The 72,089-nt window shown below is 33.4% G+C and overlaps 1 pseudogene across 1 annotated transcript; it reads left to right on the top strand.

The window, feature by feature from the left end:
• Positions 1-46,266: 46,266 nt before the first annotated feature.
• Positions 46,267-65,292, top strand: LOC309614985 (nucleophosmin pseudogene; annotated as a pseudogene). The gene has a single exon. The product of its transcript is annotated as a nucleophosmin pseudogene (transcript).
• Positions 65,293-72,089: the final 6,797 nt, after the last annotated feature.

Genomic DNA, 72,089 nt, shown 5'->3' with positions numbered 1-72,089 from the left:
ATAAGCAATTATTATAGGACATTGTTACTGCAGTCTGGCCCTACTAGCAAGATATCTGACTTCTTTTTCAGATTCATATTTGTGTTTTCTGTTTTTCTATTCCCAGGATGATATTTTCTTCAAAGTTTGTGTATACAATACCCTATCACTCTTCTTAGAGTCAGTTTTATCACTTTTTCCTTTGTTAAATATATTTTCATAATATATACAACACAGAACTTTGTATCACAAAATAAACTCTTGTTCTGGTATATTAAAAATCCTTTAAAGTATTGTGGTTTGATCTAATAAGCATAACATAAATAACAATGATAATACAGAGACACCATTTTTTTTCTGTTTTAAATACTTATATCTCCCCTAAACTCACAATATAATTATAAAATTAGTTACTTCTAATAATATTTCATTTAATTTTTAAAGTCAACACATAGATTTCCAGGAGATATTGACATACTCTTCAGTTTCATCTTCTGTAAACAGTTATTTCCCTACTATGTGCTTTATATGATTGAAAATTTAAAAAGACTGTTTTGAAAGAAAAGAGGCACCAAGTAGTTTTGGAGATAAAAGATGCCATTACACGTGGCAGAAATTCATGATGCTTCTGAAGAATAGTAAGAAATGAGAATGGAAACTGTTCACTTTGCTTCACGTAAGACCCCTCACTGCTTTCTTCATAGTCTAATTGTATCTTACACGCTAACTCTTAGTCTTGTTTCCAATAAAATCAATAGAATGCTTAATTTGAATCAGTAAAATGTGACTACTCAACTTAAAAGCATGGAACTAGAAAGTCATATTGAACTGTGGCAAAAAGCAAAATAAAATAAATTTAAAAAATCAGAATACTCGATTGTTCTTAATGGAGGGAGAAAAAGCTCAACATGGCAGAACATTTTAAGGAACTAACTTTATTGAAGGATATGTTATGACTTGGTTTCACAAAGATAAGACCAATGATTTCTGACACACTTCAGTTATAGTTACTGTACTCGCCTCAGTCTTAAAGTTCTAAAAATCGAGTAGCTATTTGCTAATTAAAAAAAAAAAAAACTTGATTCTAAATTTTAAATAAGGACAGATAATTTTGGTGGTATTATTAGTCTCAAATTACATATACATGTGTGATGTATAGTTAGTCTCAAATTACATATATATATTTATATATACTTATAAAATGTCCCTAAAAATTATTTGAGAATTATTTGCTTTTCATACAGTCTACTTCTTTCCTCCAGAGAAACCCTGTATTAATAGTGTCTGGGAATACCTTTTCTCTCCAGGTTTATGTCAAGAATTATGCGTTCTTAGAAACTTTTTATTCTCCACCTAAGCACCGTGGTTGGTTAGTTGCCCCTCCTATTTGATCTATCTTTATAATCCCATAGCTCCTTTTGCCTACATATATTATGAAAAACACATTGTGCTTTAAACAGTTAAATCTTTGCCTGTGCCAAACAGGCACTGTAATGTTTTAAAAGGAAAGATTGAGGCCTTACACTTAAGTTCTTCACTGATTCACAGCCAAATGTTGGAAACATGGCAGACTTTGGCTTGCTAATTTAGATACATAAATGAATTGTAGATGCCTTGGGTAATGCTTTCTGTTATTACTTTTTTTTAAAAAAGTTTTTGTTGTAGGGTTATTTTTAAAGATTTGCCCTGATGATAAATAATATATGTCTAATACCAAATTATCAATTCATTATCTGTATGAAAATGATTTTCTTTTGTCAATTTATACTAAGTACATGTGAAATCTGAAAGCCATATTTGACTCACCTCAAGCATTATCATTTTTAAACACAGCTATCTTTAAAATCTTTCATCAGTTGTATCTCTCTAAAGTTTAGGAACTGATCTAAAACATCAAACATTTATCTCCTCGTTACTCTAATAGCCTTATAGCTGTTCTCCTTAAGCACTAGGCTTGCTTTCTATTTCATCAACTATTTGTCATAAAGTCATATCATTTTTCTTTGTTTAGGTAATATGTGTCAATAATACCCCTAACTTAAGATGGCAAACTAAACAAGTATAACATCTCACACTCTAATCTTAAGTCACATTAAATGTATTAAAATATATTTTAAGAATAAGTAAATTCTGGAATTCAAGGAACCATATTAGCAATTTATAGTAATTTTGAGAAATCCCTGAAAGATAGAAGAGATTACATAAAATATTTGGAGAAAATAAGGCCCAAAACCTATAGAGAAGATTTTCAGAGTTTCTGGAGAACAGTAGAAGTTTGAAAAAGCTTGTAAGCCCAGAATTAACTAATATAGCATCCATTACTGTCAATTCATTTAAGGTGATGTGGTCAATCTTCAAAGATAACCCGAGGGATCAAAACTCTGTGGTCATAGGAATCTCATTATTATCACAATACTTATGCAACCTCCACACATTCCCTATTTATAGTAACTTGTATCAGTAGTGACATTTCATACTGACTATGTAAGCACTGGGGTCAGAGAGGCAGGTTGGCATCTCTAAGAAGATAAACACTGGTAAGCCCAAACAAATCACATACTGTCTTGCCTGCATAGTTATTAGAGACATGCTATGATCAACAGATGCAGTATCCATAATGAGGAAATAAGGAACTCAATTACTTATATGAACATGTAAGTTAGAATCACCACTGATGTGATGAATACCAAAACAGGGAAGAAGAAAAAATAAATTACCAAGTGACATTTCAATACCGAAACAAAGATAATAGGTCATAGAGAAGACTTTAAAATAAGCACAGCTAATAGTATAAGAAGGATAAAAGTTGATTCATTTCCATCAAATATAAGATGGTTGATTGTGAGTGCAAAATAGAAACAGACAGAGATCAGGAAAGGTAAAATATGATAATTAAAACCCATAACTCAATAGATTTCCTATGTGCCTTAATGGACATAGCTAAATAGTGATATAGTAAGCTGGAAAGTGAATGCATGGATTTTTAAAGGATAAAATTAAAAAACAGGAGTAAAAATAAAGAGATTTGGGGGAGATTCCCAGAAATAATACTTGACAAATGAAAACTGGAACTACAGAAGAAAGATAAGTAGATGCAGAGAAGGGAAGTCCATGTACTCTTGAAAGAATAGTAGAAAAATATTTTCTGAGGTAAGTTAATGAAGGTTTTGCTATGCCAGAATAAATAATGAACCAAAGTACAAGGACTGTGTTGTATGCAAAAAAAAGTGTCAAAAGAAAACAAGCTGATATCCCATTCACCACTGCAACAAAAAGAATAAAATACCTAGGAATAAACCTACCTAAGGAGGTAAAAGACCTGTACTCAGAAAAGTATAAGACACTGATGAAAGAAATCAAAGATGACAGAAAGAGACGGAGAGATATACCATGTTCTTGGATTGAAAGAATCAATATTGTGAAAATGACTATACTACCCAAGGCAATCTACAGATTCAATGCAATCCCTATCAAACTACCAATAGAATTTTTTACAGAACTAGAACAAAAAAACCTTAAAATTTGTATGGAGACACAAAAGACCCCGAATAGCCAAAGCAATCTTGAGGGAAAAAAATGGAGCTGGAGGAAGCAGACTCCCTGACTTCAGACTAAACTACAAAGCTACAGTAATCAAGACAATATGGTATTGGCACAAAAACATAAATATAGATCAATGAAACAGGATAGACAGGCCAGTGATAAACCCATGCACATATGGTCAACTAATCTATGACAAGGGAGGCAAGGATATACAGTGGAGAAAAGACAGTCTCTTCAATAAGTGGTGCTGGGAAAACTGGACAGCTCCATGTAAAAGAATGAAATTAGAACACACCCTAACACCATACACAAAAATACACTCAAAATGGATTAAAGACCTAAATGTAAGACCAGACACTGTAAAACTCTTAGAGGAAAACATAGGAAGAACACTCTTTGACATAAATCAGAGAAAGATATTTTTTGACCCACCTCCTATAATAATGGAAATAAAAACAAAAATAAACAAATGGGACCTAATGAAACTCCAAAGCTTTTGCACAGCAAAGGAAACTATAAACAAGACAAAAAGACAACCCTCAGAATGAGAGAAAATATTTGCAAATGACTCAACGGACAAAGAATTAATCTCCAAAATATATAAACAGCTCATGCAGCTCAATATTAAAAAAAAACAAACAACCCCATCCAAAAATGGGCAGAAGATCTAAATAGACATTTCTCCAAAAAAGACATACAGATGGCCAAGAAGCACATGAAAAGCTGCTCAACATCACTAATTATTAGAGAAATGCAAATCAAAACTACAATGAGGTATCACCTCACACCAGTTAGAATGGGCATCATCAGAAAATCTACAAACAACAAATGCTGGAGAGGGTGTGGAGAAAAGGGTACCCTCTTGCACTGTTGGTGGGAATGTAAATTGATACAGCCACTATGGAGAACAGTATGGAGGTTCCTTAAAAAACTAAAAATAGAATTACCATATGATCCAGCAATCCCACTATTGGGCATATACCCAGAGAAAAGCATAATTCAAAAAGACACATGCACTCCAATGTTCATTGCAGCACTATTTACAATAGCCAGGTCATGGAAACAACCTAAATGCCCATCTACAGACAAATGGATAAAGAAGCAGTGGTACATATATACAATGGAATATTACTCAGCCATAAAAAGAAACGAAATTGAGTTATTTGTAGTGAGGTGGATGGACCTAGAGTTTGTCATACAGAGTGAAGTAAGTCAGAAAGGTTTGTAATTTGTAGGTTGAAAGTTTGTAGGTTGAAAGTAATTTGAAGGTTGAAAGTTTAAGAAAACATGTAAGTAGTCATCACAGATGAAAGAAGAAAGAAAATGTGGCACATATATACAATGGAATATTACTCAGCCATAAAAAGGAATGAAATTGGGTCATTTGTTGAGACGTGGATGGATCTAGAGACTGTCATACAGAGTGAAGTAAGTCAGAAAGAGAAAAACAAATATCGTATATTAACGCATATATGTGGAACCTAGAAAAATTGTACAGATGAACTGGTTTGCAGGGCAGAAGTTGAGACATAGATGTAGAGAACAAACGTATGGACACCAAGGGGGGAAAGCCGTGGGGGTGTGGGTGTGGTGGTGTGATGAATTGGGCGATTAGGACTGACATGTATACACTGATTTGTATAAAACTGATGACTAAGAAGAACCTGCTGTATAAAAAAATAAATAAAATAAAATTCAAATATTAAAAAAAAGAACAGATTAATAACAATTTATCTTATATTAACTATCTACTCAGTTAAAGTTTTTAAAAAATGTATAGGAAAAATACTAAGGGAAGAAAATAACCCAACACTATGTAAAGGGTCTAAAATTAAAATAATTTTGTACATAATTTATACAACTTTTGTTATATTTATATTTAAGCATTTAATAATTTTAAGGCTATTGAAAATGATATATTTTATGATTTTATTTTTAATTGCCTGTTGCTTATATATAGAAATACAATTGATTCTGTGTATACTGCTCCTATATTCCACAACACTGCTAAACTCATTTTTAAGATCTAGTAGGATTTTTGTACTTTTTGTAGGATTTTCTATATAACTGACTATGTTACCTGCCAAAAAAGACAGATTTTTCTTCTTACTTTCAAATTTAGATGTATTTTATTGAACTTACATATATACTGTATTTTATGGTAAATTATGTTGGTTTTTCAAATGTTAAACTGATTCTGAACTACTGTGATAAACCTCGAAGGGTCATATAATATATTAAGCTTTTGAGTGTTACAGCTCTTTTAGAATTTGTCTAGTAGGTTTTCTGGTTTTCACCGGAAAACCCCCACCATATAAAAAAAAAAATATATATATATATATATATATATATTAAGCTTTTGATATATTTTTAATATGATTTGCTAAGATTTTGCTTTACAATTACATCTATGAACATGAAACCTATTGGTCTGAGGTTTTCTTTTTTTGCAATACCTTTGTCTGGTTGTGTATCAATGCAGCATCAGTGTAAGAACCCACAATTCGTTATGGTGTACAATTTTTTTATACATTGTTGAATTTGGGGTTCTAATGTTTTGCTGAGGATAGCTGTGTTTGAATTTATGAGAAATATTGCTCTGTAGTTTACTGTTTTGTACATTGTTTTGTCAGCAGAAATAATAAATAATCTATAATAGGAATAGAAAATAGTTTTACCCAAGTCAAACTGAGGACTATAGCTCAGGGGACAGCCTCTCACATAGCTCGAAGGAACTGTTCTGCAGAAGCATGGTTTTCAGCATAGTTTTATATCTTGTCACAACAAAGAACATCAAACATAAAAGGGGTACATTCCTTCAAAGTCTATAAAAAGACAGATTAGCACGCACATAGCAAGTCAGCATAGCCTTGGTGCCTCCTAAGGTAGTCTTATCATCCAACAAGTACTAACTAGCATGTCCCAGGAAGGGAGGTACTTATCTCTATCTTCAAAACAAACATTCTTTACTTCTGGACAATGCACCTTTTTCTTTAATGGTTAGAACAGATGTACAATGTATGTTTGATAGGCCACAAGACAAGCTGTTCTAGTTAACATAAAGTGCAAGCCAAATCATGTACAGTCAGTCAGAATGACCTCCCCCAACTCAGTATGAAAATTTCTTCCATCAGTTTGTTTGTTTGGGTTTTGACATCAGTGTAATATTGGATTTATAAAATGATTTGGGAAGTAATCAGTTCTGTTTTCTGGAAAAAAAAAATTGTAAAATTGGTGTTACTTCTTTACATGTTTGGCAAAGTTCTTCAGTGAAATAACCTGGGCCTGGTGATTTCTAGTTGAGGAGCTTTTCAAACACAAATGAACTTTAGGTATTACTTAGAAGACTAGGTCATCTATTTCATCTTGACTGAATTTTGGTAATTTTGGTCCATTTCTTCTAAGTTGTTGAATTTATGAGATGAAAATTTTCATGGTATTGCCTTATTATCCATTTAATGGCAGAAGGATTTGTTGTGATACCCTGTGTTTGTTCCTAACACAAAGGCTTGTGTCTTCTCTCTCTTTTATTTTAATATTTGTCAGTCTTGCAGGAGGTTTATCAATTTTGTTAATGTTTTCAAAGACAAGTTTTTTGTGTAATTAATTTTCTCTTTTTGTTTATTTTAAATTTCATTTATTTCTACTCTTGTCTTTATTTTCTTCTTTCTATTTGTTTATTTTGATCTTTTTTCTACATTCTGAGGTAGGAACTTAACTCACTGAGGTTTCTTCTCTATTCTATGTAAGCATTAAGTTTATCCATCCTTTTAATTTCAATCCATCTGTTTTATATAGAGTGGATTTATTGTAGGCAATAGATATTTAATCTCTTTTCAGTATAATATGCTATTTTCTGATTTTAACTGGGATATTTAGATAACATAAAATTAATATTAATATCAATATATGTGGTTTGAAGTCTACATTCTTAGGATATGTTTTCTCTTATTCCTCTTTATTTTTTATTCTTTTTCTTATTTTTTGTTTCTTTAAATAAGTCTTTTTTTTTTCATGGTTCCATGTTACCTTTTTCATTAGCTTACTAGGTATGACTCTTTATTTTTTATTGTGTTGCTGTGTCCCATAGACAGATCCCCATCAGTGTAGAGTTTTGGGGTTTGGGGTTTTTTGGTTGTCTTTTGAGTACTTTCTTGCTTTCTGACACTGCAAAATGATAGAATCAGCCATATCTTCAATAAGCACTGGTTTCTTTTATTAGGGAATAATTTTGGTGTTGACTGTACTCATTGCTACTGGGATGTCATTGTTTCTAGGGCCCTCACCTCACCGTGCCAAGAAATGTATGTGTGTATGCTAACATGTGAATATAACATATCTACACATATTTCCATATGTAACCTTTTATATCTATATTAAGCTAAATATGAATATATACTAATGTCTCCAACCTCTAATTATCACATGTATCATTTTAGGCTCCTCCCCTTGCTTATCTATAAATTTCAACTTCAGCATTTGAGAAACTGGCTCTCACCATTCCTTAACCATTTACTTAATTGTTCAATTACAATATATGTGTATAGCAATATCATAATTAATTCATACTCCCATGGGAAATAGCTTTGTCAATGAGAATATAGTGATTATATGCAGTTTCTTTTATCTTTAGCTTTATAGACAACAATCATTTCCATAGTTACTTAGGTCAGCCCTTCCTCCTCCCACATCCCTTCAGTGAGGTTGTTTCATACATTTGTAATACAGTTAAATTCTTTTGTCACAGTCTACATTTCTTCCTGGGAATCCTGTCACATTAAATAATTTTTTAAAATATGCATACATTAAGGTTCACTCTTTGTGTGTTGTAAACTTCTATGGGTTTTGACAAATGCATAGTTAGGTATCCACCATTATATCAATAGAATAGTTTTGCTGCCTTAAATATCCCCTGTGCTTCATCTTTTCAACCTTGACCTCTCACTTGCCTGCTGGCAACCACTGACCATTCTACTGTAACTATAGTTTTACCTTTTCCAGAATGTCATATCCTTGGAATTGTCATAGATTTTAAAATTATCACTTTTGTTCAGTAGTCTTACAAGTGTTCAATATTCATTTGACTACTTATGAACCCTTCAGGAAGATCTTTTCTGCTTTACACTGATATATGATATCTTACAAAAGTTTAATCAGTTAAACACCTCAATTGTTTTCACTCATATTTTTTTTAATTTTTTCAAATTTTTAAGACAATTTCTAAAGGTTACAATCCATTTACAGTTATTACAAAACATTGGCTATATTCCTTATGTTGTACAATACATCCTTGTGGCCTATCTTACACCCAGTGGTTTGTACCTCCCACTCCCTCACCCTTATATTGCTCCCACCCCCCTCTCCCCACTGGTAACCACTAGTTTGTTCTCTATATCTGGGTCTGCTTCTTTTTTGTTATATTCACTAATTTGTTGTATTTTTTAGATTCCAGATATTAATGATATCATACATTATTTGTCTTTCACTGTCTGGCTTATTTAACTCAGCATAATACCCTCTAAGTCCATCCATGTTGCTACAAATGGCAAAATTTCATTCTTTTTTATGACTGAGTAGTATTCCATTGTGTATATATATACCACATCTTCTTTAGCTATTCATCTGTTGATGGACACTTAGGTTGCTTCCATATCTCGGCAATTTTAAATAATGCTGCTATGAACACTGAGGTACATGTATCTTTTTGAATAAATTATTATATTTTTTTTGGATATGTATCCAGGAGTGGAATTGATGGGTCATATGGTAGTTCTATTTTTAGTTTTTTGAGAAACCTCCATACTGTTTTCCACAGTGGCTTCACCAATTTACATTCCCACCAAGAGTGTACGAGGGTTCCCTTTTCTCCACATCCTTGCCAAAATTTGTTTTTTGTGTTCTTTTTGATGATAGCCATCCTGACAGGTGTGAAGTGATATCTCATTGTAGTTTTGATTTGCATTTCCCTGATGATTAGTAATGTCGAGCATCTTTTCATGGGCCTGTTGGCCATTTGCATATCCTCTTTGGCAAAATGTATATTCAGTTCTTCTGCCCATTTTTTAATTGCGCCATTTTGATGTTGAGTTGTATGAGCTGTTTATATATTTTGGATTTTAATCCCTTATCTAACATATCATTTGTCTTATTTAATCTTTACACCAATTTTTTAATGTAGTTATAAGCATGCTCATTTTAGAAAAGAAAAATTTATATCAAGAAGTGTAAGTAACTTGACCAATTTTACATTGCTATCAGTACAATATTTGATAAGAGAACCCAGGCCTTTTCTACCAAAAAAGACTTCCAGTATTATAGTGACTGGTAATACAGCAACAACAACAACAAAAACAAATTTTATGGACTCGCAATACAAAAAAATTCAAGGTCTAGTATAAATCTTTTCCTAAAACTACCATCGTTTTTGAGGATTTCTACTTATACTAGGCATATGTCATCTACAAATTAAATTTTAAATTTCAATTGTAAGTTAGCCCTTTTGAAGGAAAATACTAAAAAGAAGCATCTAAAGGGAATCAAGAATTAAAATTATAAGAAATTCTTAAAAATATTATCTGAAATGTAATACATTGATTACTAATAATATAAATTACCTTGTTAAAAATAGAAAAGGAAATATAATCTGAATAAAAATCACAGAAAGTTACTTTGTTGATATTGACAAACTGATTATAGTTTTTATGGCAAGGCCAAAGACCAGAACAACCAGCAAAACATTGATGAAGAACAGAGGACAGACACTACCATACTTCAAGACTAATAGTTACAGTAGTCAAGACCTTGTTGTATTGGGGAAAGCAGACAGATATATCTATGGGATAGAATAGAGAGCCCAGATACAGTCTTACACAAATATAGTCAAATGATCTTTGACAAAGGAACAAAGGCAGTACAGTGGAATAAAGATAGTCTTTTCAATAAATGGTGCTAAAAGAACTTGTCACCCAGTTTAAAAAAAAAAAAAAGAATCTAGAATTGACTTAGATAATTAACAAAAAATTAAAAGAAAATAGTTTGTAGATCTATCAGTAAAACAAAAAGCTATACAATTTCCATAACTCAGGAAAAAAATCAAGGTCACCTTGGGTTTTGCAATGAGTTTTTAGATATAATATCAAAAGCGCAATCCATGAAAAAAACAAAATAATAAGTTGGACTTCATCAAAATTAAAAATATTCTAATCTTTAAAAGAAACCATGAAGAGAATAAAAAGACAAGTCACAGACTGGGAGAAAATCTTTGCAAAATATTGATAAAGGCCTATTATCCAAAATATATAAAGGACTCCCTAAGACTCAAAATAAAAACCTCCCAACAAAGAAAAGCCCATGACCAGATGGTTAAATTGATGAATTATACCAAACATTCAAAAAATTAAAATCAATCTTCTTAAATTCTTCCAAAAAGTAGAACAGAGAACACTTCCAAATTATTTTATGGTTCTACCATCTCTCTGATATCAAAGCACAAGAGAAGAAAACTACCAGCCAATATCCCTATGAACACGCAAAAATCCTCAATAAAATACTAGAAAACTGAATTCAACAGCACATTAAAATGATTATACACCATGACAAAGTGGTATCACAGGGATGCAAGAATGTTCAACACGTGCAAATCAATCAATGTGATACAGGGCATTAACAGAATAAAAGGAAATCAAACATGTGACATTGTAATAAACACAGAAAACACATTTGACAAAGTTTAACACCCATTCACGATTAAAGTCTCAACAAAATATGTATAGAAGAAACCTACTTCAACACAATAAAGTTCATATATGAAAAGCTCACAGCCAATACTGTAATCATTGGGGAAAAACTGAAAGCTTTTCCTATAAGATTTGGTACAAGGCAAGGATAAGGATGCACATTCTCACCATATATATTCAATGTAGTACTGAAAGTTCCAGCCAGAAAAATTGGGAAAGAAAAAAGAAATAAAAGGCATCCAAATTGAGGAGAAAGAAGTAAAATTATTTCTGTTTGCAGTTGATATGATTATATATGTATAAAACCCTAGACTCAACAACAACAACCAGAAAAACCTGTTAGAACTAATAACTAAGTTCAATGTTGTAGGATACAAAATCAATATACAAAAAACAGTCATATTTTTATAAACAAACAATGAACTACTCAAAGGAAATTGGGCAAAAAAATCTCACAATAGCAACATAAAGAATAAAATACTAAGGTATAAACTTTACCAAAGAGGTGAAAGACTTGTACCCTGAAAATTATAAAATATTGCTGAAAGAAATGAAAGAAAACACAGATAAATGAAAAGATGTTCTGTGTGCATGGATTGGAAGACTTAATATTGTTAAATGTCCATACTACCCAAAATGATCTACAGATTTAATGGAATCTGTATCAAAATCATATAGCATTCCTCACAGAAATAGAAAAAGCAACCCTAAAATTCATATGGAACCACAAAGGACTCTGGATAGCCAAAGCAATCTTGAGCATGAAGAACGAAGACGGAAGCATAGCATTTCTTGATGTTAAAATACAAAGCTACAGTAAATAAAATGATATGACCCTGGCATAAAAACAGACATATTGACCAATGGAACAAAACAGAGAGCAGAGAATAAATCCACAGATTTATGATGAAATGATTTTTGACAATTGTGCCAAGAACACACAATGGGGAAAGGATAGAGGTCTCTTCAATCAATGTTTTTGGGAAAACTGGATATTCATATGCAGAAAAATGAAACTGGACCTTTATATCACACCATATACAATACTCAACTCAAAATGGATTAAATACTTAAATGTAAGACTTGAAACTTTAAAACTCCTAGAAGAAAACATAGGGAAAAATCTTCTCAACATTGGTCTGGGCAATTATTTTTCACATATGACATCAGAATCACAAACAACAAAAGCAAACATAGATTTCATGAAACTAAAAAGCTTCTGTGCTACAAAGGAAACAATCAACAGAGTGAAAAGGCAACCTACAGAATAGTAGAAATATTTGCAAACCATATATCAGATAACAGGTTAATATCCAAATATGTAAGGAACTCATACAACTCAATAGCAAAAAAGTGAATAACTTGATTTAAAAATTAGAAAAAGACCTGAAGACACATCTCAAAACAAGGCATACAAATGGCCAAACAGGCATATGAAAAGGTTCTCAACATCACTAATCATCAGAAATTACAAATCAAAACCATAATGAGATACTACACCTCACGCCTGTTAGGATGGCTATTATCAAAAAGACAAAAGATAAAAAATGTTGGCAAACGTGGAGAAAGGGAAACCCTTCTACACTGTTTGCAAGAATGTACATTGGTACAACCGTTATGGAAAACACTATGGAGGTTCCTCAAAAAATTAATTACAATTATCTTATAATGCAGAAATTCCACTTCATGGTATATATTCAAAGAAAATGAAGTTAGGACCTCAAAGAGATATGCGTACTCTCATCTTCATTTTAGCATTATTCACAATAGCCAAGATATGGATACAACCTAAATATCCATCAACAGATGAATTAATAAAGAAAATATAATATATGTAATAAATAAATATATAAACACACAATGGAATATAATTCATCTTTTTCAAAAAGAAGGAAATTCTGCCATTTATAACAACATGGATAAACTTGGAGGACACTATGCTAAGTGAAATAAGCCAGACACAGAAAGACCAATATTGTGTGATCTCACCTTATAAGGGGAATCTAACTCAAACTCATAGAAACAGAAAGTAGAATGTTGATTACCAGGAACTGTGGGAAGAGAAAATGGAAAGACGTTGGTCGAAGGGTTCAAAGTTTCAGTTATTCAAGATGAATTTGTTCTGCAGATCTAACATACAATAATGTGACTATTGCTAACAATAGTATATTGTTTATTTAAGATTTGCTAAGAGAGTAGGTCCTAAGTGAGGAGAGAAAGAAAGAAAGAAAGAAAGAAAGAAAGAAAGAAAGAAAGAAAGAAAGAAAGAGAGAGAGAGAAAGAGAGAGAAAGAGGGAGGGAGGGAGGGAGAGAGGGAGGGAGGGAGGAAGGAAGGAAGGAAGAAAAAGAAAATGGTAACTGTGTGACGTGATCAATATGTTAATTAGCTTGATTCTGGTGATAATATCACAGTGTATATTATAGCCAATATCAAGTTATACATCTTAAATATGTACAATTTTAATTTGTCAATTATATTTCAATAAAGTTGGTAAAAGAGCCAAACAATCCAATTAAAAGGTGGTCAAAAGATTTGAACAGACAACTCACTGAAGAAGACAGACAGACGGCAAATAACCATATGAAAAGGTGCTCACCATCATACATCATTTGGGAATTGCAAATTTAAACAAGAATGGGATACCATTACACAGCTATTAGAATATCTAACATCCAAAACACTGACAAGATCGAAAACTGTGGAGGAAGTGGAGCAACAGGAACTAATTCATTGCCTGTGAGAATGCAAAATGGTACAGCCATTTTGGAAGAGAGTTTGGCAGTTTCTTGCCAAGCTAAATATAGTCTTATCATACAGTCCAGCAATCAAACACCTAGATTTCTACCCTAATGTGTTGAAAATTTTTATCCACAAAAACCTGAACACAAATGTTTAAAGCAGATTTATTCATAATTGCCAAAAGCTAGAAGCAACCAACATGTCCTTCAATAGGTGAAGAGATAAACTGTGGTACATCAATGTAATGGTATATTATTCAGTGCTAAAGACAAACGAGCTATCAAGTCACTAAAACATATAGAGGAACCATAAATGCATATTCCTAAGTGAAAGAAGTTAGTATAAAAACCTACTTATTATGTGATTCCAATTATGACATTCTGGAAAGAGAAGATTGTAGAAGCAGTAAAAATATCCGAGACTGCCAGGAGGGATGTAGGAATAGATACAACCAAGCGCATAGTTAAGGCAATGAAACTATTCTGTATGATACTGTAATGATAGATACATGACATTATGCATTTGTCAAAACCAATAGAACTGTAACCCAATACAAATAATGAACACTAATGTTAATATGCACTTTAGTTAATAATAATGTATCAATATTTGCTCATCAGTTTTAACACATGTAGCACACTAATGCAAGCTGTTAATAAATAGAGGAAATCCCAAGGGATGGAAATGGGTATATGGGAACTCTCACTATTCTTGACTCAATTTTTCTATAAACTGAAAATTACTCTCAAAAATAGTCTTAATAATTAAAAAAATATATAAAGGAAATGATTCAACTTTGCTGCCTATGTATTTTATACTTAGAATAGAAAATGAAAATTTTTAAAATGTTAATAATGAGGCCTAATCAGTGACTAAACCAAAGGATGTGACACAATTTGTAGACTTTCATTTTATATTGACTTCATATTTGCAAAGGTCCTGCAGAGCTTGCTCACTGTGTGTTTTCATCTTTATTGTTTTTCTATTTTGTACTACACACAAATAAATTTTCTTATGCTAATTTACCATTTGCATAACATGTGCTTTGAAGATTTTCTTTGTTTTGCTTTGTTTTTTCCTTGACAATGAGATTCCTCTGATTAACCCACATTCTTTTCCATTTGATATGAAAGCTTACACTAGACATCTGGCTGTTGTTAGGAATGAACCTGAGGTCAATGAATACAGGGCAAAACTGTTTATCTCCTCAAGTGGATTCTACCTGGGATTTTACCCTCTTGTTAGAAATGTACTTCAAACCAAAGTCCCCAGTGAGGAAGTAATGTTCTTATTCAACATATTTGAGCTGGTCCTTCCATACTTTCTTATCCATATCACAAAAGCTTTGTTAAAAGGCACTCACCAGTTAATTAATGGCTTAAAGGAACAAAATGGACTGGAATCGTTTACAGAAACGTCTAAAATTTTGGTGTGTTTTCTATAACATTTATTATATATTGATTTTTAAATCCACGTCAGTTGTGGTTTAGATGTTCCATCACATCTTTGTGTGTGTGTGTGTGTGTGTGTGTGTGTGTGTGTGTATGTGTGTGTTTATATTTGCAAGAGAGTGTACCTTTGTGTGAATATAAAACTTTATGTGGCTACTTATCAAAACAAGTAGCTAAAACACTCTAAAATACTGACTTTATTCTGCAAGTTCCCTAACATTATAGCTCCAGTGGCTACATGACTGGAACCCCTACACTATGAAAGAGAATTATTCAGCCAGCTATGTAGATTACCACATAGGAGGATAAAAGAAACCGAAAGTCATAGTAACTATCCTGTCCCAAAAAAGTTCAGGCACTTGCCAGACATATCAACTACCAGATGCCACTTTCTGGATTAGCCAGGCTTCTTTGATAACATGTGACAATGACCCATTTTGATTAAACAAACAATAGAAATTTAGTCATTGACATGACCAGAAAAAGAGGGGGTTTAGGTGAGAATGACCTGACACATTAGATCAATATTTCTTTTATCTTTGCTTCTCTCCAAGTACTTATCTTATTATCTCTTACTGCACAAATCTGGAATGATAGCTATAGGCAGTTTATGAACATATCTATATCATATTATGACCAAAGAGAAAAGACTATGCACTTTTTGTATCAATTTGAAGAATTTCAGGAGAAATCTATGAGTCACAGTCTTTTGGACTCATCATTGTGTCCAGAAAGGAGAGGTTCTCTGATTGGTTTAACCTGGTCACAGTAACACTAATTCATTCAGAATTGTAGTACATGTAATCACAAAATTGATAAGCCACTGGAGGCATTATGAGACAGTTTCAGCAATTAAGGTTTTCTTCAGTTTTTCTTTTTTTTTCAATCCCTTTGAAAAATGCATCTAGAATTTGCTCTGTGTGCATACATATAAACATATTTTTAGGACAACCATGTACATACTATGTATCTTTCTCTAAGTCTCCTACTTAACAAATATATTAAGGAAAGACCATTCCATATTGTGTGTTTATGTTTCTCAAGTAAGTCTTCTACTGGTCCATATAGAATTATAATTGTAATTACAAAATTACTGTAAAACATTTAACTAGTTATTTTCCATTTACCTACCAGATCCACCCTCTGTCCTTGTCTGCACTGCTTTCTGCTCTAAGTTACTGACAAACTGCATCATCAGATTCCCTTATCCTCTGGCTTCTGGTTGGGTTTAACAGTGGTAGGCTCAGAGAGGGATCAAAGTCGAGGAGGAGAGAGAACTCTCCCCAAGTCTGTAATTGTCTCTTTATTAAACTGTCTTTAATTAAGCTTTAAATATTCCCTTCCAGGACTCCTAATACACTATTTTTTTAACATCTTTATTGAAGTATAATTGCTTTACAATGGTGTGTTAGTTTCTGCTTTATAACAAAGTGAATCAGTTATACATATACATATATCCCCATATCTCTTCCCTCTTGTGTTTCCCTCCCTCCCACCCTCCCTATCCCACCCCTCTAGGTGGTCACAAATCACGGAGCTGATCTCCCTGTGCTATGCGGCTGCTTCCCACTAGCTATCTATTTTACATTTGGTAGTGTATGTATGTCCATGCCACTCTCTCACTTTGTCCCAGCTTACCTTTCCCCCTCCCTGTGTCCTCAAGTCCATTCTCTAGTAGGTCTGTGTCTTTATTCCTGTCTTGCCCCTAGGTTCTTCATGACCATTTTCTTTTCTTTTTTTTCAGATTCCATATATATGTGTTAGCATACGGTATTTGTTTTTCTCTTTCTGACTTACTTCACTCTGTATGACAGACTCTAGGTCCATCCACCTCTCTACAAATAATTCAATTTCGTTTCTTTTTATGGCTGAGTAATATTCCATTGTATATATGTGCCACATCTTCTTTATCCATTCATCTGTAGATGGACACTTAGGTTGTTTCCCTGTCCTGGCTAATACACTATTGTTTTTTAAAGACAATTAAAAATGTTTTAATCTGGGGGGTTAGATTCTCTTTGGCTAGAAGCAGATGGAGCAATTGTTTTAAATGCCAGCTGTGTTTGTTCAGTTCTAGAAGCATAGTACCTTGTAGAGGAGTCATGAAATTCATTTCAAAATCATTTTTAAACAATCTAGATCTTGTCATTTCTTTTCCTCTTGTTTTAAACTGTCACTTTTATCTCCAGCTTCTCTTGTCTTTGTCATCCCCATTTTTTTAAGTCAGGTTTATTGAAGCACAATTTACATGTAGTAAAATTAATCCTTTTTAAATATACAGGATCACTAATTTTGACACATTTGTGTGTAGCTCCATAAACAACACCACAATCACAGTTTGATATATTTCCATCACACCAAAAAAGTTTCCATTTTTAGTCAATCTACATTTACTAACCCAGCCCTTGGCAACCACTGATCTTATTTCTACCCCTATAGATTTTTAACAACTTTTTTGAGATATAATTCACATACCATACAAGTGTATGGTATTATATAGAATTAAATGCTTTTTAGAATATTTAATTGTGCAACCATAATCACAATCAATGTTAGAATATTTTTATCATCTAAGAAGAAACCCCTTACATTGTGAAAAACTTGTGAGTGGGTGCAAACTCCCACTGTTACTGGAGCTCTTCCCTATTCTGAACTGACATAGTTACCCACATTTGACTTTTAATAATTTCTTAAAATTTGTGTGAATTTTGTCTTTTTCACTTGTATAGCGGTCACCTCTGCCAATGAAATCTGTCTCCTTGGAGGAGATTCTCTATCCTTAAAGTTCAGTTTACTTGGTTATCTTGTGCTCTGCTCTATGATGGGCTCCAGATAAGTCTGATTTTGTAGATTATTCAGATTTTTCTACTTTTAACAGTTGGAAATGTCATTTTTTGAAGTTTCCTACATCATAAGTAGAAGCAATGCCTCCAATTTACTTTTAAACAGGAGGCAGTATGATTAAATGTGTCTCACAGAAAAATACTCTTTCCAGTAGATTTGCTAATGCAACATACTACTAATTTACTGTGAGCTGATATGTTGCATCCTATGATGTGGCTGGATTCTTTCTCATTTCTACAAACCATATTTGAAAATAAAGGAAGGTACCCCGATCATAGAACCATGAGTGGATTACTTCACACCTGTGTTCTTTGCATTTATAGCAAACATCCTGTCCTAATCATTTGATCTAGCCCTGATGAAGATTTGGTCAGTTCTGTATAAAAAAACTACAGGTTTTTCTGCTGGAAAGATCTATTAGTAAGGTTAACATTAGTATTAGTTCAATTTTATTATAATTTATTGAACTTCTATAGCCAACATAGATTTGCTAGCAAAGCAATCAAACAATGCAATTATGACAATAAAAAATGTAATTAACCAGAAAAGCATTTTTCAGATCATTCTAGTCATCACTGGGAAGAGTCATATGAGCCTTAAATGCTGGTACTCTCATGTAGAACATTGGTTCACATTTCTTCATAACTTAGACTGAAGTTCATCCACATTCTACAAGAAGCAGAGAAAGCTGTGATTGGGGTCAACTGAAGAAACTTGATCAGACAATGAGAGAAACTAGAGACAGGTTCACAGATACAATAACTTCTGTGGTGACAGCAGGATTCGTCTTATGAGGAGATAGCATTGGTAACTATGTGTTACAATATCAGAACCCTTCTGGCTCTCCCCAGAACTTCCCACTCCATGATGACTTTACCTCACAGACCCTTTCTGATAATGTGTTTCACACATAGGGATTTTTGTCTTTAGGATAAAACTTTGAATTCTGATGAGGTAGGAAAGTACCCTCAGTGAGATGCACATTAAGATTCATCCTAGCACTGATTAAGACATAGAATTGAATACTCTATGCAAAATACTTAACCTGAATATTGAACAGATTTAGTTTTGAATTGGATATACACTATAATTAAAGAACAAGATTTAAGTAGAATGAAACTGAAAATTGTATAATCAGCTATCCAAATAATATTAATGATAGCATCAGCCTGATAAATTGGCATTTATACTCTTTCTTACTACTTAGCTTTTGGGCCTAATGTTCTGGCATGAGAAGATAATTATTTTGATGAAGAACTATTGTTAGTGTTCACAGAACTAGAATTTTCTTTTTCCTCTTTCTTCGCGTAGCATTTGAAATAAACAAAAAAACGGAGATGACTTTGTCAATTGAATCCCAAGAGAAAGAGTGAAAAAACACAATAACCAATTTTAGGAAATCTATGTAACATCAATGGTAATGTATTAAGAAATTATTATCTCTATAATGTTCTAACTTAAAGTGACTCAATTATTTCAAAATGTACTATAATCTTGAATCTCAAATGTGTTACAAAGAATCTGAATGTTTTACTCATTATGGAAATGCATATAAATGTAATAAGAAAGGTTAGATTCCACTGAATTTCACAAACTGAATGACCATTTATTTCTATATCTAAGAAAGGAATTTTCAAAATTTGCTGGCCCAGTAACTTATTCTAAGGTTTAAAATATACTTCAGGTATAAATGAAAAGATCCGTGGAAATACCACTCAGTGGATTAAGTTCACTAAACATATATATTTGGTTTCCATGGGGTGAAGTGTTATTCAAGGATGTGGAAAAATCTATTATTTTTTTCATTTTAGAAAGGGCTTTGTGATACATAAAAGTTACATCTGATAAATACTACATAACTCTCAGCACACTGGACACAAAAGAAGTTCTACTGAATTTAATTAAAAATACTATTAAGTTGATTTAAGTAAATAACGCAGTTACACATAGTTTTTATTCTTCTACTTGCTTGATGTGGTTTAAATAACATACGTGAATTTGTTCCACTTTTGTCAAATCAAAATTTCCTTGTAGTGACATGGTACACTGGGAACAGCTCGGCAGTGACAGTCAGAAATCATTGAGTATCCGGGACCTTGGTGGAATTTTAACTTTGCCAGGCTGACCTCATCAATAGAGTTTTTCACTAGAACACAAAGGAGTCAAGACTGACAAGAACTGATCCAGGGTTGGAAATTGACAAAGGTTACTCCAGGGGTGACGACTCAAGGACCTAGATCAAGTTAACTCTCAACTTCTGAAGCAGCATGCTATTACTGAAAATTATAAAAGTGTATATAAAATTCCAAATGAGTGGATATGTCTCCTTATGCCTCCCAATCATTCTAGCCTCACTTTAGATTTCCTTGAAGTTCTGTATTCAGTGCAGATTTTGATAGTGAGAAACTTCCACTCCAAGAATCCAGAGTAAAGGGTTTATTGCATTTTGTACCCAATTTAAAAATGTGCAGAAAACATGAACAGACAGTTTTCAAAAGAAGATAAACAGATGGCCAACAGGCACGTGAAAAGATGCTCAACATTGCTAATCATCAGGGAAATGCAAATCAAAACTGCAGTGAGATATCACCTCAAATGATATCAGAATGGCTATCATTAAAATGTCTACAAATAACAAATGTTGGCAAGGATGTGGAGAAAAGGGAACCCTATTACATTGTTAGTGGGAATTAAATTGGTGCAGTCACTATGAAAAATTGTATGGAGGTTCCTCAAAAAACTAAAATACTACAATATGACCCAGCAATTCTACTCCTGGGTATTTACCTGAAGAAAATGAAAACAGTAATTCAAAAAGATACACGCACCCAATGTTCATAGCAGAATTTTTTACAATAGTCAACATATGGAAGCAACCTAAGAGTCCATAAACAGAAGAATGAATAAAGAAGATATGGTGTATATATACCATATACAATGGAATAAGAACATGGATGAACCTAGCGGGTATTACTCTTAGTGAAATAAGTCAGACAGAGAAAGACAAATACTGCTATCGCTTATACATGGAATCTAAAAAATAAAACAAATGAACGAATATAACAAAACAAACAGATTAACAGATACAGAGAACAAACTAGTGGTTATCAGTGGGGAGATAGAAGGGGGGCATAATAGGGATAGGGATTAAGAGGTACAAACTATTTATAAAATAAACTACAAGGATATATCATACAGCACAGGGAATATAGCCAATATTTTATAACTTTAAATGGAATATAATCTATAAAAATATTGAATCACCATGTTGTATACCTGAAACTAATATTGTAAGTCAACTCTACTTCAATAATTAAAAAAATAGAACAGGTAGGCGAGTTTGAAAACTTTATAGTAGAAAATGATTTCAGATATGTTCTGAATGGAGGTTAATGGCACAGGGAATTTGGAGGCAGGCTAAATAGGTAGAGCATTCTGCGTGACTGGTTGGGGATCATGTTTTCTTTGTTTGGTCTTGGAAGTAAGGGAAAACTTAGGGAATATGGAAGTTACTGACCAAGCCCTGGACCTTTCTGGATCACAGTGGTAGAGGTAGTGGTTTACGTTCTAGGCTATTAGCTACAGAAGTTGTGGGTCAGAGTTCTATGTTTATACATGGTCTGGTCATTGTGTATTTGTATATTTAGTCTCTCAGTCCCCTATTTGGTTCATCCTCTCAACTGTGAGAGGTTCAACAATTCAGGGGAGCCTAGAGATCCAGATCATTACTGCTTAGGGATTGTTCAGTCATTTGCACAGTCAACTGTATTACAAGATCTTCTTGACCTTATTGTTGTTGTATTACAGTGGCAATCATCTGATCAGGGAACAGCTGCACAAAAACATAAGATTCTGGATTGAATGCAATAGGCCAGCACCATGACCATTATTATGATTAAAAGAACAATTACAGTCCCTGTAAGATGCTTCAGAACCAGGAATCCCAATTGTACAACCTATGTCAAATGAACAAATACCATCAGCTATGAGGATGAAACTTAAAGATCCAAAAGCTTTTATTTTAAGGTTATGTAGAGCCTGTTCCACCTTGCCTGCTTTATTAAACCAATCATAGCAAGAAGTATTAGTAATGGCACAGATGCCATCCTGACTAGCCAACAGAAATCTAGAGCATTATGATTTTTCCTTCACTATTTGTGCCAATGAATTGAGAAACTGATCTGTATTCCATGCAGGGCAGAGGTGGTATCATTAGTAACTCCTACCAGATTTAGTGATACGTTTCACATAGTCTTTTCTGTATAATTTGTGTAAGTCCCACTTATGGCAACAATACTCTGATTTTTTTTCACATAAATAATGAGTCAGTAATTTAGGTAGTTTTCCTGAACAATCAAGAGTGGTCTCATTTTGGAGCTCACAGCTGAGACAGTATTTCCATGCTTGGTTATTTATATGATTAGAGTTACTGTGTGCATACAAGTCTCAGAACACTATTCATAAAGTGCACGAGGTATTAGTCTGAGGCAAATAGCACCAGGTGTCCTGACCACGAAGGAAATATTTATCCAGTAGGGGCACGTGGAGATCCAGGAAAAAAAAGACTTGTTCATAACATGAGGTCTGAACCATGGCCAGGCATTAACTGAGTATATATTCAGATTGCTATTCATCTTTTCCAGGTGGCAAGTATTGGGCCTATTGTCTACAAAGGCTGCTGAATTTAAGCTAGAACCTTTACTGTAGCTAAAAAGCTGCTTGATTTTGTGTTTCTAATCTGGGGCATACTGATTTTTATATCAGGTGATCAAGACACACACTTTATAAGATCCATTATAAAAGAACTCTGAGGTGTTACCCATTACTACACTGTCCCCAGTCTTCCAGAAAAGTTGAAAGGACCAATGACATCCTTAAATTAAATTTATCAAAACTTTCAGGACCCCTTGAGTTCCCTTTATCAAAGGTACTCCCACTAGTACTTACGGCATTCTGATCTACTCCCTCAGGGACATAATCAGTTATCTTCCTATGAACTGGTAACAGGAAAATCCATGTGTTTAAGAATTTCACTTCTAATACTAGAGATGCTCCAAACAATCTTGAAAATAGGCATATAATAACTAAAATATATTCAAATCTCAGGGAGGGTGGGAGCTGTATAAAATCCAACTGAAGATGTTTGAGGACCCTTGAGGCTTTGGGTCCTGGCTATGTCCCATCATTTTAGTTTTTCTGGGATTATGTGGTTGATAGGTAACATATGACCCCTCAAAAAACTTCAGCTGTTTTGTTTTTTAGTTTCCCCACCAATGATTTAAAAAAATAACCAGTTGTCCATAGTATGATGAGTAGTTTCATGGAGGAATTTAGCTAATATACCTGTTTGAAGTTATCTGGTGCCACCAAGCAGCTGTCTTTAGAGTGCCAGAGATTATCTGAGTAAAGGGTACAGTCAGATTTTTTTCCCCATATTTCCTTTTCAAAATCACAGCCTAAGTGTTGTTTTATAATGGCCTCTTTGAATTGCTTCAGATAATTATCCTTTATAGGATCATAGCCTTGATTAAGTATGATTTATTTTGTTTGGCATAGTGATTTGCTAGGGTACAGGTATTTCTTTTAGTGTCCTTATTATATCTTTTGTGCATAAGCCTCAATCTTTATAACAGTCACCTCTCTATGAGGTAGAATTGCCTCCAAGTGCTCCCTTAAACTTGCTATCTATTTTTGATGGGAGTTCCAGTAGAGATGAGAAACCTCTTTTCTTTCCAAAGCACCCACATGTCAGGTACTACCCCAAAAGCATACCTGTTATCTGCATATATATTTACTCTCCAGCCTTTGGCCAGTTAACAAGATCTAGTAAATACAGTAAATTCTGCCACCTGGGCTTATTTTACTTCAGGTAGAGAATTACATACTAAAGGTGAACTTAAATTAGTATTAGTATATGATACTTGACATCCTCCAATTCAGTTTTGAGATATAGTCTATCAACAAATAATTTTAGGGAAAGCTTATCAATGGGCGTCTCTAGAAATCTAAATAACATACAGAATATTCCCTAAGGAAGGTAAGGCAAACATGATGTTCCTCTTTGTCTGGTAAAGAGAGTAGGATGGCAGGATTCAGAATACAGTTGGTCCTCCATATCTGAGAGTTTTGCATCCCCAGATTCAATCAACCGCAAATAGAAAATATTACAAAAAAATTCAGAACATGCCAAAAAAGCAAAACTTGAATTTGCCACTCACCGACAACTATTTACATAGCATTTACATTGTATTTACAACTACTTACATAGCATTTACATTATATTAGGTATTATAAGTAATCTAGGGATGATTTAAAGTATATGGGAGGAGGATGTGCATAGGTTATATGCAAATACTATGCCATTTTACGAAGAGACTTCACATCTGGGGAATTTGGAGAGAGGCCTGGAACCAATCCCTTGTGGATACAGAGAGATGAATGTATTGCAGCAGTGAATAAAATGGTGACAGACAGTAAGAGAGTAACAGAATTTCATAAGAAGTTAATTGGCTGGCTGCAGAGTGTTGTGCTCAAAGGTCTGTACTGCATGAGGAGTTCCATGAGTTCATGCAGGGGAATAAGAACCAGTTCAGCAGAAGCATACCATCGTCAGGTTTGGTAGTGACAGCTACTGTCCTAAAACAAGGGAGATAAAAACACTACAACCAGGCCAAGGATGAAACTATTATAAGCAATGGGTTTTTGATGTTTCCCATGAAGTTGAGTTAAAACCCTGAGGAGTTGTTCAGATCTCTCATGCACAAATAGACAAAATGGATTTTAATAGTTAGTGATATTTAGAGGAGACTACTGAAGAGACTTCTTTAGGTTACAGAATGTCTGTTCATGTTTGGGCTCCCAGAAGAGAGGTTCTATTACTGAGGACTTGGTTAATTCACAGAGAGGTACTGCAACTTCAGAAAAATTTGTTACACATTTGTCTGCAATATCCAGTTAAGCCTAGATATTTTTCTCAATTATTGTTTTGTAAGGGTCCTAGGATAAGACTGGATGGTCTTCAGTCTGTCAGGAGAGAATGTTTTGCCCTGCTGAGATATGTCATGCCCTAAATAGTAGACTAGATCTTGGAGAAATTGTAATTCATATTTCAAAATTTATAAAAGCCCGTTTTTCTGCTAGGGCTAAGAGCAAATAAATGGAATGTTTTTAAAGGGCTTCCTTGTTGTCTGAACAAAGTAAAAGATCCTCTACATGTTTCATCAGACCTGAATCACAAGAGAAATTTAGATCCTTTAAGTCTTGATTGAGAACCTAGGAAAAATAAGAGTGGTCTTCAGTGAACTTCTGGAACATGACTGTCCAGGTATATTGTGTTCCTCCCAGGAGAAAGTGAAAGGTATTGACTCTCCTGCTCTAGAGGCATACTGCTAAAGTCAGAGCAAATATGCAATGACTCAAAGTTTCTTACAGGAGGCATTGCTAAGAGGACCATAATAAATCCTGCCATCTTTGCTCAACGTTCCCCTGCATAAACATGGTAGGTATTTAAATAACCCACAGATTTTCCCTATTATCCTCAACTGTGACTCCTGGGCCTTTGACTGGAAAACATTCCTTCCTGCTCTGTGATATCATTCCTGCAAGTTGCCTCAGGAAGAATTGATGATAGGCTGCAATTTGGGTTAGGTACTACTGAGAAGAGAGTGATAACAGGTTTGTTGATGACCTTGAGGTCTTTAACAAATTAATATCCTCATCCAGTTGTTTTATTTACTGGCAGAATGGGAGTGTTACCAGAGCTAGTGCTGAGTATGAGAAGACCGTTTTATATAAGTCTTTCAACTATAGGTTGGAGGCTTTCTTTTGCTTCTGGCTTCAAAGGATATTGGGAGAAGTTTGGGTAACAGTTTTGTAGAATCTACCTGAACTTTAATAGGTTCTTCTAACTCTATTTCCTATGTCATTGGAATTTTTAGTCCATAGAGTGTCAGGTAGAGAGGTAAGATATTTATCTGGGGTATGAATCAAATATTATGAAGAAGGCAAAGGTATATACAGTACAGACACAACTTTATTATGGATAGAGGAATCCTCTGGAACCATGAGAAATAGTCCCAATGATGTACATTTAATGTTACAATTCCATTTACAAAGAAAGTCTCTTCCTATTAAAACTGCAAGGATCATACCACAAAGGAGGAAGAAATATTTCCAGTCAGGGACTCAGGGATCACAATTAGGGTCAATAGGTAAAATCTATAGGTTATTTGAAATACCTACCACCTATTTGGTATGATTACTCAGAGGAAGGTTGAGCAAAGGTGGCAGGGTTTATTGTAGAAAGAGTAGGTACCTGTATCTACCAGGAGTCAGTGAACTTGACCCTCTGTATTAGTGAGCTTGAGCTGCCATATGAAAAGAGCATAGACTGACTCAAAAAAAAAAATTTATTGCTCACAGTTCTGGAAGCCGGGAAGTCCATGATCAAGGCACCAGTAAATTCAGTTTCTGGTGAGAGCTGTCTTCCTGGTTTGCAGTCGACCACTTCTCACATATTGTGTGTTCACATTGCCTTTCCTTGGTGTGTACATGGGATGGTGTGTGGTGGGGAGGTGGGAGTGGTAGGGGGAACAGAAAGGAGAACTCTCTGGTGTTTCTTCTTATAAGGACACTAATCCTATCAGATTAGAGTCACACTCTTATAACCTTAGTTAACCTTTGTTACCTCCTTATAGGTAATTTAAATTTAAAATCTATTTCCAAATACAGTTATATTGGAGGTTAGGGCTTCAACATATGGATTTGGGGGCACAGTTCAATGCATAGAACCCTCTATATTTATAATTAATTTACCTTGAGTGTTTAAGGGTAAGGCAGAATATTCGGTACTTTTTCCTTTCCTAGCACACCCACATTGATCTGAAATGAAGGATTTTTCTTTGTGCCTTGTTTTTTATTTGTAAGATGGGACAATATTTTTTTCTAGTGCCCCTTCTGTTTAGAATATCCCCAAAGTCCCTGACAGTATGTGGTTGGTTAGGAAGTTGGCCACCTAGTTGTTTGATCTGCAGGGCCACAAGTTTATTTTAAAGGAATGTTCTGATTCCACTAAGGATGTGAAACAGACAGGAACCAATAATCAAAGCTAAGTACCAAACTGAAAATAAATAGCCAAGGAACTCAACGCAAATAGAGGCAGAGTTCAGATCTGGCGCTGACTCATCACAGGCACCTGGTCGCAAAGGCTGAGGTCCTTGGTGACAAGCAATGTTGACCACATCTTGTTGGAACCTCCAGAAAAATTGTGGAAATAAACAAAGACCACCTAAATGAGAACAAGCAAAAGATATTTATTCAGAGCTTGCTATAGACAGGGAATCAGCATCACTTGAAAAGTGACTGAAAAGAGACTGAAAAGCAAGTAGGAAGGTATAAGAGCTTTATGGTGGAAAAAGGGAAGGCTTCAGATATACCATAGTTGCAGATTGTTGGCATGGGGAAGCTGGCAGTGGGCTACCTAGAAGTGGGGCATCCTATGCTACTGGTTAGAGGTACATATTTTGCTTTCTCTGATTGGTCCCAAGTTGGAGTAAGGGCAAAAATCAGGGAAGCTGGCAGTTACTGACCAACTACTGGCCATTTTGAGCTGACTGCTGAAGAGGTGGTGGTTTAGCTTCTTGGGCTGATCGCTGTACAGGTCAGAGTTCTATTTTTATATGGTCTAGGCTTTGTCAGTTTCTATATTCAGCCTCTCAAGACCATGGTGGTTGACTCAAATGTACGCTGTGACTGTTTTGTTGTTGTTGAACAGCCCTTTGTTTTGATTATGGGAAACAAAATATACAATGGGATAATTTTTCTCCCAATCTCTGTATAATGTACCAACATTCAAAGAAGCTGAAACCCAGTGACATATTTCCCAGTGTTTTGTGGAAAAAGCCAGTTCCTCATTGTCAAGGCATATTTTAGAGGGATAAGTGTTTTCTCGAGGGTAGGAGAGGCCTTGAAAACAAGGTCTCGTTAAATAACATGTGAGTTTATGCTCAGTATTTTGAAGTACAGCATAGAAAATAATATTTAAAAACTCTTGAAAGTAAACTGAGGGAGCAATAACAGAATGCCTGTATAGTGTGTCTTAAAAACTTGTGGGGTCAGATAAGGCTAGTTCCTGAATGGAAATGGAGAGTACCAAAAAAAAAAAAATGTTGATAGAGTGGTGAGTGGTGGTTTTGATATGTAGAAGAGGATGTGATTTGTAATTGTTATGTGATAGGAGTGCTTAGATGCAAAAAACAACAACAACATAAAATTCAACTTTTAAATTACTGAAATTGAGAATTAAGAAAACTGTTCTCTGAGTGTTGTCTCCAAACGAGACAAATATGGTCCCTGAGCACTAGAGGATACATTAATTTAAAATGCATCACATGTTCCAAATATGCCACAAGTCAATTTAACAAGATGATTGTACTGGGTAGAAAAAATAAACAATAAAAACTGAAACTAGATAACGGCTCAGTTAAGCAATAATGGACTTTCTTATAGTTGATTTTGTTAATATTGTAATCTTACTAATTTTAGCTGCATTCTAGTATTTCCTATCCTATCTATCCAAATATTGTTAAGCAAATTGTATAAATATATAAGTGCTTAATATTAGAAAAAATATTATTATATAGAATATAAATTACTTTAATATTCCATGTTTAATTGCTCTAAGAAGAAAAATTTTCTTAAATATTTTTAGTTTCCTCTGTACCAAAATATGTACCCAGGTAAATATTTTCTATTTACATTAATTAATATCACACTACCCAAGAACATATTCTCTTTTCTTTAGCTTTCTGTCTAAATTCCATTACTTTACCCCACATAAATATTATCAAAATACTTTTAATGTGTTTTTCACGTTATTGCTCTTAGTTAATTGTGTAATTTATAGTACTCTAAATATTTCTGCATTTTAAATAGTACTCTTCAGTGAATTAGGAAAACAATTTAGCATTTCCAAAAACAATTTTTGTATGCAAGGTTCATCAGATTCAAATAGAACAAATAGTTTAAATAATTACAACACCATTTTAAAGTTCACTTACTTAGTGTACTGTAAAATTCACTTTATTAATTGGCAAGTAGCCCCTAGGTGCTGCGGCAAATATATATTGAGTCAATGGAAAAATGTATTATTTTATATTAAAATGCCATTTTTGCTTGCTATGAAATTTAGCTGATCTTGGACTCTAGAGGGCAGTGTACACTGAAGTGTACACTGAAGAGTGGTAGAATACTCTTGGCCCAACAAGAAAGAATTTCTAGTTTGGCTCTGACTTTTTAGGATTAGATTTCTGGTCATTTTTTTCCTAAATCATGTTTTAGTAGAAGATAGAATTGTGAGACAGAATATATTTACAAATAATGTAATTAATACATGTGACAAATGTGTTCTATTTAAAAAGTATATGGTAATTACTAAAATGCCTGCTAATACTAAACAGTAAGTCAGGAAACATCAAATTTAAAGTACATGTAAATAATAGATTGAGAAAAAATATGATGAATTCCTAGGCTGGTCTAAAGACCTAACACAAAAGAATGTAATTTTTTGAAAGACAGTTGAACTCATGCTAATATACCATGTATACTAAGTTATTTCATAGCTATACTATATTAATTAGGAAAGATCAATTAGGGAATGTTTCCAAAGCACTTGTATGTCAATAACTGTGTTGAATGAATCATCTAAATATAAAGAAAGCTACCATTTGACTTGGGGTGGGAAAATTAGGAAATAGATCTGTTGGACTTTAGGAGTGAAAAAGTTCTTTTACAGGTTGTTTTAGAATTTGCACTAAACATATTTTCAAATGCCTTCTTATACAGTAACTGGTTAAATGATGGCTTATCATAGAAGTGGAAGGAGTCAGGAATGACTTCGTGGCTGAAAAGAAAGCATTTGAAATTATACCACATGAAGATACTGTCTTTGCCACTTGATACTAGATAACTTATTTTGAAGAGTTTACATTTTTGGAAGCCTCAGTTTCTACACTGGCAAATAGAAGCTAAAAATATCTACCTTGAAGAAGTGAAATATTAGGGAAAGTTTTATGTATTTTATATATATATATATTCCTGAATATAATTTCTTCTCTCTAGCTTTCTATGTCTAAATTCCATTAATAGGAAATATATTTAACATTAACCCATATCCATATATTAGTTACCTGTGGCTGCCTTAATAAAGTACAATAAACTGGTTGGTTTAAACAACAGGAATTTATTGTTTCACATTTCTGGAGGTTGGAAGTCTGAAATCAAAGTATGAGCAAGGTTGGTTCCTTGTGAGGGCTATAAGGGAGAATCTGTCCTATGTCTCTCTCCTAGTTTCTGGAAGCCTCAGGCATTTTTTGGCTTGTACATGGTGTTCTCAATATGTCTTCACATCAGAAATTTGTCCAAATTTCCCCCTTAATGACATCAGTCAAATTGGATATGACCCACCCTAATGGCCTCCTCTTAACCTGATCATCTTCAAAGACCCTATTCTGAAGTAAGCTCATATTCACAGGTATTGGGGGTTAGGGTATGATTTGGGAGACAAAATTCAACCCATAATACTCCTGATAAATATTAACACTTTTGCAATTATATTCATCCTGCACATATAAGAATGTGATATATTTACATTTTCAAAAAATGTTTCATACTCTATTTACATCTGTATTTAAACTTAAATGATACAAAAATGATGTCAGTATCTTTATACAAGTACATTTAGGTGAAAAGAAAAAACAAGAAGACATATGTAGTAATACATACATTTTATTTACTTGGTTGTTTTAGCATTTAAATTAAGGTTTTTAATTATTGTGTAACACAGTTTTAAGAAAGGCCAACTATAGAGAGGTATTGTTACTTAATAGTCCATTCCTACCTCAAAGGCTCACATTTTATCTCCTGTATTTGCCTGGCATAGCTGGTAACTCAAAGAATAATGCCTGACATCCACTGCAAATTATAAAGTTCATGTTAGTTTAGTTGCAAGCACTATAAGCAAAAATGAAGTCACTTAGGTTGAAGGTTGCAGTAAGATTCAAGAGATCATGGCACTATAGAAAGCAAAGACCTGGAAGGGACACCAGAGACTATGAACTCCATGGACCATAAATAAAATATCCTATCTTTTTTAAGATCAAAATTGTTTCTTCAGTGTTGAGAAAGAATAAAGGTCCCAAATAATTCAACTTTATCAGTGTTGTGATCCCAAATAATTGCAAAATGAAAGACGACTCAGAATTCAGCAAGAAGGAAGTCACACACCTCCAGTGAAGCTTAAAGAATATCTACGAAAGTCATACAAATAAACTACCTCTTCTTTTTGGGAAATAAGGAAAATATATTTTATCTTAAAATGTATATTGCACATGCAGGGTAATAAATGAATAATTTGGAAATTTACAAACTACTTAAGATGTACATTTTTATGAAAATGCTATATGAATAAAAAACAAAGAAGGTTTATAGTTCTTTTTAAAATTATTGACAGTGGTTACCTGTGTGTGTTGTTATTTCTATATTAGATAAGTTCAAATTTTAAAAAACCTCAAATGCCAACTGATCCAAAGTAATCAACAGAAACATTCTATGAACCTCAATGTATCATTCCTTCTACACAAACTCATCTTCAAAATACTTCAAATATCTTTTTTAGATAGCCTCACAGAGTAAGGTCAGAAGTACCCACATTTTGAAAAAAAATTAGGTAAGACTGAAGGGTAGAATGTGGGAGTATAATTTCAGCGATAGAGCAGTGCTGAGCCATGAGGAGTGCATGGCATGGCTGTGTGTATTAGTGACTGAGGTGAACTGAAGATTCAGAACATTGAAATGTATAATTTGCAAAAACATCTGCTTGTCTTATTAAAGACCTTATTTTTTAGAGCAATTTTAGGTTCATGGCAAAATTGAGATGAATGGACAGGGACTTGCCATATAGCCCCTGCTCCCACATGTACATAGCCTCCTCCATTATCCATAGCCCCCATCACAGTGGTCCATTTGTTACATCTGATGAACCAACACTGACGTCATAACTGCCCAAAGTCCACAGTTTACATTACTGTTCACTTCCAGTGGTGTACGTTCTATGGGTTTAGACAAATTTATAATGACATTATCTATCATTATAGTATCATAGAGAGTATATTCACTACCCTAAACATACTCTCTACCTATTTCATCCCTCCCCCATCTACTCCTGACAACCACTGGTCTTTTTACTGTCTCCATAGTTTTGCCTTTTCCAGAATGTCATATACAGTCAGCACTCCATATCCATGGGCTCTGCATCCATGGATCCAACAAAGCACAGATTGAAAATACTTGGCAAAAAATTCCAGAAAGTTCCAAAAAGCAAAATTTGAATTTTCCACATGCTGGCAACTATTTACATAGCATTTACATAGTATTTACAACTATTTACATAGGGTTTATGTTGTATTTATAACTATTTACATAGCATTTACATTGTATTAGGTATTACAAGTAATCTAGAGAAAATATAAAGTATATGGGAGGATGTGCAGAGTGTACATGCAAATACTGCAACATTTTATTAAGGACCTTGAGCACCTGCAGATTCTGGTATCTGATGGGGGTCCTGGAACCAATCTCCTGCAGATAACAACAGATGACTGTAGTTGGAATCATACAGTATGTTGCCTTTTCAGATCAGCTTTTTTTTCACTTAGTAATAGTAAATTAAAGTTCCTCCATGTCTTTTCATGGCTTGATAGCTCACTTGGTTTCAGCACAAAATATTATAATATTCCATTGTCTGGATATACCAATTTATCTATTTACTGATGAAGGACATCTTGATTACTTCCAAGTTTTGGCATTTATGAATAGAACTAATATAAACATCTATGTGCAGGTTTTTGTGTGAATATAAGTTTTCAATTCCTTCCAGTAATACTAAGGAGCATGAATGTGGGATTGTATGGTAAGGGTATGTTCAGTTTTGGAAAAAACAGCCAAACTGTCTCCCAAAGTGGCTGAACCCTTTTGTATTTCCACCAAGAATGAATGAGAGTTCTTGATGCTCCACATCCTCACCAGCACTTGGTGTTTTCAATGTTACAGATTTTGGACATTCTAATGGGTGTATACTCATAGATCTCATTGTTGTTTTAATTTGCATTGCCCTGATAACATATGCTGTGGATATGCTTATTTGCCATCAGTATATCTGCTTTGATAAAGAGTCTTTTAAGGTTTTTGGCCCATTTTTTAATCAGATTTTTAAATTTTCTTATTGTTGAGTTTTAAGAGTTCTTTGTATATTTTAGATAAGAGTCCTTTATCAGTTGTGTCTTTTGCAAATATTTTCTCCCAGTTCATGGTTTGTCTTCTCATTCTCTTGACATTGACATTCACAGAGCATAAATTTTTGTTTTAGTGAAATACAGCTTATCAATTATTTCATTCTTGGGTGTGCCTTTGGTGTTGTATCTAAAAAGCCATCACCATACCCAAGGTCATCAGGTTTTCTCCTGTGATTTCTCCTAGGAGTTTTACAGTTTGCATTTTATTTTTAGATCTGTAATCCATGTTGAGTTAATTTTTGGAAGGATGTAAGGAAGGATGTAAGGTCCTTGTCTAGATTATTTCTTTCCATGTGCATGTTCAGTTGTTCCAGCATCACTTGAAAAGACTATCTTTGCTCCACTGTATTATCTTTGTTCCTTTGCCAAGCATCAGTCGACTATGTTTATGTGCATCTATTTCTGGGCTCTCTATTCTGTTCCATTGATCTACTTGTCTATTCTTTCACCAATATCACACTGTCTTGATTACTGTAGCTTTATAGTAAACTTTGAAGTCTAATAGTGTCAGTCCTCCAACTTTGAATATTGTGCATGCTATTCCTGGGTCTTTTCCCTCTCCATATAAACTTTAAAATCAGTTTGTTGATATCCACAAAGGAACTTTCTAGGCTTTTGACTTGAATTGCATAGAATCTATAGATCAAGTTGGGAAGAACTGACATCTTAACAATATTGAGTCTTCCTATCCATGAACATGGAATATACCTTCATTTAGTTTTGCTTTGATTTTGTTCATCAGAGGTTTGCAGTCTTCCTCATATAGACCTTGTTCATATGTCGTTGTACTTATACCTAAGTATTTCTTTTTTTGTGTGGTACACATGTAAATGGCATTGTGTTTTTAATTTCATATTCCATTTGTTCATGCTGCTTCATAGGAAAGCAATTGATTTTTGCATGTTAACTTTGTGTCTTATAACTTTGCTATAATTGCTTATTAGTTCCAGGATATTTTTGTTGTTGTTGAATCTTTCAGATTTTTCTATATAGACAATCATGTCATCTTCCAACAAAGACAGTTTTATTTCTTCCTTCCGAATCTCTATACTTTATATACCCTTTTCTTATTGCTTTTGCTAGGACTTTGAGTATAATATTTAAAAGAAGTGATGAGAGGGAACATCTTTACCTTGTTCCTTATATTAGTGGAAAATTTTATTCTATCTCTCAGAATTTTCCACACAGTAGATGGCTGCTTCCTCCCCTAAAATTTAAAGTTCTCTGCACTCAACTAGCAGATGAAAGAAAGCATGGAGAATAACCACCTATACCATTTAAAGATGGGAATGGAAGAGGAAGAAAGACTTTTCAGCCAAAGTAACTGCAGGTACAAAGGCCCTGACGCAAAAATAAGTATGGTTTTTGAAGAAACCCCATCACCCATAAATAAGCAATTATACCATATACATACAATTCTAGAAAGGGTACAAAAGTCATTTTAACTATTTATTTTACTCAATTATTACAGAAATATTTGCATATACATTTTTAAATTTTAATTTATAACACAATGTTTTAATAATTCCAAATTTAATGTTTCCTAGGTCTTAGTAATCATGTTTGCCAGAATAATATTTTATGAGTCCTATTTACATTAATCATCCAGACTTCAGCGTCCATACATCGCCACCACCAAAAAATACATGGGTTTATCTTTCTCCTTCCAATCTCATTTAGAACTTATTTTGGCATGTTTATATATATTATAAATTTCATATCAAAATGTCAAGTTTCTTTAGAATATATGTTTTACATTTTTATATCCTTACTATTGAGAGACTAACTAAAATGCCTTTGAAATGGGAATTTGATCTGGCACAATGTTAAAATGTTACAATCTGCCTTCATGGCAATCTAGACACCTATGTATCCACAAACATGTAAAATCTGCCTAAAATCAATAGGTTTACTTGACAAAGTCACAGATGATTGATTCATAATAGGTAAAGGAACTCTATCCAACAACATTGCTTTAAATATTGTAGAATAAAAAAGGAATTAGTTTAAAAGTTGTCAAGTTGGAATTTATATTCAAACCATACTAAATATTAATTGCTTGTTTATCAGATTTCCATGAAAATATCTTTGACTTACTTATTGGGGATCTAATTTAAGATTCTTAATGTTTAAAAGACTCTATTCACATGACCTCTTTTTAGCTTAAAAATGCAGTATCTGTGATCTGAATGGTTTCACATATGAAACACTAATGAAAAATTTCAATAACCTTGCAATTATTTTCAGTTTTTGGAAGTGACCAATAAAAGGGTGAATTAATATCACAAAATATACTTTATGTTGATAAACTGGATGCATTTTCAAGCCCCCACAAGCTCTATTACTGGCTGAAGGTATATGTCCTATTTTCCCACAGTGAAAAGATTTAAGTTAGTGGAAAAGAGGAACGAAGGACCTACAGGCATAGTCACCAATTAAATAAGACTAATAGGTTTGTGAGTACCATAAGTAATTTCCTACTTTAAATAATCTTTAAAGATAGAAATGGCATAAAGAAAAATAAACCTACCAAGGGTAAATCTGAAAAAGAAAAAAACTCTTTTTTAAATAAAACTTATAAACTCAATAGTATACTAACAGTGAAACGAAATGTGAAAAATTATTTTAAAAAAATCATCCCAGAAGTAAAAGTTAAGTAAATATCCTAAAAAGAAAAACATAGTTTATATAAGCACCTTAGTTTTGGAAAAATGTTATTAGAAAATCACATCAATTATAAACGTGCCCTTGCTACCACAAAAGTAACAGAAATGTCTATACATTTATTAAATCAGTTAATATTATGAAAGCTTTTAAAAATGGAAATCACTCTACAACTCCAAGTTACCCAAATAAGAAAAACTATTCTTCCCAAGACACTCTATCATATGTTTTAATGTAGTGGGGAAAAAAAGGAAGAAAAAAGAAATCACAGTATAATGAAAGAATGTGAGCATTTCCTTTGGAGGTAGTATAATGATAGTTTAATGATAAAGGAGAAAAAAAACAAAAACAGGTAGGCCTGTGGCAGCTTAGTCCCACTTGACCTGACCCATGCATGATTCATCCAGTTTAATAGTAAAAAACTTAAGACTATGCAGAAGGTTTTTATACTAATTATTTGTGCCTGACATACAGACAGAATGATAGCTGCTATCTAGAAGAATCAGGAAGTTCCAGGAAGGTTAAAAGATCCCTTGAGAAAAAAGGACCTCAGCTTCTTAAGAGTCTTAAGGATACTTCATACCATCAGGCCGTATAACCAGTTGACCAGTGTAGGGATTTTAGGGTTAACCAAGTTTGTGTCTCTGCCTGGAAGTATCTTGTTATATTCACCATTCTTTGTAGCCTTCTCTGAGCAGATAAGCTCCTGCATCCTTTACTTACATTAAAGAAACTTGAATCTTGTTTTTTTCTGTATCAATTATCTTTCAATTAATCACCATTATCCTAACATAGTTATGGAATTCTATAACAGATATGTAATTCTCATCCCACTGTTAATGTATATTGCTGTTAAATATTATTTTTATCACATTCTCTTTCATGCATTTTTGACATTTTGTTTTTCTTAATACATTTTTGACTATCAACCCAAAATGTGCCCTGATTCTGTTTCTCTGCCATTTTCTTAACTCTTTTCAAATACCTTTTTACTCCTTTAGATTTCTCAAATTTAATAACAGAAAAAATGTTTAATTTGATTTTGGATATTAGATATTTGGCAGTGAGCAAGACTGACAAGATTTCTTATTTCATTGTATTGCCAACTTCCCAAATTAGCTGTGATAAAAGTTAAAAGTATACCAAAACTTTCTGATTTCTGAGTTGACTGGTGACATGATGTACTACTGATTGTGACATTCCCTTTTTATACACTGCGACCCACCCACCTGGCTATTTCTCTTGAGTCAACTCCTGCATTTATAGAAGTCCTATTCTTATGAATATATCTTTAGTACCCTTTCCTTTCCCACATGTTTCTAGCTATAATTAGCAATGATCATGCCTTGAATTTGTATTTCAAAATATGGTAGCTACACATAGCTTGAGTGAATTGTTAGGAAGGAAAAACATCTAATGGGAATAATAATAATAATAATAGCCATAAGATAATAATATGGTGTTTTATTATAATAATCGATGGGATTTTATACATTGCATTTTATTTGCACTGCAAAATAATCATTTGAATTAAAATATTAGCTTCTCATTTTACAGAAAGATAAATAAAATATGAGAAAGTATAAATGATTTTTCCAAAATCGCAATAGATAGACAATAAGAGTTAAATTGAGAACTTGAAGGTAACTTATCAACTTCTATGCTTAGTATTTCATATACATCACATTCCTCTTCTTAAAAGGCACATGCTATCAGGTAGATATGAACAATATTGCATAAATTTTATTTAAAAAATGGAAAAAAATATACTTGATTTGGGAGTGAGGTGTATTGAATTTAGGATTGTGATCTTCGTAGGCAATGATTTAAAGTAGTACTATCATATGTGGTCAGTAGGAATTTGTGAACTAAAACTTAGAACTAAAATATAAGATTTTCTTTTCAAAAATTTCCCCCCAAAAAATAAAAAATAAAAAGAAATAAAGTAGTACTATCTCTTTGCTTCTATAATTTGGGCATCTAATTGGATCTTGGGAGATTTTCCTTGGTTAACTCTAGGACTTAAGTGAATAAGAAAAAAATAATAGGAAGTAGTATAACAATGGAAAAAGGAATATAAAATATGTAATTGTTTTTATTCATTTTTCTTTTGTTCTTGTAGCTAAATGTAAACCTTTATGATGTTTTCACTGTTTATTCAATTAGTTAATTATAAACCTTTAAAAAACATTATTCTTACATTTTCTATATTAATAAAAAGTCTATTTATGCATATTATCACTACTAGATTAGTGTTATAAATAAGAAAGACATTAAAAAAATGTCCCCTGAACTATGCTTTTTCTATGTTTTATCAGTGGGAATTCAAATCTTCGCCTCAAGTAGATCTACTCTTATATTTTTCCCACAATAAGGTAAAACCTGTTTCATATTCAACACAGGTTCTGTTTTAAAGCATACCATCTGTGACAGCTCTGTTTTGAACCTCAGAATTATGCTGACATTGCATTTCTAAAATGAATGATTCCTGAAACATGGAGAAGTCCCAGGCTGCTGACCTAGAAAAAGCTGGCTCTTCTTCAGCTTGTTTTGTTTCTCTCGATTACTGAGAAAAACACAATATCAGATGCTATTAATATTCAATTTCTAAAATCGACCATGTCATTTTGATATCTGTTTAACTTCCCAAATCTCCCAAAGATTAACAGAAGCTATTGGGCAGAACTCTGTGACTGGGTACTGCACTGGAAAGCACTTGGTACCTATGTCAAGATATAAAGAATCCTGAAAAAAAAAAAGGCCATACATTTCTCTTATTAATCTAACACAAGTTGTAAGAATGGTAGTTCCAAAATAAGATAATATAACTGAAAGTTTCCCCATTATGTTATGAACATAAAGAAAAGCATGAACTACATGTATCTAAAGATAGGTTAGTTCCCAAAACTACATTTTAATCAATTGACCACCCCCCAAATCAAATTAGAATACTTCTATATACAAAAAAATTTTTTAAGAGTAAATTAAAATTAAGTTTGATACTAATTTCTGTTTTAAATTTTTCATTAATGATGATGTCTTACAACTTAAAATTGTTTTGTAGAGAAATGTTGTATTCAAATGTGTTTAATTTTGTTCAGATTTTTCTAATGTGTTTCTCATTTGTAACTTGACAAAGTGATTCAATAAACTATATTTGGTTTATAAAAATAAACAAATGTAAATGTTTTCTTTCATATTTCAAAATATGAAAGGGTTTGCAAGTGCTTTTATGTACTGAGTAGCATAAAACGTCTCATATATATTAAAACAAATAAAAATAAGTGAATAACAGCTATGGATAAGATTAAAAATATTAAGTATACATAAGGTATTTAAAATAGGGAAGTTATAGTAAAAATAATATCCACAGCTGTTCTGCAGCTAGTGCTGCCAAGTATAACACAATGAATTTAACATATATATATATATATATATGTATGTATATGTATACATACACAAATATATATATATATATACCTGTGCACATGTAATTAAATTTGATAAACATAACTTTTCAAATTCTATTTGCAAACTTCATAAGCATTAAAATATTCTAAATTTAGGCTTCATTAGTGTATTTTTCAGTGTCATGTGCATTTAATCAAGTTGATATAAATCAATTCATTAAGAATCTATTTTATATGCAAACACAGTCTAAGTGGTAAAGGGAAAATAAGGCAGTGAAATTAAAGAATTGGATGGATGAATAAATTAATGAACGAATAAAAATGTTTTGCATCATCAGGAGCCACATAATATTGCTGGAAAACAAAACTGAAGATATATAAGAGAAATTAGACGTGAGATGTGAGACTTCTGAGGGAGCAAGATAAACATTTCAAAATATTGCCGATATCCCACAATATATATTAAGAATTGTCAAGGTCAGAAAAACTTAAAGCCACATTCATATTTAAAAACTTGAGATTACTTCTCTTGAATTTAATTTATTATGCCTGTGTACATAGCTTCCATTTGATGTTTGACATTTCCTTCTTTCTTTTCCAATTTGAGCCTTTATCTGAACCACAAAGAATGAACATTCTAGCAGTCCTTGTCAGGAACTAAGTTCAGTGACAGAGCAGAGAATCTAATTTCCTGTTGAGGTCTAGAAGCCAAGGGCAGGATCAGTTTATTTCCAAAGGGTCAACTTTGAATGGGTGTCCTTTGAGTGACTTGGCTTGAAAGCAGGAACTTATCAGATTTCTCAATCTGACATAGCCTTAAAAAAGAAAACGGGACAGAAAGTATCTCTCATTCTTACTAACCTAGGTTGACTATTTTCAAAATACTCTGGTTTTCTCACACACACTACATTTATACTGAGTTCTTTAAGGGGCAGCTGTAATATTTTAACCATGATCAAATGTCAAGTCACCCACACTGTTTCTATTTCATCATGTTAAATTCTCAAATCAAGCTCTTAATTGGAAAGACTAGTGATAAACCAAGATAAATTAGTTTGGCAGAGGGAGAGATACATTAGTGTGTCATCAAATATACTGAGGCCCATTGACAGAAGGGGTAGATAATTGTGGCTAAAGTGACAAAGGTCTGGAGATGGCCAAGTAAACTGGATTGTTAAAAATATACTTCCAAATACTTGGAAACTGGTATGTCATAGATGACCTTATTCTGAAAACTTGTAAAGGACAACGTGTGGTGAAAGCCAGATTGCACAGGACTGAACAGTGAGTGTAATGTGAGAAGTGGTGACACTTCTACACTTAAAAATTTTAGATTTGAACGTGATGATACGTATTAAGCAATGGTTAGGCAAGAATGTAGGGTCAAAGGACAGTCATTTTATTTTACTTTTGAGGATAACACAGACTCGAATATATGACTATAGTGTTGAATGGGCTCATGGAGAGAAATATAATGAAGCATTATTTATGGAAATAGGTTTCTGAATGTATGGTGTGTGGGCACAGGGAGAAATTAAGAGATTGACTTTAAAAATGGAGAATGAAAATGATGTTTCTTAATGGTGGGGCTGGAGAAAATGCTGAGTAGAAAGGGAAAGTGAGTTTGGAAGTGTAGAATTTCTAATGACATCTTTCTGCAGAATTTTGTATATTTCTCCAGAAGTAATTTTTTCAGGCCAAAGAGTAAACGAAAAAAAAAAAATCGGGGAGTTTTTAGTAATGGTCCTGGGGTGGCTACTTGAGGACAGGAGATGCAACAGAGCAAATATGTAATGGCACTGAGATAGCTAGAAAGAAAGAAATTATGTGGTTGACCATAAAATACAAATTCAATGCAAGAGGAAACCCAATCAGTAAGTATCAGATAAAATGATCCTTACTGGAGGGTAAATGCACAAAATGCTTTGATGAGGTTAAAGAGAAAGTGAAGTGACACATAAAAGACTTACATGGATACAGAGTCCTGACTGAAGACTTCGATATTGACATATATTATTTCTGAAGGTGATTTCAAGGTTGACTTTTAGCAAAGAAATTGAGCAGTTGAATTTGAGAGCTGGTGAGCTTACTTAATTTGAAGAGACAATGAAAATTTTTATGGTGTTTATTAACAGATTTATATGGATATTAAAAGTTCACATGATAATAAGAGATGAAGGGTAGAGGAAGAATATGAGTCTAACTGCCAAATTCTTCAATGAATGTGAACAGTGACCATGAATATATACTGGGACAAGGCATTAGAGAAGATTTTACAACTTATGCTTCCTAGTGAAGCCAAGATGTTACACATATTTTAAAAGTGTACATATGTATATGACACTGAGATAGCTAGTAAGAGATATAGGTGTGTATATATATATACACACACACCCACTTTTAAAGCAAAATAATAGGATAGGATATATATATATTTGAAATATATATTTCACAACTTTTTAAAAAGAGAAACTATGATAATTGTTAACACTGATTACCTCAATTTCTTCTCTCTTCTACTTATTACCATGTGACTTTTGCCGATACCATCTCATTGGAGTACTCCTCACCATCAAAGGTAATTATTTCAAACTGTACTAAAAATTAGAACATACCTAATATAGAGCTTCTGCTAGGATATGAACATTTCTGGGAAGTTTCTATATACAAACTTAATCAAGACCAATAGCTTTAGTTACTAGTCCTTCAAATAGTAATTAACTGAGAAGGACTTAGGTTAAATTACTTAAACTTTTTGCCTGAGCTTCCTCATTGAAAATAATTTGTATATAGATCATATTGAACAGGGCCTGTCACAAAGCAATTAATAATTGTTATTTAATAAGATTTTAGCAACTAACACAATGCCATTATAATGTTAGTACTAAATTGAACATACAGTGATGAGGAATCTGGGCAGTTTTAACTCATACTAGAGAAATATAAACCTCTTATTTATTACTCTATTTGAGAAAGGTAGAGAGAGAATGAAAAGCAGAGAGGGAGAAAGAAGGCTATTGCCAATAACTTATATTTTTTTGTTTATGCCAATAAAATATTCTCAAATTAAGATATAGCCTGTGGACAAGGATCAAATTAAAAGCACAGCCACTAAAGTACAGCTCACCAGCATGGATCAAAACAAAGATGTTTTCATGGCACCCTTTGTTAAAATCTCTGAAAAAATTAAGAAGGTTCCTAATAGATCTTACCAGCCAGAATAAAAAAATATATAGAAAAATTAAGTGACTGTTCCAATGCACCTGTACTTAAGTCTAGAGAGTCATGTCTGAATAAATAATTTGAGTGTGACTTTTGAAACATGGACCAGACTGGAACCATATACCAAAGAAAATCACAAGCTTATGGAGAGAGTTGTACTGGCAAAAGTAAATGACAGATCAGATTGAAAGAGAGTGAGAAAGTTTATTATGAAAAGACTTCTGCTCCCCTACTTTTTACATTCAGGAAGCAGGCGGATAAAGTAGTTGAGCCATTAAGAAAGGGATATGCTATAATGCCTTTTGCAGAAGTGGCCAAAGAGAAGAGCAGAAAACGCCAGACCTTGCAGAGGAACAGCCAAGAGCCTGGGAAAACGACATACTGGGGAGCAAATTCCAAGAAGCAGAATTGAGGCATAATCAGAAATAATCCATGTTGACTGTGAAGGAGAACCTGATACCTTTTTCCCAGCAGGATTTCCTAAATATGAACAACTAACTGCTCTGTAACTCTCATTCTTACCTTTTTAATGAGAGTGTTAATTGCAGCTATTCTGTTCCTGATCCATTATTAGATGTGTTTGGCAAATAACTAGGCTTTTCATAGATCTTCAGATCATGAAGAATAGAATCCAGCCCTAATGTAGAACATGGTATACTGGACTTCAAGGCTAATAATATGAGTGGATGAGATTTGGGGAGACATTGGTATGTGAGTAAATATACTTTGCATATGGGAGGGATATGAGTAATTGTAACCAAGTGTATAAATGTAATAGACTAAATTATTATTGGAATCTATTCTTTACCCATCTCTGTATCCATGGTCTCTGCCACTTGTATTTCCTCCCACTAAAGGAATAAAGTAATTATTCCCCAAACTTGAGTTTGATCTCAACTGTGAGACTATTTTGGCTAAAAAGAATGTTGGTGGAAGTGACATGTATTAGTTTAAACCCTAGACCTTGAATGGCATTGCGTGTTCTTGTCCACTGTCCTTCTGATAATGCCATGGGAAAAGCTTCTCCTGGCTATCTGCTGTCTCTTCAGTGTGGGTCTTAAAATAAATATTCATGCTGTGTATGCACATGTGTGTCCTTACATACTTAAATGATAGAGCCCAATATGCAACGAGGAACCATGCCTGGAGGTGAAGTAGCCCTGCACCCAGCTGAGCCCAGCATAGATCCAAAGATTTGCAGTAGACCTGGAGAACCATCAGGGTGAGATTAAATGTCTACTTTTCTAAACTACTGTGTTTTGGGGTCGTTTGTGATGGAGACATAGAACACTTAAATCTAGCCTCTGGCAAATTTAATGGCTGATAAGGGCCTGCCTCCTGGTTCATTAGAAGGTTGTATTTTTGCTGTGTCCTCACATGGTGGAAGGGGGCAAGGGAGTTATCTGTGGTCTCTTTTATAAGGGCACTAACCCTATTCATGAGGACTTCAGCCTCATGACCTAATCACCTGCCAAAGGCCCCACCTACAAATACAGTCACACTGGGGATTAGATTTCAATAACTAAATCTGGGGGGACAGAAACATTTAGCCTATAGAAACACATAATATGCATCTGTATTTGAATTGCTCTTTAAGCCCTTAATAACAAGGGCTACGTTTTAATGATTTTTCCCCCTAATTTGCTAAGCACAATGTTTAATTGTATTAAATGTCCCTTTTCTCTTTTCTTATAGAAAACATTTTATAAATGAATGTGTTACAATGATAATGTTTTTTGATGAAATTTCAAGGGCTAACCACAATAATAGGAAATGCAGGGGTGGTTACTTTCTGGAGAGGGATCACACTGAGTAACGGTGAGACATCAAATGGATTCTCAGTGATACCAATAGCCAAACTAGGATAGCTCAACAAGGAGGATCACTGAGACTCACAGAGTTTAAAAAATAGACAATAAGTTCTTCTCTGACCTCGGATTGGATACCAACGGTCTGCCAAATGACAGGATATACTACAGCAACATGAAGAACAGAAATGCCAGAAGAGAGTACAAAGGGCTCCCTTCATGTAGCAGCTACTAAAGGGTAAACATCTAAGTGAAGATTTTGGCAGTCTTGTGGTGATGGTAAAAAAAAAGAAAAATTAAATTTCAGAAACTGTCTTGAATTTCAGGGACACTCAATGAGGAGAGGTTCTGACTGATACTCTAGACTTTCAATTGAAAATTCTAAAGTACTATGCCATAGAAATAATAGAAAAAAGAAAATAAACCATACTTGACTGGATCAAGGTGACCTTCCTATCCTGTATTTACCAATCTGAAGAAAATTAAATCATCTCAGAATTAAGGTAACATTATTTAGGGCTTCTGAAGCTTTTTTTTTTTTTTTTTAATATCTAGTACACAAGCAACATTCAGTAAAATAACCACCAGGTGTGCCAGAAATAGGACCATGTGGATCGAAACAAAAAGACCATAGAAAAAGACTATATAAACTGAGCCATGAGCCAATAAGTAATTATGGTTTTATTTTCAACTAACAGACTTTAAAATAACTGTGGATTTAATGTTCAATTAAATAAATAAAACCATAGAGAATTTGTTGTACAAAATAAATTTATAAAAAGCTGATAAAATCTAATTTTGAAAAATGCAATAGCTAAAAGTAAAAAAAATCAATCAGTAGAAATATATTCAAGTTAAAGAAGATAGACAAGAAAAAATATGACAAATATATAAAATATGTTTATTAGGTAGAGGGAGTATAGTGAATAGCTTTAACAGTCATGTTAGTGAAGTCTCAGACAGGACATACTATAGAATGGGCCTGAAGCAATAGTTTAGGAAATACAGGCCAAGACTTTTCCAAAACTGACAAAAATATCAAATCATATATTAAATAAGCTATGAAAATATTAAGAAATATAAGGAAAATCACATTTAAAAAAATAATAGTAAACTGCTGGAACCAACAGAAAAAATGATGAGATTAGCTTAAATTGCCAAAAAAAAAAAGAGAGAAAAAAGGAAAGATAAAGGTACATCTCCAAATATGTTAAAAGAGAAACAATGATACTGAGACATGACTTTTCAAAATAAAAAAATGGAAGCCTGAAGACAGTAAAATTATATCTTTAAATTGCTTAAAGGAAGTGAAGTGACTGCCAACATAAAATTTAAAAATTGAAAAAGAAATATGAAATTGAAATACTTTAAGAAAACAATGAGGGAAATATTATATTCATATATTCACAGAGGAACTACACTGAAAGAAATACTAAAGTTATGTCATCAGATAGAACAAAGATCATTCTAGATGCAAGACAGAATAACAATCACTGTGAAGATAAATATCCAGAGAAATCTGGACTAACAATTGTAATTGTTTATTAAAGTCTTTGGCTATATGTGACTTCCACAACTGGAGGATTGTGAAGAAGGAAGTACAAGATCTAAGGCCTCTCACCATTCATTTTTGGTTATGCTATATTTTTTCATTTGAGAATCAAGAAAAGTACATTTATGTTTATTGATATTTCTACATATCTGGTCCAGGCATTTGATCTCTCAGGAAAATTAAGAACTCTTAAATGACGTTTTTTTACCTGATACAAAATAATCCATTAGGAACAAGTTTTCAGCTTCTCATTGTCTACTACTCCACTAGTATTAAATTTTTTGTTTATTTCATTCCATATTATTCTATTTATACACATTAATTTATTGCAATGATACTGTAGACATAATTCTATACCTCAGATTTGTCAGTGATGTCATGTTTTAAGCATCTACCTATGGAATTTTTTGAGTACTGTACATGCTATGTTGTTGCTCTGTGCTATTTATATGACTTGGTGAATAACAGTTGGCCATGACTTTCCAGGTCTTGAGACTAGCCAGACAGAATTCAGAGACCTGAAAATAACTCTTCCACTTGATTATTTTACTGATATTAGTGGGAAAGTAGCAATACAAACCTTTTTAAAGGACCAGTGTTTAAGTTTACTGTAAAAATTAAAAATTAGAATAGAGTACATAAAATATTAATACCACATTGTACTACAATTTCAGTTCTACCTTTTAAATCATTGTTTTATTACTGAAAGGTATTCATGTTAGGTCTTTGGAAATATGAGTTTTTAAATCTAATTTATTATTTATATAATGATCAATTATAGGAAAATAGTGAATGAGATACAATTAATTGCTTAAATCATGCTACACAAATTTACAGAGAATCACATGGAAGAGAAAACAGCATTTTCAAATGAAGGGCAAAATTATGAAAATAAATGTTGTAACTTCTAATAAAATTTTCATTTATCTCTAAAGCATCAATTATCTAATTATCATTATCTTAAAGTTTCCCAAAAGCAAATGCAGTAAGGGAAACCATTTTTCAGTTCATTAAAGTTGGTTACCTGTGGGCAAATAGCCATATCTCAAACACTGTAGTGTTTTATGTATCTGTAGTGTGGAGATCTGTCTTCTACAGACTCTCTATCAAAATGGTTTCCCTGCAAAATTGTCCAAAACTGTCATCACAATGAAATACTTTCCATATTAATTTGATTTTTTTTTAATTTCCAGGAGAAATATAATGATATATTTTAAGCATGAGAAAGTACATTTTTCATCGTAGCCAATTTATTTTTTTCTACTTCAAAAAGCTATAAAATGTTGCCTGGTGTGATTCTGTCCTGCGAGGCTATTGTCTGGAACAGTAGTTTACCTCCATCTGCCTTCTCTCCCACCTAAGTGTGTGCCACCACCCCATGGAAGATTCCATGGAAAGGTACATGAGCCCCTTGAGGCCACCGAACTATCTTTTCAGTTGTGAACTAAAGGCTGACAAAGATTACCTCTTTAAGGTGGATAATGATGAAAATGAGCACCAGTTATCTTTAAGAACAGTGAGTTTAGGGACTGGTACAAAGGATGAACTGCACATTGTTGAAGTCGAGGCAATGAATTATGAAGGCAGTCCAATTAAAGTAACACTAGAAACTTTGAAAATGTCTGTATAGCCAATAGTTTCTCCTGGGGGCTTTGAAATAACAACAGCTGTGGTCTTGCAGTTGAAGTGAGGCTCAGGGTCTGTGCCTATTAGTGGATAGCACTTAGTAGCTGTGGAGGTAGATGCAGAGTCAGAGGATGAAGAGGAGGAGAATGTGAAACTCCTAAGTTTATCTGAAAAGTGTCCTGTACTTAGAAATGGAAGCAAGTTTCCACAGAAAAAAGTAAAACTCACTGCAGATGAAGATGAAGACGATGATTTTGATGATAAAGAAGCTGAAGAAAAAGCTCTGGTAAAGAAATCTCTATGAGATACTACAACCAAAAATGCACAAAAATCAAACCAGAATGGAAAAGACTCAAAACCATCAACACCAAGACCAAAATGTCAAGAATTCTTAAAAAAAAGTGTGGGGTGGAACTCCTAAAATACCAAAAGAACTTAGTTCTGTAGAAGACATTGAAGCAAAAATGCAAACAAGTATATTAAGTGCATTGGACGATGCTGGGCACTACTGGTAAATCAAGCCCAGAGAGGAAGAGAAGAGATAAATATAGCCCATACTGAGTATCATCAACAATTCAGACTGAAGTCTTCTATTTTAATCTCAATCCCCTTTCCTGATTTGCCACTCACCCACACCCTTTCCAGTCTGGAAGCAATCTCACTCTTGATCTCCTAAAGCACATTATTTTGACTGCTATGATTCAGTGAACCTTATACTTTGCTTTCTATTACTTGTGCATTTGCCTCACCTCTTTGACCATGTCTTAATCACCTATGCATCGCCCTAGCTGCTTAATAAATATTTGAATACAACATAATAAAAATAAAAACTATAAAATGTTAAGAATATAATGATAAATCACGGTAACTGAGAATTAGGGGCCATTCCCTTACTGAACTGCTTTTTTGGATAATTCAACAGAGTTTTTACTACTTTGCAGTGTAACAATCTGAGAGCTGTTTGAAATACTGTATAGTTTAAATGACAGAGTCCCTTTCTCTCATTTACATAAGTAGTACAGGCTTGTTAACTGAGTTCAACATTTTCCTTGAAACAATCCTTACAAAGCAACAGAGGCATTAGTAGATTTTATATAAAGATTTAAATTACAGTTATTTAGTGTTTTTTTTCACAGATGTAAAATAAAATCAAATAAACCATTTGTGTAGTTAATTAAAGCTTTCTTTTAATATATCAAAGAAAGCAGTATTTGGGGGGGATCAAAGGAAATTTTATAAAAATTTTCAAAGGCTAGCTTGCTTAAAGCTGCTTTCTTCTCTTAAATCGCCCATGCCTTCAAAAAGGTATATCATATGGAGGTTTCTGAAGGAGTAAGCAGAAGTTCACATATCATACATTTACTTGGATATCAAGCAATCTAGAAGTTCAGAACCCAAATCGAAGGTTAAATAATGTAACTATAATGTTCTTAATTGCATATTTCTTTTACTCTTTTTGGTCTTGTTTTTCTTTACCTCTGTTTATCCTCCCTTGATCAAGTTACCTATCTATCATGTATCTAACTATCTACCTATCTATCTATCTATCCTTTAATTTTGCTTATACTTCTTGTAACTTCAAATCTGTATGTAATGAGGCAAAAACAAAAAAACTCACAAAAAATCTTTTAGGCTTAAGTATTTAATGAGAATTTATATGGACTTTTCAAAATCTATTCCATTAATGTGTTTTTACAATATAACAACACAATACCACAATTCATTGAGATTCATCAAAATTAAAAACATATGTTTTGCCTCATTATACTCTTCTGAATACATTGTACTCGAGATGTTAAGACCAACTTTTGCTTTTGTTAGGAATGATGATCTCATGAAAATGAGCATTTGATTTGTAAATATCACATAAAAATAGATGTAGCAAAATTTCCAATTGCAAACAATTTTATAAGGGAATGATGATTATAGTTTAGTTTTTCAATTAAAGAATACTTTAATATAAATGATGCTACCTTTCTAACATTTAAATTAAGAAATTAACATAAACTAATATACTAATTGATATCAAATCAGTCATTCAGACTTTTTAGGTAATCTGTACGATTTGTTTTACTTGAACTACTATTAATAAGTGAATAAGAATAAAATCTTAAAAACATGTTCTTTAAATGAGTTAATGTTAAAATGAAATGTTAAAAACTGCATATAGTTGACAAATTTGATTTAATTAGATAATAAAAATATCTGAATTATACCTTTTACACAATATAATCACAAAATACAATATGGAATCGGAAATTTTTTCCAAAAAACTTGCAAATACAATAAAATATATTTCATATATTCCTTTTACTTGAACAGGGCCATTAAGAAGCAGTGATGACACGATTAGAATTTTTTCAATATCTAACGTGTGCCACCATATTCATCTCTTGTGATAATTTCTGTAATGTCGGCTTTCTTTTTTCTCTTTTTTCTTTCTTTTCTCTTTTAAAATTTATTTTTTTTTTAAATTTTTGGCTGCATTGGGTCTTTGTTGCTGCACATGGGCTTTTTTCTGGTTGTGGCGAGCGGGGGCTACTCTGTTGCGGTGCGCAGGCTTATTGCGGTGGCTTCTCTTGTTGCAGAGCATGGGCTCTAGGCACACAGGCTCAGTAGTTGTGGCACACGGGCTTAGCTGCTCCATGGCATGTGGGATCTTCCCAGACCAGGGATTGAACACGTGTCCCCTGAATTGGCAGGTGGATTCTTAATCACTGTGCCACCAGGGAAGCCCTCTTTTTTCTTCTCTCCTTCCCTTTTCTCTCCCTCCCTCCCTTCCTTTGTCCTTTCCGTTCTTCCTTCTCCCCTCTCCTTTTCCTCCTCCTTTTCTTCTTCCTCCTTCTTTCTTTTTTTCTTTTCTTCCTCTCTCTTCCCCCATTCTCATTTTTTTTGAAATTATTATATGTCAAGAACTCTTCTATCTATTGTTGCTAAAAGCTGTGCACAAAGACTAATCTTAAACTTATATTAACATTAATGCAGTATTATTTCAGAAACTGAGCAGTGTTGTGGTGAACATAAAATAAATCGATATCATAAACAGTTACTGGAAGAGAAAGAGCTCGATTAGCTTGCTTTGAATAAGATATTTGAGATTATGCCTGAATGCTGAGAGAAATGCAACAATGAAATGATCCTAGGGTTAGTGCTCTAGGCTCAGGGAAGACATATCCAGCACTAAATCCCTAGGACTGAAAAATCTAGCAGAACTGAAGGATCAAAATGAGTAGTCAGTGGGAAAGGGCATGAGTACTGGAAAATGAATTCAAAGAGGTAGTCTAGTGCTAAGTAGATGATGAAATCACTAACTAATTTTGTTCCTCAAATAGCTTACTTTTGCCTCTTATTTTCCCTTTCTTTTTTCCTTTTCTAATTGAGAGAGTCCCATAATTTTTTTCCCACTATTTCTACTAAGATTTTTGTTGGTGTTATTATATTCTTAACAACCAAGATACATTTCTTGTTTCTACTCCTTTTATAGTACCTCATTATTGTTTCATGGATATAATACCCACAAGAAAAGCCTGTTTTCCTTCAGGCTTACAGTATCTATTCAAAACACTGTTTTCAAATTAATAAGATCATTTTTTTTTCTTTTTCAGCCCAACAGTGGCATCATTAATAAATTTTAAATTCAGTGAGATTCATTTTTAATCTTTAATTCCATCTTCATTCCATGCAGTGGATTTAAAAGACACATATAAGAAAATGTACTTTGTGTTGTATAGTTTTATGGGTTTTGAGAGATTCATAGAATTGTGTATCTCCAAACACAATTCCATATAGAATAGTTCCATCTCTCCAAAAACTCATTCATGATGTATTTTTGTAGGCAACTCCTCCTCCAGCTATCCCTTTTTTTAACCTTATATTTTTTTTCTTATTTCAGAATGTCATATAAAGGTGATCACACAATAGGTAGCCTTGTGTGTCTGGCTTCTTACAACTAGAAAGTTCCTTAAAGGATCATCTATGTTTGTATGTGAATCAATAACTTTTAAAAAATTGCTGAGTGTATCCCATTGTATGACTCTACCACAGATACTTAAACTTTTGGGTAGTTAAAGGATATTTGACTTGTTTCCAGTTTTTGAGAATTATGAATATAGCTAGTATAAACATTCACATATTTGAATGAATTAAGGTATCTGAATGAATATATGGTTTTATTTCTCTTTAATAAATAATGTAAATAATGGTAGGTATAAGTTTAACTTTATAAAATATTGCCAAAAATTTTTCCAAAGGGGTTCTGCCTTTACGAATTCCCATCAGAAATGGATGTTAGTTTCAGCTGAGTTTTCACTATATTCTTGTCAGCTCTTGGTAAAGATAGATGATAGATGATAGATAGATAGGTAGATATATAAATATAGGTAGATAAATAATTATGTTTACATATTTATGACACATACGTATTATTTCAGCTATTCTCAATGTGATTATAATTTGCATTTCAGTAAGGACTAATGATCCAAGCAACATGTCATGTGCATACTGGCCATCATTTGTTTATCATCTAAAGTTACTATATAGAACTGTCAATTTTGTGCAAGTGTTTCTATTGAGATAAGTGGTATTTTTAGATTATTCATATATAATATAATTATTTACATGCTTGGATTAAAATCTTGTAGAATTGTTTTGTTTCCTACAAATTCCAATTATTCTTTGGTTCTATCCTCTTGTTCTATTTCCTCTTGTGTTCATTGCTTATATTCTATTTCCCCTACTGATTTTTTATTTACACTTCTATTTTTATTCACATAGTTGTTGCTGCAGGATATATAATATGCATCACTATTTAGTCAGAACCTATCTTCAAATATTAGCATGCTGCGTCATTTGTAATATAAGAACTTTATACCAATATTTTACCAATTCTCTCCCAACGTTTGCATTATTGTTGCCATACCTTTTACTTTCATGTGTACTATAAACACCAAATATGTTGACATATATATACACCAGTATTATTTGGATTAGAAAATAAGTTATATTTATAGGACTGAAAAGTAAGAAAAAATAATGTTATTTAAGTTCATTTATTCCATTTTCAGTGTTCTTAATTTCTTCTGGTAGATCAAAACTTACGCCTGGCATCACATTCCTTCTTCCTTAAGAAATTCCTTTAATATTTCTCATAGAGTGAGTGTGTTGGCAATGAATACTTTCAGTTTCTGTTTGTTGGATAAAATTCCTAACTCGTGTTTCTTTTTGAAGAATTTTTCACTGGATATATAATTCTGAGTCACAGGTTATTTTCTTTCACCACTTTATAAATGTTACTCCATTTTCTTACAGTTTCTGATGCTATTTAAAAAAAAAAAAATCCAACCTAATAGTCTTTGTCATTTAATTGCTGTATTTACAACGTTCATATTAAAGTCATTTTTGATATAGTTAGTTTAATATCTAGCATATTTGTAACTGCTTTCAATTCACTACCTTTGTTCTTTGTTTCCTTTTTTGTGTTCTACTCTTTTTCTTCCTTATCTGGTTTTAACTGAGCAATCTATCAGATTCCATTTTCTCTCATCTCTTAGCATATCAAGTATATTTAAAGATTTTTTTAGAGGTTGCAATATACATTTATAAACTAATCTAAATCTACTTTCAAATGACATTATACTGCTTCATGAGTTGTGAAGGCACCTTACAGCAGGACATTCTCATTTCCTTCCTTCTGTCCTTATAATATTGTTGTCATTCATTTCACTATCCATAATCTACCATCCAATATATTATTACTATTATTTTGAACAAAGTTTTCTGTGTTAGACCAGTTTAGAATAAGAAAAATGAAAGATTTCATTTTACTCTCATTTATTCCTCTTTAAATACTCTTCCTTTTTTGTGTATGTCTGAGCTTCTGATCTTATCATTGTCCCTCACTCTGAAGAACTTCTTTTAACATTTTTTGCAAGGCAGGAATACTCTCAAGAAATCCTCTCAATTTTAGTTTTTCTAACAGTTTTTATTTCTCTTTTACATTTGAAGAATAATTTTGCTGGATAAGAATTCTAAGTAGTTGTTTTTTGTTTTCTTTCACCACTTTAAACATTTCAGTCCACTCTCTTCATGCTTGTATGGTATCTGAGAAATCTGATGCAATTCTTATCCTTCTTTCTCTGTAGGTTACATTTTTGGTTTTGTTTTTGTTTTCCTCCTCTGGCTTCTTTTTAAGATTTTTTCTTGCCTTATATTTTCTGCAGTTTGAATATAATTTGCAGGTATAGATTTTTTTAGAATATATCTTGCTTGGTGTTTCTTGAAATTCCTGGGTCTGTGGTTTGGTATCTGTCATTAATTTCGGAAAAGTATCAGTCATGATTACTTCAAATATTTCCTTTTATTCCTTCTTTTCCTTCGGATAATCCCATTACACATGTTACACATTTTGCAATTGTAATTGTGACTGAACATTACATATCCATTTTTTATTGTTAACCTAACCGTTAGTACCTCTAACATATTAATCATAATATTTTAAAGACTCATCTAAGATTGATTTTGTAATTACTTTATCTTTGAGAGTGTTTTTTTTTTTTTTTTGTCTTGATCTTTTGTATGCCTTTTGTATGTTGCTGAAATCTGGACATCTTGTATAAGACAATGAACACAAACATAAATCACTTTTATGCCTGGAAATGAGCACACATTTCTTTCTGTTAGGCTTTTAGTACAAGCACTTGAGCAAATTAATTTAGGAGTTGAAATTCAAATTTTCTCAAAATAAAGGGGAAACTAAAGCAATTTAATTATCTACATTTAGACACTTTAAAGTGTTTGACCATAGTGATGTATGAAAGAAATGGTAAGTTTATTCTGATGGTAAGTTTATTTTACATATATATGTATATGTACATATTTATATACAAAGTAGAATTTCTATGAGAGAAGTTGCGGCAATAAGAATAATCTTACATAGATGGTTTCAACATAAGTTACCTAAAACCTTATTAGAAGGATATATCCTCAGTGCTTGGGGCAGAATCAACTTTCTCCCCATTCTATTCAAAATGAGGTATAGACATTTTTCTGCTTTTTGATATTTCTTCATGATTTGATTCTCTGAATTTCAGATCAACTGTAAATAGACTCACAGTTAATTTTCTGTGGACTAGGAAAAATCTAAAGTCAGTTATGCAGAGGAAATCCTTTAGAAACTTGCTACTCGAACTATGGTGTAAAGACCAGCAGCCTCAATATAATCTGGGTGTTCATTAGAAATGCAGACTATCAAACCTCACCCCAGATCTACTGAATCAGAGTATGCATCTCAACAAATATAGGTGAGTCAGTATATTAAAGTTCAAGAAAAACTGCTTTAAAGGACAAATCAAAACTTGTTCTAATGGTAATCACTTTCAGTGTCTAGTCCCTTCAGGATATTCAGGATTTCATTTGTCCAAGAAATATACATTTGATGGAAACAGGCTGAAAAAAAATTCCAGTAGAAGCCCTGTAGCATTCAAATAATACTAAATGATCATGATGATTTCACTATTATCACTTTACTTTTCTACACTCACAATCCAAAAGGGCCTTCATGGGCTCAAAATAATTCTGCTGCATTTAAACTGGTTAGCCTTTCAGAACAGAGAGATCCAGGGCTCTGTATGACTTTATCATTTAAAAATAAACCCAGTTCATGTATCACACAATTATATAGAAAAAGACAACAAAGCTCTTTGTCATTATTGGAAGCCAAATTTGAAAAATGATCTCCCTAGTGCAGATTAAATTGTTGAGACTCTAAAGTTTTGTTTCCTCTTCTTTAGAAAATGCATTCACACATCATTTTGAGTAAAATATAACGGATTCTATAACTAAGTTCCCAACCCAAGGTGAAAGTCGTACTTCATATTTATTCTAATTATAAGGTAATACCATGAAGATCTATTCTAATCAAAGTTGTATCTTTTTTAGTCTATAAAATTTGGCAACTAATATCTGGATAAACTGATAACCTGATTATATACTCTGAAATATCACCTAAAATTCTACAAGTCATAATCTCTACATTCTCAACAACACTAGTTAATAGGTTTTGTATCATATTTTGGATCACTGAGAAGACATATTTCAATCTGAATGGTTTAAGAGCACAAGGTCTGTTGTAGTTAAATAATACAGAAAGGGATGAATAATTACACTTACACTCTATTTATTGACATTTCTAAATTATGTGTCACTACAGGGTAACAGAGTAAACCATTAGAATGGCCATTTTTTATATCTTTTAAATCCTGCTGTCATGGAAAGCCTAGAGGCATTTTTCAGTGTTTACTTGTCAGTTTTTAGCTGTATCCAAGGATGGGCAAAATTCATCATTTTTTCTGTCCCAGAGTAATTCGCTGCTTGTGAACTCTTATGTTATTGTTTCAGTTTGGATAGATTTGCAATTCTTGCATTTTGCTTGAGACTGTAGTTGGGCTGAATCCTCAAATGCAAAGTAAAAGGCAGCAAAACCTGCCAAGTTTTCCCTAGCTTTGGTTTGAAATAGGTAAAGTCAGAAAATTTCCAAATCAAATTGGAAAAGTAAAAAATAGCCCAAGGGCAATAAAACCCTTAACTAAAAAAGTAGTTGGAGGCATCATCACAAAATTTGGGCAATACTGAATTATACACCAAGTATACAGAATATCAAGTTCCCTAATACAAGAATTGAGTGTCACTCATTCTATGTTCTTCTATTTTCATTGCATTGTTCAACAAATCTTTTTGCCTGTCACAAAGATGAGTCGAAATGAACTGTATGTGGTACAGAATACACCTATCTACTTGCTCTCAAATAACCAATATATCCTCTTCATAAACTTTCCCATTCTTAGTTTATTTTTAAAATGATGTATGACTTAGTCAAATATTGTCAGAAGTCTTAACTAGGTGGAAAGCCATATTCCAAAATAGTTATCCAAAAATTTACTTATTATATACAATCTCTTTTAGATTAACATCAGTATGACACTGTTATAGAACTAATTAAAAATAAACAGGAAAAACAAAACTATGAACAGTCACATAGCTAAGAAAACGTTTCTGATTTATCTCTGTACCAATTTTTGATCTGCTGTCAGGATAGCTCAGACCTGTTTTCATGATAATGAGAGAGAAGCAGGAGAGAGAGCAAAAATATGTAAGGCCTTCTGTGGCTTAATAGGTCCTGGCAACATGGCATTTCCACCTCATTCTTTTGTCTAATGCATAAATCACATATGCAACTCAAAAGGCCAACTCAGAATTTAAGGGGTAGGAAAATAGACTCCAGCTCTCTATGGTAGGAGAATAAAAGTCATAATTTAAAAGGTGAGAATGCTGGAAGGGGTGCAGAATTGGGTCCATTTTGCAATCAATCTACCAGAGCAATCTGGTAACAAAACTGCAGAGGGAGAATATAAAATCAAACTTCAAATACTATTATACAGTGGATCAAGAACATTTAATACAGGAAGAAATAATATATTGTATTTCAATATCACATATCCTGAATTGGAGTCTAGTAAAGTAACCACAGTTTCATAAAGTCATACAAATGTAGGATCCTTATTCAATACTTGAATGCTATTCTAGCATATCTTTCCTCTCCTTTGTCATTTTCCAAATTTATCTTATCATAGAAGTACATGGGAGCAGAAATGGTGAGCCATTTGAGTTGTTTGAAGACTAATCAGAAGTACACATCATTTGTTTGACATTTATTCAGTTATTTACTAACCTGGTAAATTGTTATTTATTTAGTTTAGGGGAGATGAGAGAGGATAGAGTTAGAATACACTCAGAACCACTAGCATCTAGTAGTTTTGTAGAAGAGATTTTAAAAATTAGAAGAATTAAAAATAGAAGGTGTCATATAGAGAACACAGGTGAAAATCATCAGCATCACTTGGTCCAGCCTTGAATTCATTGGTAAGGAGATGTCAGCAAGTTCTTTGATTCACTTACTCTCAATATCCTAAGGAGAGACAGACTTTCACGTGGATGCAACAAGATGCACCATGAAATGGACCTTTATAAGAGGGAGCATGAGTGTGACTTTACAGACAGAGAAAAGTAAGCCTATGTTTGTACACAAAGGCATTTGAGCTCAGACACCAGTAGTTTACAGATATTACTGGGAATGGCCACTGATAAACACATGAAAGCTTGGGGAAGTTCACTTTGGTCCAGACTCCCTGTTGTGTGGAAGAGAACCCCTTTTTCCAGCTAGCTGGTTCCCAGGAAACCTGGGAAATTCTCTGAGAGTAAATTATCAACCAATCCTTCTTGTCTTTCTGTAGCAGAAAAAGATTAAAGAAATTAAATAGACCATAAATTCTCCTTGACGTTAACTCCTGTATAGCACTCCAAAAATAAAAAATATGTTGTATTTTTGTGGGCAATAATATACATATCAGAAGAATATTTTTTTTCAGAACACTCGTCCTTTGCCAGGCTTTGCACATAGGTTATTTGTAATTTTCAAAAGCCAAACCTTCTAGGTGTGTATTATCTCCCCCATTTTAAAAGTAAGGAAATTAAGAGTAGAAAATTTCCATGCACCTTAAAGTCAGCAAATGAAACCCAAGATCCAAACCTACATCTTTATAAACTCCAAATCAAAATGATTGCCACCCTAAGATCTCATGCGTACAGAAGACACCATGCCTAAATTTGTAACACAGAGAGAGATAAAGATATTTCCTGGAAGAAATAAATGTTAATGAGAATGAATTTTAGTAAAGAAAATGATAGTAGTTCCTTTACTGACTAAACTGAAAGGTTGCAAGATAAAGAAATATAAATGGGATTGGCACTTTAAGAAAGAAAAAAAATCCAACAGAAAGGAAGAGATGACTATAATTAGTTACATCTAAATTCCTTTTCCATATCTTTTGGTCTAGTAAAATAATGATTTTCAAAGCACATGTGATAGTTCAGCCATCCAGATATTTACCACATATTACGCCTCCCAACATCCCACTTCCTAACATATTTGTATTATTAGTATTACCTGCATGAATATGAATGGCATGAATACTGATAACATACCAGTATAGAACCTGGTAGTGAAATGGTCTTATTGAAAGAGAGCTTCCAGAATGATTTTTGTGAGGCAATAAAAAGGATTTCAAAATAATCACACAAAATGATCTGCTATTATTCAAGATGGAGTAACAGAATATCCCTGCCCACTAGAACATCTAAAAATGGACAAAATATAATAAACATCAGTTTTACTGGACATGGAATAGTGAAAAGTAATGATCCATGAGTGAGGGTAAGCAAATTAGTTAAGACCAGTGTTTGTCTCAGCTCATTGCCTGGAAAGAGTTCCCAGACCACATGGAAAAGTGGGGAATCAAGGGAAAAGCTTGGAGGTCTACCTGGGTTGAAGAGCCCAATCTGGGTTATAGAGCCTAAAGCGGTTTGAATTGTAGGGCACAGTACCAAAGAGGAGAGAGCAGCACAGAGAGAGAGCTAAGGGGATCTGCAGAGGGTACTCCTCAATTCTTCACCTAGGTACTGATCAGCTAATGCCTGTGATGAAACTACTTGAGGGTGGGAAAACACTACCCAAAATGAGTAAAGGGAACAATACCTGGTGCTTTCCACTAGCTTTGAAATAGTTCCTTTTTTACCAGCCAAAGTAGATTACCTCATAATCCCTAGGGCAAATGAGTAGAGTTCCCAGAAGGGTACTCCCCTCAGTAGTGGGTCAAAATTAGCCCTAAATTATAAAGGTTACTCTGTTCCCACCTAAAAACCTTAAAAGCAAGCCTGAAGAAGATGAAACATAACCATATCTCACAGCAAAAATCAAGAACATGGATAGGAACATAAAATCATCCAGCACTCAGCAAGGTAAAATACACAACGTTGGGATCATATGTTTTTAAAAAAAATTATCAAGAATACAAAAAAGGAAAATACAACCTATAATAAGGAGAAAATCCAAACCATTCAAATCAGGCCAGAAATAATAGAGATGACATAACAATAAATAATAGCTTTTATTTTGTTTTGTTTTTCCAAATACCTGACCAACCAACCAAACTATTAACCATCGTCAAGGATTCAGTATGCATTTACCTGCATTAGTTTCCCAATCGCTGCTTTAAAAGATTAGCTCAAATTTAGTGGCTTAAAGCAACACAGATTTATTTTCTTGATGTTCTGGATGTCAGACATCTGCAATGAGTCTTAAGGGGCTCAAGTTAAGGTATCAATAGAGCTGTTTTTCTTCTGGAGGCTCTAGGAGAGAATTCTTTTTTTTTTTTTTTTTAAGTTTTCCAGTTTCTAGAGGCTGCCTGTGGCCCATCCTCCATCTTCACATCCACCTCTGTAGCATCGTCTCTACTCTGACCTCCTGCCTCCCTCTTATAAGAAACTTTGTGATTACATTGGGCTGTCTCAGAAAATCCAGGATAAATTCCCCATCTTGAGATCCTTACCTTAACCACATCTGCAAAGTCCCCTTTGCCATATAAGGTAACATATTTACAGGTTCCTAAGACTGAGATGTGGACATCTTGGGGGGCATTATTCTGTCAACCCCAGTATCTCTCCTTCTAGGCAAAGTGATCATTCAGATGTAGTTGACAAAATTCTTCCCACTAGGAGGATTTCATGTTACTCTTTTTTCCTTCAGTGTCACTGCAGAGAACAGCCGAACTGCTACAGCAGTCCACTCCCAACTGGTGCCAGCATAGTATACAAAAGAGGCTCTATTTCTTTCCCTCCTCTGTTCACCAGTCTTAGAGAACTCCTTATTAGGCAATATGCATGTACAGAAGGTAAGGTAGTAATGTGGCAAGAGGCTGTATCATGAGAGTCTGAGCCTGCCCACTCAACTTATTTATTACTTCCCAACATATTCCAGGCCAATTTCACACACACACACACAATTCTTATTTTATCACCTATGTATTTTATCTATCTATCTATCTATCTTTCATTTGATAGAGGATGTCTATTGCACATAATTAGCATTATGGCTTGATGCATCATGATGGCATCTCAGGTTTTAGGATCACTTGATACCCCATTATTAAGAATTCAGTCTTCAGCAGGGTTTAGTATCATGAGTCTAATGTGTCATAGGGTCTCTGTGGTAGGGTGGCTTGCATTGCTGTATAGACATGCTGTAGAGGTTTCTTTTGCTCTGAGCCCCTCTCATTTTTAGCAGTCTTACTCAGGAAATGGGTCAGAGCAGCATTATGCTAAGTGAAATAAGCTAGTTACAGAATGACAAATACTGCATGATTCCACTTAAATGAGGTATCTAAAGTAGTCAAACTCATAGAAGCAGAGAATACAATTGTGGTTGCCAAGGGCTGGGGGGTGGAGGAGAAGGGGAATTGTTATTCAAAAGATATAAAGTTTTAGTTGTGCTAGATGCATAAGTTCTAGACCTCTGCTGTAAAACATCGTGCCTATAATTAAAAATACAGTATTGTGCACTTCAAAATTTGTTAAAAGTGTAGTTCTCATGTTAAGTGTTCTTACCACAAACGAACAAAAACTCAAAGGGACACAAGAAAACTCTGGGAAGTGTTGCACATGTCTATCCCCTTGATTGTGGTGATAGTATCATGGGACTACACATATGATCAAACTCATCAAATTGAACACATTAAATATGTTCAGTTGTTTGTATGTCAATTATACCTCAATAGAGCTGTTTAAAAAATTAAAATTAAAATTAGAACTCAACCAAGAAGATGAATTTGTTTCTAATTTTCTTGGAAAAATAAAGTACCTTAATTTATTAATTGCTCACTGACCTTTCATTGCATGATACCTTCCTAAAATATTTCCAAGGGTAATTTTAATTATTTGATATTTGTCTTTTCTGCCAGCTTTAGTATCCAACTTTGAATAGGTACTATTCCATAGTGTGCTAGGATGGTGTAGACTGTGGAGAGCTGTCCAGCATGAAAAAAGGCTGTGTTCCATGTTACCTTAAAGCCTTCAGGTATAAGCAAAATGACACTTGAAAGCAAGCATGAGCATGGATTGATCAATCATTTCTCTCTGGCTATTTGACTGAATGCTATTACAAACCTATGTCTTATGACTGAGCCAACTGCTGACAGTGTAAATAAGCAGCATTTGCTGGTGGACATAAACAAGGGGAAAGGGAGAAGTTGGCATTATTTGTACCACAGATCACTTATCTGAGTGAATCCTGTCTGTCAGAAAGGGGCCAGAAGTCTTTGTCCTATATAATGGAAATTTAGCCAACTGAAGAGCCATCAGAATAAAAAGATGACACACATTTGAAATTCCTTCTAATGTTTGATGCCTGTTGCTCACTAACCCTTCTTTGTTTTCATTTTGGTTCAGTGTTCAGAGTCTAGGGACCAGCTTTATGTTGGTCTGTTCTCAAGTTCTGATCAGCATAAGGGATGTCTCTGTCTTCATGCCAAAGCTTTTACATTTTTCTATAACTATTGTGCTTTACCTTTCTTCTTTTTAAGGTTTTAGCCCTTGTTTCCTGCCTCTGCTTCCTAAACAGACACTTATTATTTAATTTAACCTGTTCAGAGAGCTGCCTGAGAGGAAGCTACTCAGCTACAAGTCATATGTACTCTTTTAGTTTTATATCTGAAAGCTTTAGGTGAGATTTGTTAAATGTTTCTTCTTAAATCACTATTTCACTTTGCTTAGCAAAAAAGCCTGTATATTTATTGGTCATCTTCCAAAAAATTCTTCCTTCTTGCCCTTGACTCCCTTGCCCTTATTTTCAGATGTTTTCCAAACCTCTAGTTTTTTTCAAATTTTCTCTTTTCTCTCATGAAAATCCCATCTGCTCTGAAAGTCTTCCCTGATATTTATCTCCAAATCTAGATTAGGGGTTCTCATCTATGCTCTTATAATATCTACCTTGATTTTTAGACAATTACCACAAAGTACTTTACCTTCTCTATTTTGCAGTAAAACTGCTGAAAGCAGACAAGGTTTCTATTTCAGTCCTATACTTGCAACATCTAAGAGCTAAGAGGAGAGTAGGTGATGAAATATTTCTAAATGACTTAATTATGGATATCAATTCTATTCAGAAGATATCCAAAGGCACATTTACCATTAGGATCCCTATCCAGTGTTCTATTCTCATGTTTTAAAATATTTTTTGTCCATTTTATAAAACTATGTTTAAGATAGTCCTGCCATTTTTTACCCAAACCAACTCTGTATTGGTTCTTGATAACATATTCTCTAAGCCCCACAAGTTTCATCATTTGGAATTGAATGTTAGACCTTTTTCTCTTTCCCCATGCCATCATGTCTGAGTAAATGATTCATTTTGTGGAATTCAGTCTCCTTTCTCTATTCATGTGGTAATACTGTAGATAAGATCTTATGTCTTTATTTCATGTACTATTGCAATAGTGTGCAATCTGGCCATTGCACTGTCAATATCTCTTTCACATGTGCAAATCCTTTTCAGGTAACACTTTCACTTTCTAAGCCACAGCCATACTCATGACATACATAAGTGTCAAAATCTTCCATATCCTCTCTACAAACTCTTTTCAAGGCATCTAGGTTGTATATGATACACTTCAACCTGGTCTCTGGGTATTTCTCCTCACAATCCCAAAGCAGAAAGAGTTTTGCATAATGGAAATGTTACTAATTTTGGTAAAAAGAATGTACTGTTTGGACTTTTGTTCTCCAACGATATATCTTTCTAAACTTTGGTAAATCCCTAACTTGTCTGTGGCTTGGTTTCTTTCTATAAAAGTAACATAATGTCACTTCTATTCTAGATTTTTGTGTGTGTCTAGAGAACATTTGATAACGCATGTAAAGCACTTGCAAGAGTGCTTACTGCATACTGACTGCTCACTTGGTAGCAGCTTTTACTATGTCCACCCATGATCTAAGCAAGCAGAACTATCCCTTAGTCCATATATTATACTATACTTTAGATATTCTGGATAGGAACACAGACCATTACTAAGTCTGTACTGATTTATACAACTATCTAAAAGTAAACGTGAATGTTTTCTAAATTCTCCATTGTTCCACTTTAGAGTTAAAGCCTCTCCCAAAAGTTGTCTATACTCTCTAGCTCTGTTTCCTACTCACTTCTTCCCATTCCATCTTGAACCTGCTCCAATCTGGCTTTGCCTCTAGCACTCATCAAACTACTCTTCTCTAGGTCACCAATGATAAAAATCATTTCACATAAAGTATTTAAAACATGGTCCAGTATGACTCTGTATCCAAGTGCTCTTAGCTTTATAGGGAAAGCAACAGAGTTTCCAAAAAATTAAAAATAACGATGGGCACAGTAAGGTCTCCTGGTCTTGAAGTACTTGGGTGAAATAAGTCAACCAGATTCATAGTACTGCACACTTTGTGTTATCCAAGAATTGCCACATTTTTCATGAAGATTGTCAAAAACCTGAGTTACTTAATAGCTATTCAAAATTTTATACCCTCTTACTTTCATAGCAGACTTTAACAACGATAAAACGGGAACCTTTTTCATCTATCATATGATAGCATAAAGTTTTCTTTTTCACATTGTGCTCTATCAGCCTTGAAGTAAATAGTGTTTACTCAGATTGAAGGAAAATTGAGCAATTTTGTATGGAATTTGATGATTGTTTATAGCTACGAAGAATGATACAAGCTTAACATTTCAATGTCTCCAAATGACAAAATCATTTGCAGTATTTGTACAAATAAGTAAATCTAGTCTTCTGTAACAATAATAGTCCAAAGCTTTCTGTTTGGGAGAAAAAGTGCTTTCTGGCAAAATCAAATTTCCAATTTTTTTAATACAAGGAGATATTTCATTAAGTTCATTTAATGCAATATAAGTGCCAAATAATTGAATTTCTCCCAACCCTTTTCTCTGAAACATTCTGGGTCTTAATTTATAAAGGTGACTGAATGATGACATGGAGAGGTCAATGCACTGAAAGAAAATTTTAATGTTACTCATAGTTGCCCTAGAAACAAGAGGCACAGCTCCAAGCACAGGGTCACAGGAGGAACACCAGGTTTTGGTCAGGAAGCAGAAACAGGATAAAGCAATAGGTTTAGGCTAGGGCCTTTATTAGGGTTTATGCAGGAAAGGTAAGACAGGGCTGGGTAACTGACTAAGGATTGGCTTGTTTGAATAATTTCAGTAGGCTATATATATGGGTGGTCCCTAGTTGCTTAGTGCCTGGCCCTGGGATGATTAAGACAGAGGAATATTGCCTCCTAGGGTGCAGGAACCAGAGGAGGTATGGCTCTCTTTTGGTTAGTTTGCATATCAAAGACACGTTTCCTGAGTCAATGCTATCTCTAAGAATTTACTTATTGGCTCACTCAGGGAGGGGCAGTCTGTACCTAGACTGAAAGCTTTTTTTTTTTTTTTTTTTTCTTTTAGGATGTCAGGACATCATAATGTACAGAAAATTAAAATTAAAAAAAAAAACACATGATGAATATACACACACACACACAACTATTTACAGTTGTTGTATCACAGGCAATTATCTGTTTTTACATGCCTCAACAGACGTATTTTGGCAGTGTATAAAACACGGCTTCACGGATTAAGGAATAGACTTATTGGACTTTGAGAAACTGAAGTAGATAAAGAACTACTAAGGGTCCTTTGGAAGAAATAGATTCCACGTCAGGGAATGGAATGGGACACTGTCCTGAGTTGGTTCATCCTTGGGGTGTTGAATGGGTAATCACGGAGATACAGTGCCCTGACTGTAACCATTCCATGTAGCTCCCAGTATCCTAAAGTAACCACAATAAGGCATCTCTGCTGTAATTCAGTGCACTAACTGAAAAGTTCAGTAATTTGTTGGATTAAATTTCCAGGTAGAACATTAAAAATAATTAATAAATCAGCCATTTCTGCCACAAAATAAAAGGAATAGAAGAAAGTTACTCTGGTTTAGAATATTACTTATAGAAGAAATGTTGTACCTTTTAGTAGTCTACACTGACACTGACACTACCTTTCTGAATTATTTTTTTCATACAATTATTTTCCTTAAGTCAGGGTAATACTGAGTAACTATATATTTCTGTGATTCTCTACTTAATATATGCCTTTATTACTAGATTATAGAGTTCCTAGGGCCTTAATCTCCTTTTTACTTTCCACAGTGCAGCTCAGTGCTTATCTATCTATCCACCTATCTATCTACTATCTGTCTATCTATCTACCTATCTATAATAGACTTTCTGACTTTCCACTGTTCAACTTTACCATGTCATCTCTGATCACCTTGGAACACAGTGACAAACATGAAATTGTTGTGAGAAAAATACTGACCATATATTTTCTTCTCATTATTTTTTTGCCCCATCAGAAAAAAAAATTAAAAATCTTGATTAATTGTTTTCAGTGCTGCTTTCAGCCCTACACTGTTTTTGGTGTTGGCTTTAAATTTCTTCATATCAAATTGAAAGTGCTGATTTGAGCCATGTCTTTTCAGCATCTAGACATGGTATGCTCTAGGAAAAGAAGACCTGGGGAAAAATCTAGGCAATTTCATGTCATATATATCATATGTCAATAGATGCCACCATTGCACTGTGACAACCCTCTATGTTGTGGTAATGAAGGACAGCCTTCACTCTCTGCTCCATTCTCCTATCAGAGAATGCCCAAGTATGAAATAAGTAAATATAGTTTGGGAGATATATACCACACATGCTTTTTCTCTGCCCTTGTAATAGGGAAGTTGAAAAGTTTAAATTTTCATGGAAGAACATTTCCCCTTGGTGTTGAATGTATTGTTGCTACTCTTATAGCTGAAAGTTACTAGACTGACAATGGTGCTTGCAATTATTCTAAACCTCTTAGGAACAAAACTGTGTCCATTACTGAATAAAAACTAAAAGAAAAATTAAAAAATAAAAAGTCCACATCAGATTTATGTCTCATGCTTGTTATGTACATACTGTCTGGCTCTTTTCTTAAAGTATTTAAAAATTCATCTATGGTTTAAGTTTTACCATAGAAATTAATGAATATTGTGTAAAGCAACTCAACAATGCTGTATGAAGTATTTATAAGAAAAATCCCATTAGGTCATGAAACCTGGAACTAAAACTTTAAATACAAAGAAAGGATACACAATCATTACAAATAATTTTCTCTTTTGTGTTCATGAATACATCCAATTTATGTGCCATTGTATTGAAAGGTAACATTCCTGGTTCCTTCATTTCCTTTTCTTATAATTCTTGATAAGATTAATTTGTGATTTATAGTTCTCTTCTTTCTGAACAATTCGACTGACTGGCTTCTAATTGGTGGTTTGTGCTAGCATTAGTGAAATTCATCACTGTTTCTACTGTTTTCAATTGATACTGAAATAGAAATTTTTCAGAATTTAATTTATCTATATCTCCTTGAGGACCACATTCCAAGTCATTTTTCCTACTGCTGAAGCTTAACTGCAGCATACTTGTGAGAGATTTATTTCAATAGAGTGAACAAAAACATATTCTATACTCTTTCCTGCTTCACTTTTTATAGAACCTAACTCAAGATTGCTCAAATTAGTATGCTAATATATTGTTTTATAATCTCTGTCTATTTAGAAACCTGAGCATAATTCCTTCTGAGCATAATTTTAGGAGTGGCAATAACAATCGAGAATACTATCAAATATAACAATGCTGTCTTTATCAGCCTTTGGTACATATCATAGGTCAATAAAATTTTGATGATCTTGAGAAAATACAAGTAATATGCTTGGTCTGTTAAGAATTACAGTGATAGAGTTTTCCATGAGTTGTAGATATCCTAGTGGATTTTTCACCTCTTTTCTGATCAGGCTTTTATTCTCTTATTATATAAAAAGGTTGTATATCATTATTATAATACTAAGCCAACTAATTCTTACATCACTAACTAGCTTACTTCCTACTTTGTTGATTTTTTTCAATCCCAGTTATCTGAAATTTATTTATTGTCATTGTTCTGAGATTTTCCACATATGCACACAAAGGAAAGGAATATTTATTTCCCTCATGAAAACTAAGTATTTTGGATAACATTTTTAAAACCTCATGAAAATACAATCAACTTTTCCCTGTTTTTCCAAGGACTAGCGGACATGCTTTAAAGCTAACATACTATTTAACAACTATATGAACAATTACTGAAAAGGAAATATTACTTATATTACTTTCACATGGAATTTATTAACAGTTTCTGAATCTTGCAGTTTTTGAGAGAATTTCATTTCAAGGAAATAACAAGTTTGGCCTACATAAAAATTCAGTCCCCAAACTTGTTCGATCAGGAAGCTGCCTATGAAAGCTCTGCAGTTTTGGCTGTGAATGACAATAGCAAGAGGGGGAAAAGTCCCCAAATTAATGCTATTGGCCATAGAAAACAATGAGAAAAGGACTTACTCTAACAGAGCTGGATATTAGGATGTCTTATAGGCTAAGTGAGGAATTTATTCCATTCCCAGGGCAAGGAGACTTTGTAAGCCTTTCCCTGCGGTAGATAGGGGCAACTGACTGATATGGGTTTCATTCTGTATGTTCTATATAGGAGATTTAAAAGAAAACTTCTTTTAATTCCACGTTATGTAATAGTGGTAGAAAATGGAGATGGGAAAATAACTTTTCTTCCAGTTAATAAGATATCAGACCACATAAAACTATATCTAGACATGATGGACATGACTTTGCATGAACCCAGAGTTCCTTCACTGTCAGCCATATTCCATAACTGATAGAACGGATAATTTTCTCCCTTGTAAAGAATTTGCATATTCTTTTTGTAGGAAAAAGGATACACTCAAACGGGCAATGACAGGAGTCACCATAGCAGTGATTGCTACCTGCTACCCATGTCCCAGTATCCATTATGTACATTTGCGACCCCCACCCCCATACCTCTCTCTCTCTCTCTCTCTCTCTCCCTCTCGCTCTCTCTTCCCTCAGAATCTTGGCTCCTCAGGGCAGTCCTCTCAAAAATGTGCCTCAATGGCATACTGATTATTTTGAATTAAAGTTACAAAGTAAGTGACCAATACAAGAGGAACACTCTGATTCTCCTTTCTGTCTTCTTGAAAGTAGGAAATAAATTTCTCATGTGAAAGGTGCACTCTGAGTATCTGGAAGTAGAAGGACACTCTTAGCACCAAAGAAAGGAAATTTGGGTCAAAAGCCTATATAAACAAACCTTGTTATTTCTTTAATTTACTACCCCAAGCCCAAACTCCATTTAGATTCTTCACTAATTAAGCACCAAAGTCTAAGTTACTTTCTCTGTCAATTCTTCACACATTTATGGTTTCTTTATCTAAAATGTATAAAAGCTGCCTGCTTTGGCCACTTCTTAGGTCTCATATGAGACCTCCATATGCATGGATTAAAATGTGTTTCTTTTTTCCTCATGTTAATCTACCTTGTGTCAGTTTTATTATTAATCTGGCTACAAGAACTCAAGAGGGGTAGAGGGTGAAATTTTTCCCTCCTCTACACTTGGAATCCACATGTTAAGGATGCAGAACCATCTCATCAGCCAGATGTCCATTTTTGACTATTATGTGTGAGATAAATAAAAATCTACTATTGATAAGCCACTGCTTTTAGGGTCTCTTTCTTCTCTCTTTCTTCTAACACCTTAGATTATGATATTTTTAATCTACTACATTAATTTAATATACATATTATAGTTTTAATATACTATGGCTTTCAAATAGTTAATATTTTATTTAGGATTTTTAATAAACTTTTACAAGTAAAATCAATCTGTACTTTTCTCCTTATTCTCTTCTGTTTTCAGAATTATCACTTGGTTAGTTCAATAATATACATGCAGATATTTACTTAAAAAGAGAAAGCAAAGTTGGTCATTTCATATAAGAAGAGAATGAATAATTTCTTCATGTATTATGCACTAAGGTTCACAATGATTTTATTTTCTTCTAAAAAAAAGCATGATGTTTTGGAACCAGATATATTTTCAGTCAACAAGTCTTATAAATGTATATTCCTAATGAACTCAACTCAACATCAGAATGTGCAAACTTTCTGGAAAAATGTGAAGGTTTTGATGCTAGCCAAAATTTTTATTTGAAAACCTAGGAAGAGTTATTTTTCTCATTTTGTGAATCTGAAGGCACTAAAAGTATAGCATTTAAAATAAATAATCAGAATTATATCTAAATATCCAGAAAATTCAAAGCATGCATATATGAGTTTGCATACATTGTCAATGTTTTGGGGCCCTATCCTTCAATAGCAATTTACTGGCTACTAATCACAAAGAACACGCTAAGGCAACCATCAGATTAAATAATGCCACGTTTATTTTAACACATATTTAATAACTTGATAAATCCATGCATTACTGATACCTGCCATTTCATTTTCTGATAATGCAACTAAGTTGGGGAAAATGAAGAACACCAAATTGGTAAATCATGTCAGTTACATTAAATAATGTTATTACTTCCATTCTAGAGACATATTTCCATCTGCAACATTTGATTATTCAAAAAGAAGTTGGAAACTTACTGCTGGAATTGCATCTAAACTTTAACAGGAGACCATATTAAACCTAGTTATTATTTATTGCAGGAAGTAACATTTGTTCATCATGTTGTGGAATAAGAAGAATGTTGAAAAAACATATTGTTGAGTAATTCGTATACAATTTTACTCAGTGTGAGCCAGCCCAGAAAAAAGTCTAGCTTTAAACAACTCACACTAAAAAACAAACAAACCAACAAAGAAACAAAAAAATATAAAATTATGCTTTGTCTCTAGATAATTATATATAGCCACAGTATATGCAATTTTTTATAAGTAAAAATGAATTACCCTAGTAAATACTATATTTTTCTTCTAAACCTTAGGCAATTTGTGCTTTAAATGTGTCACATAAATATATTCCCTTGAGAAATGTCAAAAAAATAGAGAAATTTATATGTAAACTTAATAATTGGATACTTACACATTAAATTAAGTAACAAGAATATCCACTTAACTTTTGTTTAGAAATTCCTGCCCATATAATCTTTAAGACTTGAGTGAATGTAACAATTAAAATGGGATAATGGCATAAAATGCCCTACATTCAATAGTGTATAATGGAGCCCATTAAGTAAAGCCGGTTTGTTTTAGCGCTATGATATGCTAAGATTTACTGATTCTAGTACACAGCACCTTGCTGTTATGAGCAAGACCATAACAATTTTCTGAGTAACAAAAAGACCATAAACGATTAAGAATGAATTTCAAAGTGTAATCCATTCACTAAGGCTACAATGTCTGTGCATCACATGAGGTATTATTTCTACACTTTGAAATACATAAATCCATGATTTAATACACGTAATAAAAGTCAGTGATTATTTGAATGCACATCATGCTTTAGGCACCCTGATCAATCCTGGAGTTATGGAAAAAAACAGGATGCGTCCTAGAGGATGCATCAGAAAGCTTTCTCTTAACAAACAACCATTGCCGTAAATGCATGCTTGTATGAAGCTTCATACAGTAAAAAAATTCTCACACACTTAACCCTATTTAACTCTAAAAACCAAATATCTCTCTATGGTTCATGATAATCATCCTCATTTGCAAATGAAGTCACAAAGACTCAGAGAAAAAAAAAGTCTGTTTACAACAACTTGTAAGAAACATCCGAAAATGAAAAATAAGTTGGTTATATTTCCACATCCAATGTCATTATTATTTCATCACACTGCTCTCATTTTAGAAAAGAGAAAACTGGGACTCAAATCATCAAATAACTTAATAATGTCAAATACTATACGGCAAATAAGGAATATAGATTCTGGTCTTCAAACCACAAATTCAGGATTATGTTCATCTTTATTACATACACTTCTGATACGATTGTTATACCAGCTATATCTCTAACTAGGTCTGCCATAGAAATTAGTAAAAATTTTATCTGTTTTTCATAACATAGCTCAAATTTAAAATGACATCAAAAGTTACTTAGATCATTACTTTTCTCTGCTCCTTCCCTTCAGTGCAGTTATATTATTCATTTGCAATAGGTTCATTTTTCCTATTCATTTTCCATGTGGGGTTACCGTCTCTTTCTTGTGGATTTTAGTTATTAAAGTATGAGAAATATTAATCATTTATGAAAGCATGTTTATAACAAAGAATATATATTTACTTTTGACTATAGGAAGTATATA

The sequence above is a fragment of the Balaenoptera borealis genome, assembly GCF_965194805.1.
Source record: "Balaenoptera borealis genome assembly, chromosome: 17".
NCBI lineage: Eukaryota > Metazoa > Chordata > Mammalia > Artiodactyla > Balaenopteridae > Balaenoptera > Balaenoptera borealis.
This window is presented reverse-complemented; position numbering and strand designations above follow the sequence as displayed.